Genomic DNA, 71,461 nt, shown 5'->3' with positions numbered 1-71,461 from the left:
AATATCTCATAAGCTCTATTTCTACATTTATATCTCCATGACAGGCCTCCTCCTCAAACCCTTGATTTCAAATACAACAGCCAACTTGACATCTCAAACCTAGCCCGTCCAATACCAAACTTCTGATCAATTGATCTGTGATGTTGCTAGATTCTTTCATTACTTCTAATATTTCTTCTAATGTGTTCTCTAGGAGTTTCTATATATATGAGATCATGTTGTCTGAGAATAAACATACTTCTACTTCATTCTAATCTATATCCCTTTAATTTCTTTTCCTTGCTTTATGTCACTGACTAGAATTTATAATACAGAGTGGAATAGAAGTGGTGGGAATAGATATGCTTGCCTTATTCCTGACCTTGGAGGAAAAGTATTCAATCTTTAATGATTAATTATGAGTTAGCTTTTTGATAAATGTCCTTTATTAAATTGAGAACCCTTCCATTCCTAGTTTTTGGAAAAGTTTGATTGTAGTTAAGTGTTGAATTCTTATCAAATGATTTTCCTGTGTTTTATTGAAATGATCATAGGGTTTTCTTCTCGTTTTTATAAAGGGTTATGATTAAGTTTATATTGACAAACCAAATTTACAATCCTGAGATAAACCTCAATTGATCATAATGTGTAATACTTTTTAATATATTTATGGATTTAATTTCCTTATATTTCATTGAGGATTTTACTTTATGTTCAGAGTGATATTGGTCTTTAGTTTCCTTTTTTTATAATATTTTTGTTGGGTTTTCATTTTATCAGGTTTTTCTTTTTCATTTGTTTTTAACAGCTTGACTATGGTGTACCTTGGCCTGATACTGTTCAAAGAAATCCTTCTTGGGGGTTTGCTGGTCTTCAGGGATCTCAGGTTGATATTTGCCAACAAACTTAAGCACTTTGACACCATCATACCTTAAAGTAGTTGTTTCATTCTTTTTTACCTTTTCTAAGCTCCCTCTATGTTATATTACTTCTATTACCCCGTAGGCAGATGAGCTTCTATTCAATTGTTTAAATCTTCTCTGTGTTCTTCGTCCTAGAACATTTCCACTTATTTCTCTTCCAGTTTGCAGTTTCTTCTAGTCTCCAATCTGCTGCTAATACAACCCAATTTTTTTGTTTAGATGTTTGTGCTTTTCAATTTAAAATTTCCATTTGGTCCGTTTTTATAGTATTCATCTGTTTCCTCTTTGAGTCTATCTTTTCCTTATGTTTTTCAATGTATTTATAGTAGCAGTTTTTAAATCTTTGTCTGCTAATTAAAACACCTGGATCATCTTATGAGCCACATTTTTTCCTAACTAGCTGTCATGTTTTACTGCTTCTTGGTATGTCCAGTAATTTTTATTATATTTCTGACGCTATCACTACCTTATGAGAATCTTAATAACTTTGTCATCCTCTAAAGGACATTGCTCTTTCTAATAGAAGACAGTTAACTGTTGATGGATCCTTTTCATCCTGACTTGAGTTTGGTTTTATTCTTTGTTAGGGATGATCTAATTTTTATTTTGCTTTGTTTTTTTATTAGTCTCAAGATAGCCCTTACTAGGGTGTGATCCTTATTCCTAAGAAAGGATCTTTCCAGAACATTAATTGAGTGTTTGAGCTCTGCCTTTCTTTTATGACTTGACCATCTCACAGCCCTTTGCAACTCAGAGCACAAAGCTTCTTTATCAAGCTTTGCACAGCCCCACCCTGTAAAAAGGACACCATCCCTCTACCTGTTCAAATTTTTGTATAGTTGCCTTCTCTCTCCAATACTATCCCACAGCATCTCCAAACTCTAATTTCTGCCTCATCTTTCAAGTTTTAATTGATTTGTTTGATTGAAAAAAAAAACCAGCTAGTAATGCATGTTCAATTCAAAGCTTCCTAAACAACACATAGACCTGTGAGACCAGAAGTTTTTATTACTGGGTATTGCCTTGGCTCTGCTGTAGCTTGAAGCACAAAAATGAGAGACATGGTTCTAGGTTCAATTTACGGCATGTGGAAACAAAGGCAAGGCAGGGGGCATCACAATGCCTGACTTGAAACTATACTATAAAGTTACTGTGATAAAAAACAGCATGGTACTGGCAAAAAAAACAGACCTGAGGATCAAAGGAACAGACTGGAAGATACAAAAACAACAAAAGACACACTCAAGCTACCTTATCTTTGACAAAAGTGCCAAACTTCTTCATTGGAAGAAAGATAGCTTCTTTAGTAAATGGTATTGGAAAAACTGGCTTTTCACTTTCTGATATCCTCTTTAATCTCCTTCTTCAGAGTACTGTAAGACCAACATCTGTTATTAGAGCTTCTGAAGCCCTGTTACTCATGGTATAGTTGGTAGAGCTGTGACCTTGCCTGAGCGGTTGTCAGTGAAGAGCCTCAGGTTGCCCCTTATCATCACCTCACCCCAACCAATTTTTTTTTTCTTGTCTTGTCTTTTTGAGACAGGATCTTGCTATGCAGTTCAGGCTGGCCTTGAGCTCACTTTGTAGCCCGGGATGGTCTCCAACTTGCAACGGTCCTTCTGCCTCAGCCTCCTGAGTGCTGGGATTACAGACATGCACCATCAAGCCCAGCTTAGCAATTAATTTTAACAGGATTCCTGTATGATTTTATTTGTTTGAACACTGACAGTTGAGAGTATTTTCATTAAGTGCTTGGTTGTTTTTCAAGAAAATATGGGATGTTGGTCATGCATCCAAATGACAATATTTGCTTCCCTAATATCTGTATTTTGCTTTTTGGTTATTGTGTCAATGTCAAGGCTTAGTGTAATCTTTTTAAGACATCATAAATTTCAATTGAAGTTAAGGTGTATAACAGCAAAATGTATAAACTTCATAACTGAAGTGACAATATAAACAGCTAAGAGCAAGTTTTCACACATGTACATGAGGAAAACTCTGTAAGGACTGCTCCATGGCTCACAGTAACTGTGCAACGCCATTAACTTCATGTATGTCAGAATGGAGAAAATATGCATCTTAAAATTGATAAAACAAAGTAAGTGACCTAAAGCTTATTCTAGATTTGAGCACTTGTGGCACTAGGAATCAAGGTGCTTAGTTACAATAATAACAAATGCAATCCAAATATCCAAAGTAGGCTTTGTCTGTGTGACCTGCCTGGTAGAGAGGCTCCAACTCCAATTTTTCCTGAGTGTCTTCAGAGACTGCCTCTCCTTGAAGTCGGTAACATTGCTATTTTCTTTGAGTCTTTGTGTGTTTGGTAAATGCTGGCTGAAGTTCCCTGAGAGGAAGTTGAGGGTTCTGCCTTAACTGGAAACAGAGATTGAGACCTCCAACCACCTATAACTACTCAAATTTTCTGTTGCTTGGGGAAAGTATTTTCTTTGCCCTGTTGCATACCAGAGTTGTCTGCATGCTTATATTTCTCTCCCAATGGAAAAACACATTTGTTAAAAAAGACTTCTACTCAAGTAAATAAAAGTGACACAGTACTCACCTTGATCCTTTGCATGAAAAAGCTTACAAATTAGGAACCACGAACAAATGAACCCTTCAACAATTTTTTCATCCCAGTTTCCCTGAGTGGTTTCAGAGAAAGGAGCTCCCTGAAATTGGTAATACCATGCTTTTCTTTGAGTTTGTGCGCTTCAAAGATTTTGTTGAATGTTCTTTTCAAAGACTTGTAGGTAGGGGTTAATTAATTGATTATTTAATCAGGAGAATCCTGAAGCATCTACCTTATTGCACAGCTTTCCTTCCCTAGTTCAACTCAAACACTAGAATATGGTTTTATTGTGTTGGTGGTTTTGGTTTATTATTTTCAAAACTGGCCCATGGTAGAAAGTTTACTTGTGGGTTATTTGTGTTGACCACACTGATGAGAAATTATAAATTGTGATGGTCACAGATGGAATCTGTTTAACTCACCCAGTATCAACTCCAACCCCAAATGACTATTAAATAAATGCCAGTCAAACAGGAACAGAGATTTTTTAGGAATTTCCATACTGATTTCCACACTGGTTGTACTAGTTTACATTTCCACTAATGATTTAGAAAGGTTCTGCTTACCATGTAGCCTCAATAGTAGTTGTTATTATTTGATTTCTTGATGACGGTCATTCTTTCTGTATAAGATGGAATCTCAGTGTTGTTTTAATTTGCATTGCTCTAATGGCCAACAATGTTGAATATTTCTTCATGTATTGATTGGCTATTTATTCTTCTTCTGTGAAGAGTCCATTCATTTTGATATAGTAGGTAGGGCGTGACAAAGCTGGCTGGAAGAATGGGCAGGACCTGTCAATTGCAAGATCCCAGGGTGGTACAAGATGATTCTCAGGACCCCATAAATACAACTCCCAGAGAGAGACTGGGCCAGGTAAAACCCTCATTTCCTGCTCTGACAACTGAAGAGGCCCAGGGGAACCTGCAATACACCTGTGCACACAACATCATCGTCTCCACAGATGTTGGTCCTAAATGCCACACTTACAGGCTGAATTGAAGCCTATCCTACCCATTCAGAAAAGGCTACTGAGGTACTCAGGGCATTTCTTTAAAAAAAAATCATCCCCAGATTTGGATTACCCCACTCTCTCCAGAGTGACAGTGGACCTTCTTTTACCTCCTAAATAGCTCAGGGAGTACCAAAGGCTTTAAGAGTAAAGTACCACCTTCATTCCACTTGGTGACCTCAATCTTCTGGAAAGGAAGAGAGAGCCAAACAGACCCTAAAGCAAGCTCTGGAAAAACTTTTCCAAGAGATAGCTGAGTCCTGTCTCTGATGAGTAACAGTGGCAGTACCCATGCCCAAACTGGGCCAAGTTTGAGTTCATTTGAGATGTTATATGGAAGGTCATTTCTATCCTCTGATATAATAGTAGACCTGGAGACTATGAGACCCTTACAGTATCTCACCAATCTGGGCCAAGTACAACAAGCTATCCAGATGTATGGAAACAGAGTCCTGCCAGCTCCTGGCCCAGGGGCCCACCTAGTGTCCTCCCTGGAGACCGAGTGCTTGTAAAACCTTAGACAGAGGGGACACCAGCAGACCATTTAAAGCCAAAATGGAAAGAACCCTTTTCAGTGATCCTTGCAACACCCACTGTAGTGAAAGTGGCAGAGATAGATAATTGGATTTAGCTTTCTAAATTAAAGCTGATCCCATCTCAACTGTCTAAAGAACAAGATCACCCAAAAGGAAAAAGCCACTCCTGTGAGACCCTGGAAGACTTGAGATTTCTCTTAAGAAAGCAAGGCTCCAGTGCTCCTACAGATAAGCAGACAGGATTCTGCTAAGGCCATGGGTCTCAGACTCTTGATAATTGATCTCACTTACCTCTCTACCATGCATTCTTCTCTACAAGTGTGGGACTCTGACCTGCTCCTCACATTTGGGCTAATAGTGAAGTTTCTTTCTCCCATCAAACAGGCAGTTTGAGGGTCATTAATTCTTTTCCCATTATTTTCTGACAGGTTTTTCTTTCCTCAACCCAAACCACAGCCACAACATCCCAAGGTAGTTAGAGAGTACACAGTCCCCAGTAGGTAGGGTCTGCAGCCTCTTCCAGTTTAAAGAAGCCTTAGAAGACAGAGACCTTCACTCCTTCAGTACCCCATAAATATTTATGAGATTTATAAAGTTCTTTCAGGGGGGAATGATACAGGAGGTAGGGCATGGCAAAGCTAGCTGGAGAAATAGGCAGGACCTGTCCATTCCAAGATGCTAGGGTGGCACCAGGTGATTTTCAGGACCCTGTATGTAGGTAGACATTCTTGCAGACTCCCATGAGATGTGCATAGCATAAAAGACCAAACGCCATGAGAAGCCTGCTATCATGACTCTTCAAAGGAGGCCACTCTACACCTAGATGCAGAGTGCACTTTTATTTTTGTGTTTACTCTTTCTTTTGTTTAGGCCAAGTTCACTCTAAAGAGCTAGGTCTTCCCATACCCCTTCACCCCTCATTTTTCAAATAAACTTTTGGCACGTCTTATCCAATATCCATTTTTGGCTTGTCTTATCCAATTCTGTTTGAGGCACGAAGGACCTGGAATACTTTTAACTGGGGAGCCATTTTTAAAGAAACTATCTGACAACAGTTTCACTTACCCATTTTTTGATTGGGTCTTTTATTTTGGGGGGGTCTACTTTTTTGAGTTGTTGAGTAACTATGTTTGTTAATAGAAACTTGCTTTTTAAGTTCATTATCTACACTATTCTCCCTACTGCCAACAGATGCTCATTCTGCCTCTACCCGTCTGTCCTGAGGCAATGCAAAATTTGGAACATCCTTCTGGACTCACAAGGAAAGCAGACCACACTTCAGACAGCTGTGCAACACGGCCTGACTTGGTTGGAAATAGCCCCCCTGTTTCTTGATGTGTGGATATGGTATTGCTCAACTGCAGGGGTAATGGACATTGAAAATTGGTACCAGAGTCCACATCTGAAACTTTGGCTACTGTGCGTGCAGTTGCTACAGAAGATATTTCTAGTGCAAGAACTACGGGCTTGTTTTATTCCATATGCTGAGCTATTTATCAGATAAACAAGGGCGGTGTTAAATCTCCAGCCTGCCAGCCTGCCCCTGAAACATGAGCAGATTCTCAGAACCCCATATATAGAATTTCTGCAGAGGGGAGTAATGGAAGCTGGCCAGAGCTTCATGGAGAACGTGCTCTCTGCTCTAAGATGTCAGCCATATGAGCTAGTCCCTCTCCCTAGCACAGACACCAGGGACAGCAAATCACAAGCACTGCAGCAATGTAGGGATGCCTGCCACTGTGGCTTAGTTTCTTGTTGTTTTTGACCACCTGGTCAGAAGAGACCACAATGTGCATCCCTGGAGCAAATTCTCTGCCTCCCACCCCCAGAACAAAGCACTTGCAAGCACTGGCTGAGTTGTCCTTCTCCCTCACTACATGGTAAGCCCCTTGAGAACTGCAACGAGGACTCATTCATCATTTCCTCCCCAGATCCAACATAGAACCTGCATAGAGTAGATGCTTCCTTGTGTTTTTTGAAGATAATGAGAAGCAAAATGTGCTGATTTATCATGACCTAAAAGTGGACAATCTGGAGGTCAGTAGAAGATCACTCCAGACCAGTCAATAGTAATTACTCTATTTTACTAAAATCATTTGCCTCTAATCCTAAAGTTCCCCTTGTTCCTTAAATACCTATGGAAAAACGAGCTAGAAATGGGAATCAAGGGCATCAGTTGGCAAGATAACCCTTCCGTTCCCTCCAGCACCACGGTTTTAAAACTTCTCTTGTCACTTAAAGAGAGAGCCCCCCAAGGCAGAGATTCTTGTTGCTCTTGCTGGCATCACCACCACGTTCCCAGGACTGGCCACCTCACCTGCTGAAACTTGTTTATGGACTTTGTTAGAGATCTGAGTCCCCAACACTAGCACTGTCATTGCCACCAGACCCCCAGCTCAGTAAATATAGCTCTGGCATCCAGCAGGCCATCCCACTCAGAGCCTCGAGTTGGCAGGCTTCTTGGGATCATTTCCTGACCCATAGCATGAGGACTTCCTGCAAGTTCCCCTACAGATGTGTAACAGCCCTGCGTTCCTCATGCTTGTGCCCCAGCAGAAGCTGAGGGCAGGGTCACAGTCATCCAAGTTTTCCAGCAGGCAAAGGTGCCTTCTTACACCAGCCCCAGGGATCCTGATCCCATGTGGAGGGAAACACACGGGGCCCCTGGGAGGGAAGAAAGTGTAGGTGGAGTCAGAGAAGATACAGATGGAGGCAATTACCAGTTGCCACAAGACAAAGCTGCAACAATAGCAGCACTCACTGCCTGGGGGCCACTTGGCTTCCTCCCCTGCACTGGGAACTCATCTGCTTTGGTTTTCCTGCTCTGCAGAACTCCAACAGGCCTGGAGGAATGACTCTTCCCTCGTGCAGTTCTGGCTACTTGTTTCCTCTTTTCTGCAGCACATAGCCCAGGATTGGCATGCAGAAGACACTCAAGAAACATTTGCTGAATGAGCAAACAAATGAAACAATATTGGAGCTCTGCCTTGAGTCTCTCAGACTTCAGCTCTCTGTGAGGACCCAGACAAGCCCATCTCCTCCAGGAATCCTATCTAAACCCAAGTAACCAATGTATCACCAACCCATAGTACTGACCCACCAACTGACTCGCAAGCCCTACTAACCTTTGTCAAAAGTCTCTTATAGAGACTTTGATAGAGTATCAGTCCAAGCTGATACTCTATTGGGCTTATTTTGTTTCTTTAGAGAGATCACGAGTTCTCTGAGAGCAGAGCCAACATTTTCTCTCTCTAGTATCTTCCCATGGTGTCTAGCTCATTACTCTGTGATGACTGGTCACTGGCCAGGACCTGTATTCACTGAGTCAGTTCCAGAAGAGATTTTGCCCCTGCCTCCTGAATTGCATCTTCTGGATGATTTTGGAAGAGGTACCTGTTCTTTGCCTTTGGCAAGGTGCACCAGGTTGCAGTGGAGACCCTATGCCAGCATCGTCTCCCCAGAGGTTAGCAGAAGTGCCAGGCACATCTCTAATAAGGAAGCAGTCTTGCCCATAGGCCAAGCACAAACTCCGTACCCATCAGCCAGAAGCCCCCCACTTCTTCACTTGTTCTTGGAGAGCACACTGGATGGGAAAAGACAGAGCCATAGGCACGGTACCCCAGAGGTCAGCAATGGAAGGAGCAGAAATAAAGCACTTGGCCTTCCCCTGATCTAGCTTGGTCTCAGAAAATAGTTAAACTCTGAGAGTAAATATGTGCTTTCTCTTTGTTTAGGAGAGAATTCAAGAGTCACATGGGGAATATGCCAGACATATACTAATTTAGGACTTAAACTACCATTTTAAATTCCTGTTAAGGTTCATAGGGCTTATGCAGATTCTAAAACTGAGCAAACAAAATTTTTGCCACTTCACTGTAGCAAGAAGAGGATAAGATTTCTCTTCACTTTCACTGAAAGTCTAAATCTTCAGCCAAGCATAGTGGTGCATGCCTGTAATCCCAATACTCTGGGAGGCTGAGCCAGGAGGATTGCAAGTTCAAGCCCAGTTTGAGAGCCTGTCTCAAGACAAAAATAATAAAAATGGCTAGGGATATAGCTCAGTGTGAAGGCTCTGGGTTCAACTAGAAAAAAATCTAAATCCAGAATTCCTATTCATTGTGGATTCCAAACTTGGCACCATGATTGCTATTTGTTCAAATGAAGTACTGTTATTAGATCATCCTCTCATCTACATGACTACCTTAGTCAGCCCTGGATGCCATAACAGAACACCACAGACAGATCACAAAATAACTGACATTCACTTTTTCATAGTTATGGAGGCAGAAGTTCAAGCTCAGAAGCCAGCACAGCCTGGAGAGGGCTCTTCCTGCCTTGCAGATGGCTGCCTGCTCACCGTGTACACATGGAGGAAGAGAGGGAGAGGAGAGATAGAGAGGAAAAGAGAGAGAAATCTTTCTCTCTTTTTATAAGGCCAGCAAACCTAGTGAATACAGATCTACCCATATGACCTCCATTATGCTTAATAACTGTCCAGAAGCCCCATCTCCCAATATATTCATATAGAGGGTTAGGGCCTCAACATATGCATTTGGGTTGCGGGTGAGACACACAATTCATTCCATGGCAATATCTCTGATGAGTTTCGCTATGCCTCAAATTCAAAGTTCTTCCAGTCTGGACGTCTTTCTGTGCAATCTGGGAGGATGTCTGTGATTAGTCTACGCAACCCACTTTCTCACAAGAAACCTGTAAAAATACTCTCCATCTACAGCCTGACTTCTTCCTGTTGTTCAGATCAGTGCCCCCCATAACCAGCAGTCACCATTAAACCACAGCGATAATTACCCATCTGAGGCCTGCAGTCTTCCCACATAACCTGAAGCCATTGCATTTGTCACAACAGATCATTTCTTGAACTCTGACAGCCAGCCCTGGGAGCAGAAAGAATGCTCATTTTCCTCACCCTGCTAGAGCTTCAGAAAGAACTCAGCTCAAAATAGATACTATTGAAGCAGGAGACATTCAAATGCCAAACGGACAGGAACTGTGAAAGATGCAAAAGCACAAGCCATGGCTGCACTTCTCTATGAGGAGGTACAGAGTCTATCAGTACCTCTACACTGGCCTCGCCTCACCCTCCAATCCTTTTGACTGTGTGAGAGCCATGCTGGAAGCTTTGTAATCTGAAACCATTAAGTATTCATGGGGCTGGCAACCACAAATAGAAAATAATTGGATTTCTCTCTTTCACGTTAGGATAACGACATTATCTGGGATATGATGATAAACAGAGTTCAAAACATTGGTTTGAATTTTCTTCCCACTGTTCTTCCAAGGCTCCTCTGTCTTTCACAATCTTCCTGTCCTGGTGGTTTGGAGACCCCTGTGTTCAGTGGCATGTACCCAACACTCTTGACAGGACAGGCCAAAGTCAACTTTGGTTTTGTGCATCTATTGTTTTCAAGCCAGAAACTCGACTATTTCCTCTTCTGTGCTTCATCATCAGTCCCCAAGCTCTCTGAAGTTTGCCTCCTTGATATTTCTTGAATGTACCTCTCTTCTACATTCCCTGTACCACTTCTCCAGTGCAGACTACTACTTCTCCTCTCACCTAGGGAAACACTTGCCTCCTCATAGGCCTCTGTGTGGGCAGGTTCTCTGCTGTAATCTAACTTACCACAGAAGCCAGAGTCATCCTCCTAAAACACCGAGCTTCCAGCCACTTTACCAAATGAAACTTTATAGTGGTTTCTCCAGCATCCTACCCATCGCAGCACCAGAGACAAGGCCTTGTATAGCCTGGCCACCCTGCTAACTAATGATGTCACCATGGACCAGGCCTCCAAAGGATACTCACAAAAGATAATAAAGACCCATGACATGTCACACAAAGGGTCTTACATACCTATTTAATCCCACTCCTCAAGAGGCCAGGACTTACACAGGTAAATCTGAAAAGACACAATACACAGTCCCCTCTCTTTAGTCAGGAGGTACCTAAAGCATAGCGGAGACACTGCTGGTATGTCTCAAAGACCTCCCACCCCGGGGTTTGATTTCAAAGAAGTTCCTTTTCCACACAGTGTCTTAGATAAAGAGCAAAACTATTCCACGGTAGCTGCATCTATTTGAATTCACATTAATGATTTGATTGAGAAATTTCTTAAGTCACGTGGCTGCCCTTCATACAGGGATAAGCTGAAAGCAACCTTACAGAACGACATTTTAAGTGAGTCACCCTCAAAAGAGTCTTCTCTCCAGAGTAGCCCCATCCCATTCATCTATAATTGTAGTTGTCATTTTGTGTACCAGGAGAGTGACTGAGACAGTTATGCTGATCCAGGGAGAGGAAAGGGGACAAGTGAAGCAGGGCAGATTAGTTCTGGAAAATTAGGCATTTGCTGTGTCACCCTGGAGTCTTCAGCTTTGAATTTGGCCTCCAGGAGCATTAAGTAAGTCTGAAATCTTTCTAAAATGAGAGCCACTATACTACAAGTTGCACAGAGCAATTCGTGAACTGCCAAATGGACAGGAACTGTGAAAGATGCAAAAGCTCAAGCCATGGCTGCACTTCTCTATCTTGGGCATGAAAGTCAGAGCGTACCTGGGCACTTCGAGCTCCTTCCCAGAAAACTCATCCTTCCATTCAGAGAGCCCCACCATGAGGAGCGCAGCATCAGCCAGTGCTTTAACTGACACTCCATTTCCCTTCTCATTCTCCTGCCCTTCTAAACCAGCTGTCCACTATCACCCACCAGCTACCTGGAGAAACCTACACTTAGCACAGCAGGTCTGTGATCATTACAAGCCAGCCACAAAACTGCCCATTATTCCAAAAGAAAATCACACATGCCTCTGAATGGAGGCTTCATGCTGGAAATTCAGTAAATACCGGAAGAGAAGGACACACAGCCCTCATACATTCTGTGTCTCCTAGCCTGGCCTGTCCTCTGTGGACAGACCATGGAACAGGGAAGAGGTGGTGCTGCCACCTTCAGGTCGGCCCCAGCTGGGAGCGTTGTTGTCAAGGACAGTGTCTGGGATGTAGGATTTGAATGGTATTCAGCCTCAGTCCTCCCCTCTTCATCTCTTATCCTTGTCCTCTCAGCCCCAGGAGTGAGAGAGAGATTTAACTCCCAACATCCCATCAGCTTGCTCCATCCTGAGAGCCTTGGCTTTGCAGGCTTAATTCACGTCTCTGCCCAGTACTCCCCAGAGTGTTGGCTTTATCCTCCCCACGGGAATGAACATAGCTGTGATTTTCTCCAAGGTTTCCTCATGGTGCTGCGTACTCAGTTCTCAAAGCTGAGAAAGTTTTTTTTACTTAGAAAGGGTAGCTGAAGAAGCCCTTCAAGGAGCCTGAAGAGACTACAGCAGAGTCAGCCAATCAATCCTGCATGACTGAGGGAACTGGCTGGGCACAAGAACACCCTCTGATCTAGGCAGACTTCAGACAAGCTGAAAGATCACTCTACAGAAAAGTGACTATGGGGCTGGGGATTTAGCTCAGCGGCAAAGCGCCTGCCTGGCAAGCGCAAGGTCGTGAGTTCGGTTCCTGGTACCGGAGAAAAAAAAAAAAACCAGAAAGGTGACTGTGGCCTGCCTCCCCAAACTCTTGGCAACCTGCACATTTTACCTGAGTCATTCATTCCTTGGAGCAACCATGATCTTCTCCCAAGTCCAGGATGAGAGCTAATCCCTCTAGTGGAGGTGGAGTGGAGCATCCCCTGAGTTTCCAGCAGGTTTATGTGGGGGAATTTTGATCAGATCAATTTTGGGGGGCTTAGTACCTACAGCAGTCACGGTTTGTGCCTTGCCCATTTCTCCATCCCCTCTGACCCGCCGTTCTCATGTCAGCCCTACGACTTCCAGCTGCAATTTCCTGAAAGCCTTTGCTCTGGGAATTTCCCTGCCCACTCAGGCCTGCTCAGTCCATGCACAGAGCAGGCCACAGACCTAGGCAGTTTCTAGGCAGTTAGAACTTCCACTCCTGGGAAAGCCCTCAACCTGTGATGATTGAGGAGTTGCGGGGTCAATACCCCAGCTCCCTCGCTCTTGGTTACAATAACTGATCACATTCTACCCTGTCTCCCAGAGTTCTCAAGCCTGATCTATCCTCAGTTGCCCATAGAGTTAGCCTGCTGGATATAATAACTTTTATTGGTTTCCTTTCCTCTCCTACTATCTCTCTCTCCCGCCCCTTCCCCTGTATCTCTTGGGATTAAAAGTCAGGTCTAAATGACTTTGTTATTACTTGTATCTAGATATCTCCCGAAGCCTCATGCAGTCATACGTGGGATTTTTCAGAGGTGGCTGGATCTAGATTGTGTGATACTGGGATTGTGTGATGCTGGGGTTAAGGGTGTGTGATTATTAAATTAGTCCAGTGCTTGGTTTGACCTCACCCTAGGTATGAGCATTACCTCCTAAGAGCAGGTAGCCTAGATAAAACGTAAGGGACAGAAAGAAGACTAGGCTTGTGGCTTGTCACTGCTTGCTGCTTCCTACTTCAATGCTTTGCTACCTTCTGCCTGCCATGAACTGTTTCTCCTCAGTAATGTTCCTGTACCATGCCGCCCTACCTTGGAGCCAGCCAACTATGAACTGAAACCTCTACAGATTGTGAGACAATTAAACCTTTCTTCTTTTAATTTTGGGTGTTGGGTATTTTGTCTCAGCAATGACAAAAGTAGCTAAGACAGATATCAAATCCCAAATCTTCCCACAACATGAGGCTGACAATGATCCTGGTTCCTGGGAACCCAACCACCATTCCTCAATGTAGCAGGGCACTACTGAATCCTGTCTTTGGGGCCCAAATTGGCCTCGGAGGTAATAGCTCACGCACAGGTGCTGAATTCTTGGCATTCCATGCCTATTTTCTTCATTCAGATTCCAACCCAGGTGTTTGGCTGTGTATCGAAATCCAGGAGGTTTCTGTTTCTTTCTTTAAGCTGGACTGCATTATAAAGGCCATAATGGTAGGGATTCTGACCCTGGATGCCCATTTAGGTCCATTTCAGCCTTGGTTTTCTGTGAAATGACCCACACAGCTCAAAGCAGAACAGGAAATTTAATGAATCCCCCCTTACCCCGCAAAAGTCCTAGTTTAATGTCTAATGGTTGAGGACTTTATGAAAAGAGACCACAGTCTAATTTTGGGAATTAACCTAGCACCAGCTGCAGCTTCCTGGCCCCAGTGTTGTGGACATATATTCTTGTCTTCACACATACGCTCATCTGGACATGGGGTGGCCTCAGGGGGCTAAAGCATACAAGATGAAATCCCACAAATCTCTATTATTAAATCCATGAGATATTTCAAATCCAGCCCTCCACCTTGGTAATGACACCTTTGACATCATTCTAAATAGGAGAGAGAGACACAGAGAGAGGATGGTTAGAACAAAAGCGGGAAAGAGGTTCCCCAGGTGTCTGCCCCATGCCCACCAGCCTGCTTTCTTCCATATTCCTGGAACAGTGAAGAGTTTTATTCCTGGGAGATGAATCTCCTCCTGCAACCCTCCCTGCCCCAAGAAGGATGATGAAAGGGGCGGTTGCCCACTGACAGATGTAAGTCTGCACAACTCCACCTTTCTTGGTCCCAGGTCCTCAGGCTGCTTTGAGCTAGTCCAGGTCTGCTGGCCAGGGATCTACATCAGTTTGACTTCTCTTCCTTTCTCCTCTCCTCTACCAAATTACCTTTGTCCTTCTCCCCACACAGAGGTCAGGGAAGCAGCCTAAATTCCAAGTGGGATTCGATAGTGGACAACCCAGACCCTAACAGGGACTTTTAAAATGTTCTGCACTTACTTAAGACTCCTTAGGGATGATTCCCAGACTGCTAGGAGTATGAACTTCAGAAATCATGGTACTTGCATGGAAAGGCTTTGCTTAGGCACAAGTCAGCAATTGGAAGATTGATGGTTAATTCTAAGAGACTGGAAGCCTCAAATTCTGCCAGTAATTTTTAAATATCTTTCATGAATATCATCCCCCCTTATTCTACCCATTCTTCAAAAGTCAGCCAAATGCTCTCCTCTCTAGAAAGCCCTTCCTGATTTCCCACACCCAGGAGGCTTCTCATGCTCCACACACTCCCTCCCCAATGTGCATGCTCCAGTCTTCTCTAAGTACAGCGGGTTCACAACAGACCGGGCCTGTCGCCATCATCTCAGGCCTAAGTCCCCACCCCTCACTCCCCACATCCAATATCAGCATGGAGTCTGCATGAGAAGAAATGCTCAAGGAATGTTAAAGAAGAGAAATAGGTAAAGGAATAACCTTTCAGGTCCCATCATGACAGAAGTAACCCTAGGAGAATATCTCCTGATTCCCTCTCTCCCTAACACGCGCACCAGAACTTACTATCTGCACACAATGTGATGCTGATACAACTGGGTGAGCTGTCGTGCCCTGCCCATACCACAGCCGGCTCACTGCTACACAGAGCGACTCTACAGCAAAATGGGAATTGGAAAACAAAGGAAGAGTAATGAGGAGGAGGAGGGAATCAGGCATGCTCCAACCCCCCCAAAAAGTAAAGAATGTTAATAGAAAGGTTTAACAGAAAGGATAAGTTACTGGGGTCATGGAAGAGCAGAAAGGTCACACAGGGAAAGATGGAGCAACCTAGAGCTCTGCACTGGCAGGAATCTGCTACCGGCCCCAGACTAAAGGATGAAAGGGGAGAGTTGGCATCCCAGGAGCCAGCAGCCAGCAGCCAGGCCCACAGAGAGAGACTATCAGTGGAAGCTGGGATCGCAGTGGAGATGCCCCAGATACTGCCCTGAACAGAGGAAGAACTCCATGCCATCTTGCTTCCTGCTACCCTCTAGGCTCCTGCCAGGCCCTCTCACTGGCCAAACAGCCAGAAGAAAGGGGGACCTGAGAAGTGCCGTATGAGCAACAAGCCACCCTACGAGGCTGAAGGAGGAGGAGAGGGCAAAGAGCAGCTGTCCATGGACCAAGACTCTCCTTCATTTCTCTCACAAATGTATCTCTGCTCTCTGCCATGTCCTGGGGTGTCCTTGATTCCCAGGCAGCTTCCTTTCTCCCTGTGTGTCCCACACCCTTTGCCAAGACAGGCCATAAGTGGGGGTTGTGAGCCTGTTCCAAGAACAAGAAGCCAGGCCAGGCAAGGTAGTTTGACCTGGGATGATCAGAACTCTGGCAGGGCAGGTCTGGTATGGATTGCAGGCAGTGCAGCAAAAGGCATTCTCTCAAGCTTAGCAGCTGGCCCAGGAGATCTCAGAAGAGCCATCAGCTACTCTAGCCCTCCACATACACATATTCCAAGAGACCATAGAGTCAACTCCCAGGGTCATGGGGTTGACCTGGTCACTCAGGGCTTGTTAGCATGCTTAGACTTAATGCACAGATGTTCCACTACCCTCTCATTCATTCCGATGAAGGTGGTGGAATGGCCTGTTCCACAAAAGGGTAGAATCAGGAAGCCTTCTCTGCAGAAACACAAGCACATATACATATACCTGCATACACATGTACTAGAACTCTCTGGACATTTTCCCAAAGTTCTCCTTAAACTGATCCTTTCTTTCCCTTTAATAAGCCAGAGCTTCAGCTTTAGGGCCCAGTGTTCTAGCATTAAAAAGCCACTGTTCACCAGAAAGACACATCAAAATCTGGAAGCCAGTGACCAGCAAGGCTGGGAACAACTAACTCTGACATTTAAGCAGAGTTCACATGCTGTGAATGTTTATAGGATGCTATGGAAGAAATCCCACTCCACAGAGAAACAGCTGGGTGTTTAAAAGCTTTGTTTATACTTGAGCATTTGCCTCAGGAATTTTTCATGTTAAATAAATTCATTGCCACCCACCTGGCCCAGACTTTCATCAAAGAAATGAAGAGGGATGGATGAGTGGCTCAGCCCCTGACCCTTAGAATATTCACCCTGCTACGCTGAGCTGGCCTGGCCTGTACCTCCTCCTCACTGTTTGAAGGTTTTCTGCATCAAAGCTCAGCCTTGGCTTTATGGTCTCACTGGTCATGGACAGGCTAAGTGATCCCCAAACTCACAGGAGATGGGGCAGTCAGGAACTCAAGGCCAGCAGTTGTGGCTCACCAGGAGGTGACCCCATGTGAATTCAGGGGTCCTCTTTCTAGTAGTTGTCACAGCCAGCACTAGCAAGAGGAAGAGTCTGGGGAGGTTTTTCTTCCACATTCCTGTCTCCCCTCAGTAACTTTCTTCCCCTTGTTCTACATAGGGGCACAGAAAAGAGTCTTTTAAATAACCTGAGCCACCACACCCCATCAAGCCAGGCTAGGGCATCCTGGGATTGGGTGACATCAACTGAGCCATAAGCTCTAGAGCAAACTTCCCAGTTGAGATTGCAGGGCCATGGTAGAGCTCTGTCACTCCATGCCCTACCCTCAGAGAATGTCCTATTCTGCCTCCAGGGTCCCAAGAAGCCACGGGAGAGCAGCGATAGTGCACGAGAAGGATGTGGACCAGTCAGAGCCCTAGTCAGTGGGGAACTGTGGTCCAGTCCCAGTAGTCGCACCAGGCTTATTTTCTGCTATCCCCACCACACACCTCATCTGGCTCTCAAGGTCCCTCAGTTTTAGGACACACCTTGGGCTCCCATGCTGTAAATCTCAATGCCCCTGTCCATGTCTTCTGTCCTTCTGTAAGGCTCTTCTCAACCTGGAAAACCCTTGCCTTCAAGGACCAGATCAACCACCACTCTGTGAGGCCTTTGCTGCTCTCATCCCTACTTATAGGTCCCCTGCCCTGGCCCACATTGGGGCAATCTCTCATCCCTGTGACTATCACAGCTGCCACAGCCCTTGATTTGAATAAAAGACAGTAGGGACTTTTGAGCACATGGCTCATCTTCCCCAGTGGAGGGAAAGCCTCACAGAATCAGGGATCAGGATGTGTCACCAAGCCAGCGCCAGGCACACTTACCTTCTACAACCCCTTTACATAGAGGAAGCGTCATAAGTCCACATCATCGTATTAGCAGCCTTTCATCACCTGATTCGAATGAGTAGTTCTGTTCCCACATCTGACCTGCTGGCCAAAGGTGTAGAAGCACAGAAATCCTCTCTCTCATCTGACACAAGAGGGAGGAGCCACGCCAGCTGCACCAGCCAAAAATATATACTGTAGTTTCCATATATTTGCACACTCAAACAAGCACCAAGTTGGAAAAAATTTAAGAAAGCCTCTTCTAGGTTTGCATCAGTTTAAACGATCCCCTACTACTCATTTAAGAAACCCCACAAAATTGGGCAAATCAGAAAGGTGTGCTTACCTTACAAGAGCCTGACATAGAATTCCACCTCCACTGGAGCAGTGTTTCCCAAATAGTCATCCCCATACATTATCACAATAGCAGAATCGTCTATGCACCACCTGTGCTATGACTCATTTTATATTTTTTCAAATTAACATTAGTATAACTCTTCTATTTAAACTTAGCTTTAGTCATTCAATGCATTTTGTTTCAAAATAGCCACTTAACCAAAAAGAACTATGAACATTTCAAAAAGTTTATTTAATTTGAAATCTTCTTGCCTCCACTCAGGTCATGCTTATCCCACTTGGGGATGTCCTTGGTTTGTTCTGCCGGCTTCTTGACATTGGGAAATAAAATGTCAACACTCTGCTCTCTTCAATCAGGGATCAGGCAGTGGTCACAGAGCCTGGCTCCTTGGCTCTTGGGATGACTCATGGACTGGGTAGCTCCCCAGGGCCCAGCCAAGGAAGTGACTGTGAGCAGAATTTGCAAATACTGGCAGGCCAAGGGCAGAAAGGGCAGAAAGTCAAAGCCAGGCTTTGTGCTCATTTCAGGGAATAGCCACACCCATCCCAGGCTCCCACCCACTCACTCCCCATTCCCAGGGCGCTGCTACAGATCCAAGAATCAGCACAGGGAGCCCTTTCACACACACACACACACACACACACACACACACACACACACACACATTTCCTGGAGCTGAAGGCCCTAAGGAAGGTGGGCTGGAAAGCCCTGCCACACACCCCGGCAACAACACAGCAGCAGCCACTGTCCTAACAACCTGTGTTCCCAGAAGACTTTGCATTGGGCCCTCTGCTGAGTGACAGCTGACCTTCTGTGAGGCTGGGGAGAGCAGGAGGCCCATGACGACTGTAACTACAATCTTCAGGTGCCTCCTCTGTGTCCAACTGGGATAAACACTTGCCATCCATTCACTTAAACCTCACATGGCCCTTCCAGGTGTTCATTACCCAGGGAAACTTGTTTATAGAAAGAGGACCTGGGGTGAGACTCAGGATGCTGAAGGGAAGGGACAAGTCAAAGGTCACAAGGCTCCTTCATGGTAAAACAGCAGGAGAAAGAGTCCACATCCAGTCTATATGGTTCCAAGGACTTTGAGCCTTCTGCTGCTTTTTCAAACCTAAGACCAACTATTTTAGTTATTTTCCCTCGTGGCTTAGGCAAAATACCTAATGCCCAAAGTTAAAGGTGGAAAGGATTGTTTAGCTCACAGTTTGTAGAGGTTTAGTCCATAATCCACTGGCTCCAAGGCAAGGTGACACATGGCACGGGGGCAAGAGTTCATGGCAGCAAAAGACAGCAAAAGCAACAAGAGCAAAAAGGGAGACAAGCCTCTTTCTGTCCCTTTTGTCTTATCCAGACTGCTGGGATTACAGCAGTGCTAATCCAATCTGTGGACTGATCTAGCAATTACCCACCCTTAATCCCAGCATCCTTAATCCCAGCATTATACACTCCACACTTACCCACTTCTGAAAAATTCTTATGACTGCATGAGGGTCTAGAGGGACACTGAGACACAAACCATAACACCAATCTTCCCCAACTGAGCCTGTGTCCTCCAGGAGACATTGTTTTCTGGGGGTGACCAAGAAAGGTGGCATATCTGCCAGGCCTTAAGAACCACGTCATTGGAGAAGCATTCTGGCTTCAGAATTCCCCACCAGCGAGTCAGCTGGGTTGCCAAGCACCTTGGCACAAGGCTGAGGACTAGATGGGACTAAGAAAAGAATGCTCAGCTGGGGAATTATATCAGCAACCTCAGAGCTTCCCAAGAGCAAACTTGATACTAAAGATTTTTTTCTTTCAAAGCAACAGAACCAAGAAGGGTTGCTCATGCACCATGTACCCTGGCTGGGCAGCATGTTGATAGTTAAATGGTACAGCAGATGCCTTGTGATGCAGCTCTCCTTTGTGCTGGGTCTAGGGAGTCCACAGTGATGGACTCAGAAAAGGTTCTGGCCCCTCTGAGAAGCTCTCTGCCCTGCGAAGCCCCATGTACATGGTCCGCAGCCTGTGCATCCACCCTAACACCCCCTGCCTCTCTATTCTGATTCTGATGTATCTACTTTTGTTTCATTGATCTTATTAAATCCAGGACTACAGTCTTTTTCATTATTACCATTTGTTAGTGAAAGTTATGTCAAAATCTCTTTCCCAATCTCATCCTTTTTATTATCTTTTCGCTAACCTTTTTCTCTTTACAACTATAATAATACCTGTACATTGCATAAAATTGGAAAACCTAAAAAGAATAAAGAAAAACATGAAAATTGCTGAAATCTAACCACCCAGAATAAAGCTCTATCCGCATGTCGGTATATTTTCCTCCCTTCTTGCAATTTTTTTTCTATGTTTTTGATTATTTTTAATAAAAAGAAGTCATGCTACATATAGCTTATATTCTGCTGTTTCCACTTAGTACATGGTGAGCATTTTCTCATGTCACTTAATGACAAGATTCTTTAAAAAAAAAACATGATTTCTAATGACCACAGAGTATTCATCATATGAATGAGCCATGATTTAGTTAACTGTTACCATATTGTTGGACATTTCAGCTGTTTCCAATTGTTTCTATTAAAACAATGCTACAAGAAATTCCTGCATACATAAGTCTACATGTGAATCTCTGACTCTTCCTCAAGATAAATTCCTAGAATTTCAATGGCTTGGCCCCTCACTATGGATATTTTTTGGCTCTTGAGAGAAAATAGAGCACTTCAGCAAACTGGCTCACTGTGCCCACTCATCACCTGAATATCAAAGTGGCCGTTCATTGTACCCTCACATTGCTGGATCCTGTAATATTTCACGTACTTTCCCTTATGAAATATGAAAAAGGTATATTTCTTTAATGTGCATTTCTGAATGTTAGTGAAATTTGGCATTTTCCTATATGTTTATTGGCTTTAAGTTACTTCTTTTATGATTTGGTTATTAACATTCTTTGACCTTTTTTATTGTACATTCAAATTTTTCTTTTTGAACTTTAAGAAATATGGAAGAGAATGTAAATATTGTCCTCTAGCTTGAAGATAGTAATCTTGACATTTATCCCCTTTCCCCTTCTGATCATCTGGAAAGTATTTGAATATATGGTAGAGGGTTGCAGTTCCCACAGTATAGTGGGAATTAGATTCACTACACCCCTCCTTACACACAATCTCTGAAGTAGAGCTTGAGAATCCACAATTTAAGAACCACCCCCAAAGAATTCTGATCCCTGTGAACATGGTTCTAATAAGCACTGATATAAAATGAGAATTTAATTTTTTGGTAATTGATAAATTGCCCCAGTATATATATTGAATAACTCTGTCAATTACTGTAAAATGCTGAATAATAAGACACATTCTACTATCCATTTGGACCTGTTCTTAAGCTTTTTTATCTTGTGTTGATTTCTTTCAGTTTTTATGTAAAAACTATAAATTTTATTAGAAAAGCCTTAATAAATACATAAATATTTTTACATCAAAATTCCCCTGAAACTCATGTTTTTCAAACTTTTCTTGACTATTCTTGCCAACTTGTTAGTAATCAGACAATGTTTGTAAAATATCTCCTTGGTATTTCCAGAAATTGAAACCTCAATTTAGATAAATTATATTAAAATGACAATAGTGCCTATTTAGCCATTTCTATGTGGCAAGTACTGCTCTAAGCAATATTTATACATATTAAATAATAATAAGTGTGTGAGGTAGATGTTATTATTATTGTCTCCATTTTATAGATGGGAAAATTGAGCCCCAGAGTTATTAAGTAATTCTACCAAGATTATTGTCTTAGTTACTTTCTTGTTGTGGAGACAAAATACCCAACACCAACAAGTTAAAGGAGGAAAGTTTATTTTAGTTTACAGTTTGTAGAGGTTTCAGTCCATACTCAGCTGGCTCTAAGGCAGGGAAGCATGGCAGAGGGGCTTGGTAGAGGAGAAACAGTCCGTGGCAGGGCAGGCAGAAAACAAGAAGCCTTTCTGCTTTCTTTCCCTTTTTATTCCATTCAGGCTACAAGCCTATTGGTTGGTGCCACTTACACACAGGATGGGTTTTTCATCTTCAGTAAATTCGTTCCATCACATCCAGAACTATACTAAACCAGTCAGTGGAGTAATTGAGTATCACAGCCATGATCTAGTCACTCCCAAAAGCCCCACCTATGAGTGCATGAGGCTTTAGGGGACATCTAGATATAAGACATAACAATTACATACCCAGTAAGTAGCAAAACTGGCCCTTGAATACAATTAACTTAATTACAGTGCTCTTCCTTTAGACCTACATATAGCACTATATCACATTCTTCACAACAGACCTCTGATTCATGAACATGGTATGCTTTTCCATTGATTCAAATCACCTTCAATGACTTTTGGAAATGTTTTATAATTTTATGAGTATTCATTCTATTTCTTATTCAGTTTACATGTAGGTATTTTATGTTAGACAATTAAGAAGAGATCTTTTGTATTAAACTCTTCCACATAGCTATTGCTGAAACTCATGAAAACTATAGCATATAAAGCATTTATGTTGCCTGGCCTCCTTACTGGACTCTCTTATTAATGCTAATATTATTTCCTTTTTATTTTTATTAGTACACATGTACAGTACATAATGATTACATTCCTTGTGGAGAGTTAATACATGTATATAACACATCTTAGTTCTTTTTTATCCATTTCTCTTTCCCCTCCTTCCCAATCCTTCCATCTCTTGATCTCCTTCCCATTTGAGAAAGATCTATCTCCATCCTTCTTAGCATGTAACCCTTATTTTGTTCTTTATTTATATTTTGGGCTTCTCATATAAGAGAAACCATGCAATACTTAAGCTCATGTATCTAATTTATTTCACTTAACAGTATGGCTTCAAGGTGCATTCATTTTCCTACAAATGATTCAAATTTAACTTTCTTTATGGCAGAGTATTACTTCATTGTATGTAAATACCATATTTCCTTTATCCATTCATCTGTAGATGGACACATAGGCTGCTTCCAAGATTTAGCTACTATGAATTGTGGTGCTATAAATATGAGTACTTCTACTGATGTTTTTAAGTGTTCTTGAAATGGTGATATGTTTTTTGTTTTTTGTTTTTTTTTTTTTGGTTTTTCTCCGGTACCAGGAACCAAACTCTCGACCTTGCGCTTGCCAGGCAGGCGCTTTTGCCGCTGAGCTAAATCCCCAGCCCCTGAAATGGTGATATGATTGTTTCTTCTTTTCAGCAGCTATGACTTTTGTTTTGGGTTCCATTCAAAAAGGAGTAATGTTAAATAGTAGAGATGGGGAGAGACATTCCCATAATATTGTGAGGGTTTTTTTATTAATATTATGAGTTTTGGGGCTGGGGATTTAGTTCAGCGGCACAGCGCCTGCCTGGCAAGCTCAAGGTCATGAGTTTGATTCCTGGTACCAGAAAAAAAAAAACAAAAAAAAAATATTGTGAGTTTCAATGAGAATGTCTCTGTTTTTTTTCCTATTTTCTACAATGTTGGCTGTTTAGACAAATAATCATAATTCACGGGGCTGGGGATTTAACTCAGCGGCAAAAGCGCCTGCTTGGCAAGCGCAAGGTCGTGAGTTCGGTTCCCGGTACCGGAGAAAAACCAAAAAAAAAAAAATCATAATTCACATTGAATATGCAGAACCATTGACTGTACATCCATTACTATAATATTTAAAAACATCTGCCCTTATATTAACTCTTTCTCCAATACTATGATTTTGAAATCAGGCCTCTACCTTTTATATTTCTTTCCTGTGTTATTAGGCTGTCTTTTGTTGATGTCAAGGTACCAGTTTTTACCACTGTCTCTTTACTCTTCTAATGTTCTGTGGACACGTGAATTGAAAACCCTACAAAAATTGTGCATAGAGTGAGAATAAGCTCTCTGAATATAATTTTATGTGGGTAAAAGTGAAAGTGCTATTATACAATGTACCTTGGACCATTTGGACTGTTCAATAAACTCTATTCAGTAGTTATTAGCTCTGATCTGGAGAGCAGAGGATTCAAAGTAGCTGAAGTACTGGGCAAAAAAATAAACATAAGCATGCTTTAGGAGCTTGAATAATAACAAAGGAGCAAACCACACATTAAAATAGAAAATTAAGCTAATTTCAATGCATTCTTTAATCATTCAGTTGGCTTTCTTTAAGCTTATTAGAAGTTTTCATCCTAATATTGTATATGATGAAAGAAATTGTTGCCACTGGCCTCACTACCCTGGAAAAAGTACAGAAGGGGGAATGATAAATAGTCCAACAGAATAAATGAACCTGAATATATACATTCCATACTTAATGAAGTATGAGGAACTTTAGGGGAACATGCACACAAATAATTAAGTTAAAAATCAGCACACATTTGAGGGTTGGGGCTGTGATTTTCAGACCCAAAGCAATATAGTCAGTCAGGTATAAATGTCAGAAAGGGGAAATGGGCATCATGCTGTGTGCCGTGAGAAGGCCACAGAAATATATAGATGGTTCCCCTGGGTCACTGCACTGCTCCTGGGCTCGCCATGTCAGAGCTGGCCCCAGGCCAGCCTTGGCTCCAGACCAGGCTTGTTTTCTGGGCAAATGGAAGCGGCCATATACTCCTGCCTCAACTTTTGTTACCAAATGGCTAACAGACATTTACTTTAAATAAGCATACATTTATAGCTGACTCTTAAAATGGAGTTTTCATTATAATTTATGCACATGATAAAAAAAGCAGTAAAAATGGGCACATAGTTAAAAGTGAATCTCTCTTTTACCCTGGTCCCTGAGACAATCTTCTTTGTACAACCATCAATTTTTGGTGTACCCTTTTAGAGGTATCTGTATATATAAATATACGCAAATCTCCTTTTTTATACTGATAAGTAGTTACACACTCTTCTGCACCTTCTGTTTTCCACTTTATTATCTATCCTGGAAGAAGTAATCCTTAACCAAATGGGGTCAGTCTGCTTCCATGATCTCTGTAAGGAAGATCCATAGTTCACATGCCAGTGATGGTAACAGGACTCAGAATGTGTCCCTCTGCCTGAGACATGGCTCTGTAGCTCTGCACCACTGTCTCTTCTTGTTCACAACTTAGATGAGCCTTCCTGATCACACTGTTTACAAAGTACCCTCTTCCCTTGCCCAGGTGCCTTCTGCTCTATCTCAGAATTTTGTATGTTTTCTTCATACCATGTGAGGTAGTCAGGCTTTGCAGGGGAAAAGATATAATACAAGACATATACTTTATAGGATTATTTTATAATAGTCACCCAAAGAGTGGTATACATAATAGTGCAGGAAATCTGTCCACATATGAGAGACCCAGAGAATCCAGCTGAGGACCTGGATCCCATGGCAATGTCCTGAATGAGTCCAGCTGAAGACCTAGACCCCGTGACAATGCCTCATGCAAGTCTGTTTCATGGATCTGCACTAGGAAGGCCCAAAGGTCAGTGGTGGAAGCTAGAAAGTCTGTGCCAGCGGGATGAAGGATCTGTGCCAGCAGGCTGAGGGATCTACACTGGAGCCAGGAAGCAACACTCAAAGTGAAGACCAGAATTCCCCTGAAAAGTACCACAGCCATCCTCAGCAATGAGGTCCCACTCTCCCTCTGACAATGAAAACAGTCAAGTTCGTATCAGGAAAGCCAGCATGACAATCTTCTCCAGGATATTCCACAGAGCACCATCTTCTCTTCTATAGCAAGAAAATGATGCTCAAAGTAAAGACCAAAGTAAAGACCAGAGCTCCCCCAAAAAGAACCACAGCCATTCTCAGCAACAGCAAGGCCCCAAGCTGATGATAACAGCAGAGTTTATATCAGGAAAGCCAGCATGACAAGCTCCTCCAGGAGAACCAACAGCACCCTCTCTCCCTCTACATTTCTCCTTTTTATTTTGTTGGTAGCAATCCTCAGGTGGGCCTCCCATACCCAGCACCACACTGATACAGTTCAGGTGGGTATTACAAGTTGACCACCAGTTGCCAATCCACCACATCATGTAATATGGTAATCAACCATTTCATCTGTCCATTTGTTTACTTGTTCACATAAGTCTCTTCTCATGAAACAGTAGCTCTAGAGGGCCATCTCAGTTACTGTTGTATTTCTGGCACACACCTGATGATGTTTGTTATATGACAAGTGCTGAGTGTATTCTTGGTGAGTGTATAAAGTAATGTTATGACTTTACGAAGCTCCCTAACTTCCTAAGTGAGAGATAGGTAAGGTGGTATGAGATCATTGGGGTAAGGACCCCAATTTGCAATAAAAAAAAAAAAAAACAGGTTTGGGAGGAACCACAACTGCCCAAAGCCATATAAGGGATCAATAGTTAGATCAATAGTTAGGGCCAAAGTTAGAGCTCAGATGGTATGATTCTAAGCCCACGCCCCTTCCACCCCCAGGAGACACCAGCTTGTGTCCACTGAATCTCAGCTTCCAAAGTGTCAGCCCTTGCTTTTAAATAAAATCTTCTACTGACAAAAACACCCTGTTAAAGGGACATGACCCCTTCACATTCCTTTCTCCAATTAAGAGCTGAGCATGTGCCCCAGGCCACTCCAGGAAGCAGCATATCTCTCAAAAGACACAAATCATCCTCTTTCTAACAGAAGTCAGGAGTCTTGGACACCAAGAAGAATTCAGTCTTCTTGCTCCATCTTGGTCAGTCTGAGGAGACTCGGGTAGAGGTGGAAGAAGGCACCTCCCATGTCCCACCCACCCACCCACTCACACCATTTAGAGCCAGCTGCAATGAAACAATCCCAGCCTGTAATAGCACTTCCAGGCGTCACCATCATGCATGCCCCGGCACATGCCCTGGAGGTTCACAGCCATGCCGGAAGGGCAGGAGGAGACAGCCCATGTGGAATCCTGCCCCTCCTCAAATACAGCCTTCTTCCTGGGAATCCTCTCATTAGCTGGCCCACTTGGAGACATTCCAGGCCAACAGCAGAGTCCTCCTGTGAGACAGCAGTTGCTCACCTGTGACTTGAGCTATGTAGACTCATGCACTAATCTTCATGACTGAGTCCAGCCCTGCTCCAACTCCCACTGTCCAAGTGAACCTACAACACAATGGCTGTGTAATTTATCTTCCAAACGAAGAGAGTTTTGAGAAAAAAGAGAATAATCTTAATACATACACCAGGACTTCAGCCATGAATCAGGACTGTCACAGACAAACCAAGGATGTGTCACCGTAACTATGGCACCCTAAGTCCTGAACATGTCTCCAAGCTTGGACTGTTTGCCCTAAGACTCATTCAACTGCGCATCTTTTACTGCCTTTTATTTATTTTTTTAAAAAATCCCAAGCACATTCACATCTGCATAATATTCTTGTGAACTATGAAAACAAATAGAATCTCCACATTAAAAATGACATTTACAGGGCTGGGGATTTAGCTCAGTGGCACTGCGCCTGCTTGGCAAGCGCAAGATCATGAGTTCGATTCCTGGTACCGGAAAAAAAAACAAAAATCAAAAAAGTGACATTTACCCAAGATTTCACAGAAATTAACAGTAGAGCTGAAATCAAAATTCAAATATGACTTCAGTTCAGTAAATAAACCAATTCTGCCTCTTTCCTCCACTATCCTCTACTTATCATGGTTTACATAACTATTCAAAGTAGAAATAACCCCTTTATGAAATCTCCAAATAAATTCCCTAGGCAATAATCAATCACTATTCAGTAAGAAATCCTCAGCTACAGAAATTGTTCTCTTTACCTATGCAATTTCCACTGTTATTTCATGTAGAAGCAACAATATATATATATATATATATATATATATATTTTCTGAGATGTATGCACACTCCTCATCCAAAGGCAATTACCAGTAGAACATGTATCTTGTATTTCTCTGATCATAGCATGGCTTACTCTGGAGTGTGATTTGGGGGTCTCTCCTAGAGTAAACTTCATAGTCCTTCCTCATCACTCTACATACCACCTGTTAACACAGTACCTAGCACAAGCAGGTGCTCCAATTCCATAGTAACAATTATGGGTGAATAAGTCTATACACAAGTAACTGTATGGATGGACACAGGGAGGCATGCATGGAAATGAGTTGGTCTCCTTTGACTGCTGTGTTAGTCAGCTTTCCATCACTGTAACAAAATACTCGACAAAATGAACACAGTGAAAGAATGATTTATTTCAGCTTATGGTTTCAGAGGTTTCAGTCCATGGTCACTTGACCCTGTCTCTTTGGGCCTATGGGAAGACAGAACATCATGGCGGTAAGCACGTGGTATAACAAAATTGCTCACTTCATAGTGACCAGGAAGAAAAGAGAAAGGAATGGACAGTGGTTTAATGTCCTCTTCAAGGACAAGTCCCCACTGGCTTAACTTTCTTTCAGTAGGCCTCATCTCCTGAAGGTCCCATCAATTCCCAGTAGCACCACACATCAGTAACCGGGCCTTTGGCATATGGAACTTTGGGAGCCATTTAGGATCCAAACCATAACGAATGTGGAGCAGCTATATTCATAGATCTAGGTAGAACTTGATAAGTAAGTCATCATTAAATTTGACCTTTGATGCTGTTTTCCCCATCAATAATTCAAGGGCAACAGTGCAAGATACAGGGGAAGAAAAGTGGTTGGAGAAGATTCTTCTTCAAACCAGTGACTATGATGAATACAGGTACCCAAGTGTCTTGAGAAGCAGTGCCTTTGTAAGGCAGTAGGAGGGGGAAGCAAGCTAATTCCAGGGGCAATTTGAGGTCCTAGGACCTAGGATACGTCCCCTGGACAAGGTTTCTGAGGGCAAGACTAGCCCAGGAGTGGTCACAGCACATGGTGAACAAGGAGAGAAGAGGGAAACAGGAGAAAATTACAGGCTTCACCAAGGAATTCTAACTTACTCTCACAAGCCATGCTGGTAATTTTATCCACTGTATTGTTCCTCTGAACTGTAAAAGCAAACCAAATGCACATTCAAAGCAGCTTCTCTGGGCCTGGAAAACCTCTCCTTTATGGTTGGGAGGTTTGCTCAGAGGCCACAAAAACAAAAGCACCTGAGGTTGTGATGCTATTTTCCAAGTAACTCCCTTGTTGGTCTTTTGTCAAGCACATGCCCCAGTCAATTTCTCTGGCCCTGGCAAGGAACACGCTCTGTGCATCAGGGAAGACAGTGGATTTTTGGATATTTGGGAGGCAAAAAAGCTGCGTTTTAATTCAAGGTCTGCCGTTCATTAGATAGAGACCCTCAGGCAAGCCTGTTAACTTGCCTGAGCCTGAGCTTCTCACAGGCTAAACAAACTCGACAATATGCTGGCTCTTGGGGCCTTGATGAGGATGAAAAGAGCCTGCTCCAAAGCATGGACGGCCACGCTGTGAACCTGAAGTCCTCTGCAGACACAGTGTCCTCTACCTAGAGGGTTACATATCTGATGTAGTTGATCTGCAAATAAATGTTTCTCAGATATTTAAAATAAAAAGTTGAGAAGTTGAGTCAAGTCTTGGCCAAAAATTATCATTTCTGGAATCTCAAATTAACTTTGAGATGAACCCAAACTAACACATTCCTTTGCCTTATCAAGATAGATCTATAGAGCTCGGATCATTTCTCTGAAAATGAGGGCATTTTATATGAAAGAAAACATAAGACTTGTACAGTATGAGCCAGTACAACTGGTCTTTGTCCCGAGGCAGGTTCAGTCCTGACGTGGAGCGCATGTTAGTACAAATTCAGTGTGAGAATTTTTGAGCCAGTCCATCCTTGCTAAAAGCTGGATTTTTTTCTTTCCTCTTGGGCTGTGAGTGTCCTCACAGTCCTTTCAAATGGCATTGTTTAGGACAGCACATTTAGATACACAATACATAAATTGAACCTTAAATCTGAAAATAATATAGTGATCTGTGAAACGTTGGCTTCAGTCAACAAACTTCTCTTTGAAAATACTCTCCAAAGCCAGGAGATCACCTCCTCAAATCTGCATTTTCTGTGATAAAATCAGCGTTTTCCCAGGGAGCCAAGACAGGGCAGAAGTGTTTCACCCAGCCAGAGACTTCGTATTGGCTCTGAACTCAGGACAAGTTTCAAGTTCACTGGCATCTTCAGAGACATGTATTTTAGAATGACCAGCTCCCAGCAAGAAAGACAGGCAGCATCCGTGAAGATGTTAAATGTGCCTATTTCTGGGAAGAAAGTACTCAAGGTCAGCTCAGTCAAGAGTATCCACTCTTTACAGGAGCACCCGCAACACTTGTGCAGGGAGTAGGGGCCTTCAGGAGAATTGAGACCCTGAAAGGCACAGGCCATGCCCAGCCTCTCACTCTAGGCATGCTGGCCACAGAAGAAGCAGTCAAACAGGCACGACCCAAGCTTTCCCCACCAGATCCTCCCATGCAGGTATACGGTACCTTTCAGTGTCTCCAACAAGAGCACGCAACCTCGCAGAGGGGCACAACACTCGGTGTTTGGAACTGATCTTGTACCATAATGGGTTTGGAGCCTGGCCTGAAGTAACAGTCTGTTTTATATTTTTAAATATGATTTTTTTAATCATAAAGTAATTAATGCTCACTATAGAAACAGAAAATATAGAATATTTGAAAGAGAAAAAAATCCAAATTTTTATAACATAGACACAGTCATTATTCACACTTATACAACTGTATATATACAAATAAAATTAGAAGCATAATGGACATAATTTTGCATCCTACAGTTCTCACCTAAAATTACTTAAAAGCATTTTTCAATGACGCTCAAGGTTTATATTTCATGAACACCCACGCAGCACTTAGTCTGTACCAGACACTTCTCCAAGTGCCCCACAAGCATGCATTCCTCATGGCAGGCCCGTGAGGTGAGTGTGATTGTCCCATCTGCAGCTGGGGACACTGAGGGGTCACAGAGCAGGTGGTGGGGAGCTGAAGTTCTCACTGGGCTGTCTAACTCCAAAGGCAGGTTCTTGACTTCATGCTGGGTGCCGCCGTGGGCAGGGGAAACTTGACTTTTTCTCATGCCACAATCCTCCAGTTTGGTCTCCTGTGATTTGGGCAATGCCACGTTAAAGACCTCAAGGTCCCTTTCAGCCCAAGTCCCCCAGCTCTTTGAGTTACTCTTTGATCACTTGTAGGAAAAATCTCCTTCCCAAGCATTAGTCACCTAAACTCTTGGCTACCAGGTGGGAGTGGGACCCCTGAGACAGGCTATTCATAATGAACTAGGGAAAATACTGCCCAGGAAATGTCCACGGTAAGAGCCAGGCACTGTCAGATGCAGGTTCTTGTGACCCTGGTCTCTCTGCGCCTTATGTCTGGGACTGGCTGACTCCATTACTCACACGGAAAAGGTTGTTATTGAGTTTCCTTTCCTGTGCCAACATGGGCACCGATACCTGCTGCCGGGTTGCCTGGCAGCCAAGATAGATGCACATCAGGCACCTGGCCCAAGCCGGTCCAGGGCTGGGAAAAGCACAAGCTTCCTTTTTGTTTGTTTGTATTTGTTTCTGCTTAAAGTTTGCTCATTCATTCCATTGAGCATCCACGTGTGCCTCATCCATGCGATGGAAACGTCAGATTCTGGAATCAGACAGGCTGGGATTTACTCCCAAGCTTTTAGAAATTTGGGCAAATTTCCTAAGCCCTCCGGACCTCCACTTCTGTATCAGGACATAAAAGCTGAACCCACCATATAGAGTTTCTGTAAGGATTAAATGAGATAGTTCAAGTCCAAGAACGGAGCATCTCACACAAGTTCAGTAAGTTGTGGCTGTTTGCCTCATTTCTCCGGCCCTTGCCCATCTTCTCTGCCTTCCCCGAGGCTGTGTATTTGCCTCTCCATGAGAGTGGACATGGGCAGGGGGCAGGGACACCAACCTGGCCTGAGCTAATGACAGGAGATTTCTCTCCTGCGCCCTCCTGCTTTACAGCTGAGGTGACAGAGTGGGGCAGGCCATGGCCACAGCCACAGAACAATGGCAGGACTCCTAGAATCATTAGCATCTCATTTCTATGGGAACTGGGGAGCTGTGTCCTGCCAGTGGGTCTGAAATATCCCACTTCTGACACTACTTCTTGGGTCCAAAGTGAGGCCCATAGGAAGCTGGCTGTCACTGCCCCTGCCTGCCCGCTTCAGGAAATGGGCTCCCCAGAGACCCAGGGAGGGGCCATCCCAGCGATGCGACCAGAGGCAGGGCCAGGCCTGCTGGAAGGCTGTCCTGCCTCGTCAGGATTTCCATTCTGCCCCGGAGCTGAAAGAGAGGAATGGGACTCTCCTCCAAGCCTGCATGGGTAATTGCAGGAGGCATTAAGCTTAATTAGGCTCATCATCTTTCACCTTCCACCTTTTAAAAGCACCTTCTGAAAACAACCCCGGAGCAGCTGGGGAGCAGGAAGGTACAGGTGGAGGCTCCTGAGCTGGTGTCTGGAATTCCTAAATTCCTCAGAGGACTTCAGCACAGCCACGGAAGCCTTGTGAGCAGAAAAAGCCCATTAAGTCCCAGGTGGAGACCAGCAAAAGGGAGCTTTTCCACAATCAGTCCCAAGCTGGGATGTGAGGCTGGGCATGGGCACTGGGGATGCCTTTTTTCTTTTTCTCCCGAGCCTGTTTAATGTGGTCAGTGGAGACCTAACCAAGAGAAATGACAATGAGCAGGTCCCACAGGTTCCTACAGGTTCACATCACTTGGCTCTTTCTCTCTGGTTAGCAAGGCCTCTAGCTACCGGGGCTGGACTGACAGTGGTGTTCAGACAGACAGACAGACAGATAGATAGACAGACAGACAGACAGCTATATATCCACCTGAGTGGACTGGCTCCTCACTTAGAAAACTGCATGGAAGGGTTTGATGTCTACAAAGCCCAGCTGGGAATGAATAATTCTTTGCAATAAGAAATAAATATGTATTCTATTTAATAAGTAAACGTCACAACTCAAAAGCTCCAGGGGTATAGATGATCAAATCGCTGTGCACAAACCCTTTTATGGTGACTCGGGGTGAGGGAGACCTTGAGGGCTGATTCCATCCCCAGGCCTGTGCAAGTTCACTGCCCTGGGTAAAATCATAAAACCCCACTGGCTTGAAATGGAATGTCTGTATCTTTCCTTTGTAATGGCTTAGGGAAGTTGTGCCATTAACACAAAAGTGGGGAAATGTTCAGCCTCAGTGAATCTTCCCAAACCTCTTAGCAGCACATATTAGCACATAAGGGTGGAAACATAAGTCATTCTATTGTGTCCACCAGAGCTGACTCTCCCAGGGTGGAGGCTCACTGTATTGCCTGTGGGTCCCAGCTCCATATACATTGTTCACGGTTAAGAGACAGGAAGTTGGGGACCAACGCCTGCCCTCTGCTGGGAAGAGCACTGGTGCCTACAGTGTGCTCCTCTCTGAGGCCCACCAAGTATCTGACACTGTGCAAGCGAATGGTACTGAAGTCACTCCTCACAGTAAACCTGGGGGTAGGCACTGTTGACCACGCTTCGTTAAAGGCAGAAACTAAAGCCCAGAAACATTAAGTGAACACCCAGGATCACTGAGTAGGGAACATTGCCAGATTTGAATCAGGTCTTTCAGGGTGTCTCCAAGAATCTGAGAATGCAGCTCCCTTTGGCCTGGTGAGGCTTTCACTCAACTGCTGTGCGGGATGAGGAGCTGGAGAGGCGGTGGCGAGGGGGAAGGCAGTACAGCTGGGCAGCTCCCTGAGCTGCAGCCCAGCAGGACATGGCCAGGGCAGCATGGGTGGCACCTTCTGGAGAGACCTGTGAGGATGCCAAAGGCTTGGGGAGGGGGAACATGTTTCTTGGAATGAGACATAAGCCCTGGGTTCCCAGCAAGCTACCAAGAGGCAAGAGAGGTGTTGCCTCCTACAATGGTAGACGATGCAAAGACACAGTCTTTAGCATGCAGGACTAGCTCAAAGACAGGGAGAAGTCCCTGGCAGTTCCAGGAAGGGGGTGAACTGAGGACAACCCAGGTTCCTCTGCAGCAGCAAGAGATACCTCTGGCAAGGGCCAGCCCTTGAGGGCGACAACCTCTCACCTATGCGTGAGACCCTGCGCAGAGTTCTCACACAACCCTCCCGGAGCCTGCACAGCCAGGCAGGCACAGGATATTGTCCCAAATGAACGTGTTGGTGTACAGAGCCCTCAGATGACTTACTGATCCCAGGTGACACCAGCTGTCAGAACTTCCCCAGGTCACTCGTTGCCCCAGTGATCAGTCCTGTGCTTTCCAGTGTCTTCTGTTGTTGATGGGTTTTTCTCGCTACCCACCTATGTAACCAACTCTGCAAAGCCAAAGAATATGCTAATGGGTTTATTCAACCATTCAATCAGTCAGTCAGTCAATAAACACTTGGGTGCTTTCCATGTGCCAAGCATTGTACACGGTGCTAGGGACCTATTAGTGGAAAAAATAGATGCAGTCCCTGCAGGAAAAGGCAGTTTAGGCAGGAGAAATGAGGAGTAGAGAATGAGGATTACAAAAGTGGAAGGACAGGAGATAGCACAGGGGCTCAGCTGTGCAGGTACCAGGCTATGAGGGAAAAGAGGCATTACCTACCCACCCAGCCCTTCCAGTGTGACCCCTCTGGGTCTCCTGCAGACCCAGTCCACAGAGGACTCCATTTCCACTGCTCCTGACCTATGGACCCTCATATCCACAGACCGCAGCCTTGGGCTGAGCATGAGCTGCAGAGATTGTGGGTGTGGGCCCTGCCGGGCCATGGCAGGACCACGTGCGCCATCTAGGCCCTCAGCTGTCCTCTCTAGAACATCCCAGCTACCACCAACGCAGCACCTGGAAGTACCTCCTTCACCTTATTACTTTAACCTACTTCCAATCCATCAAAAACCACACCCAAAGGCATGGTTCCCAGCATCAGAAGCTGCAATGAGGCCAGCAGAGGTTTCCGTGACAACTCAAACACAGCACAGTGCTGAGTGATATATTGCACCCCAGGGGACTTGGCCAAGGGAGAGAGGAGTGTGTAGAAATATAAGTGGATTTTTCCCCCTCAGGTATGTCATGGCAGAGACAGACAGGAATAGACTTCTCTTCCCAAGGTCACTGCCGTGTGCTTCAGAGACTTTCTGTTTCTGAACTTCTACAAAGTTCCTGGGGGTTGCTCCACCCCAAGCCTGTGGGTTCTGGAACCTGAGGCTGCTCCCCTGAATTCTGGTTCCTTGCACAGAGTCAGGCCAAAGGGGACACCCAGGAACATCTGCTGGATGGAATGAACAAGGGAAGCGAGGGAGAGAGAGGGAAGGGGAGAAGGGAGGAAGGGAGGAAGGGAGGAAGGAATGGAGGGAAGAAAGGAAGGAAGGAAGGAAGGAGGGAGGGAAGGAAAAAAGGAAGGAAGGAGGGAGGGAAGAGAAGGAAGGAAGAAAAGAAGGAAGGAAGCTGCAACTCTTCCGACTCTCCAACCCTCCTCTGCCTCCTTCCCTTAAACACATCCAGGTCTTGCTCACTTTTCAAAAAACAAAGCCCACACCGCCCTATCTACTTCCGTACCCACACACCTCCCAGCCACCCAGTGCCTTCTCTTCTCCTGTCAAAGCCAGTCACTTAAGGCACTAACTCCTGTAATCCTCAGAACAGCCCTCACAAGGTTAAGCATGACCTTGGGCAAGTCACTTACCCTCTGTGTGCTCCAGCTTCCCCATCTGCAAACTGGGGCTAAGAGTAGTCCTGTCCCAGCGGGCCAGGCACACTGTCTGGGGCTTCTACGTGCATTATCCCCTCACACCCGATCTGCTATCAGCTCTTTTTTACAAATATGGACTGAGTCATAGAAATACTAAGCAACTCACCCAAGGTCACACAGCTAGTCAGTGGCAGAGCTGGACTTCAGCCCACTGCCAAGTGCACCCCGAGCACTGTACCACATTGCACTACATCAAAAGGGAACAGGCTCCCAAGGCTGTCACATGGGCTGAAATCTCTCAGCGTATCCAGAGGCAGAGGGAGCCACTGGACAGAGAAGAGGGAGGGAAGGCGTCCCTGCTGGGAGTATCACTCTGCCAAAATAGATATGGGGGAACACTCAGGAGGGGCCAGTGTGGTTGAAAGTGGGGCACAAAGCTCTGCATGCTTAGCGGTTCACCCCAATAAGAAAACTGCCCTTGTCCATATTAAAGAGTGGTGGAGGGAGGTGGTGAATGGAGATCACAGGTAAGGAAGGGCTGGCCGCCGGTCCATCCACGTTGGCTTCATGGAGAGCTGGCCATGTCTGCTCATTTCAGCACCCATGTCCATAAGCTCTGACCCAATGGGTCGGGAAAGAAAATATTGAAACAGTGGAAGTAATGACAAGAGAGTCAATGCACTTGAGTTTGAGGGCTCCAAAGGCCAAGCCCTTAGACCAAGTCAAGGCCCCTCTGAACCTTGCCTTCTAGGTAGGGACGGGGCCATGGTTTTGCTGTTAAGTCCTCGCTAATCCTTTTACTTCCCCTGGAGATTTTTCCTTGGCTGCTTAGCCATGAGTGAAGTCATGTGTCTTTGTGCATAAGCTCAACAACTGTAATTTGCAGGGAGTTAATTACCTTCATACTTTGATCTGGTGGAATTTCATCTCTATGGTTACCAGTCAAGTATAAACAGTTCTTCCTTGCCTCTTTTTCATAAAATATTTTGAAAACTATCTCAAGAGTTCTAATCATGGAAATCAACTATACAGAATGTTCAAAGAATCTTTTAAAAATTTTATATGGAAGGACTCTACACACAAAAATAGATGAAATCAGGTAACTATTGGCTCTCACTAATAATTCCAGGATTGTTCTGGCTTGCTTTTCAGCCCCAGCTCCAGTGGGTCTCCTGAACGAGGCAGGTCTGGATGGGGTAAGTGCTTGGCTGGGTGATGGGTCTGGCCACCCAGAAAGCCATCAGCACCTGGAAAGGTTCCCTCTGGGGAGATTTGAGTGGAAGGAACAGCACTCAAGTCAGCGATCATTCAGTGGTTGTGGAGTGGACAGTGGCTGTGGAGTGGACAGTGCCCTGTGGAGATACCTGTGTAAACAGACAACTCAGTCCGATGGATAATAAGGAAAGGTAACACTATGCAGTGTGGTGACCAGCCAGTCTTTGGGTCAGCATTTCTTATGGAATCCTCACTGACGAAGTAGATATATCGAGCACCCATTACAAATGAGAAAGCAGAAATCCAGGAAGATCATACGCCTATGGAAAGACAGAGCCGGGATTTATACCCCAACCCATCTTGGTTCAAAGCACCTGTGCCGTCCATCCTTCTTCTGGTGCCACCGCTCAACCGCCTCACGACAGTGAATGCCAGTCTGCCCAGCAAAGCTGTGCAGTTTTCAAGGTGAGGGCCTTCCCTTCCTTTCCAGCCTAGCAAGAGGGAGCTCCCTGGATGGGTAACCCAGGGTCCCTAGCCAGTGGTGTCCATCTACTGGTAGCTCTGCTTGCCTGGGGAGTGACGCCTTTCACTGGTAGCTCTGCATCCCAAGGCAGCAGTCTGTCCACTGACCGATTTCCCACTGCATGAAGACCTGCAGCAGCTCTGATCTGCAAGACCTGTGAGGCTGTGTGGAGCCACCAGGCACACAGGTCTGGAGCTCTGTGATGAGGATGACAATGTGCAGGAGGCTTATACAGCACCACAGCCCTCCTATAAAATCATTCTCCAGCTAGAGCACATCGCAGGAGCCACCTGGGGATAGAGCTAAGAGAGGGGGCAAGGAGAATGGTACAGCCTACAGTGAAGGGCTCCCCCTGCTTCCACAGGGGCTGCACAGAAGTAGGACCTGCGCGTGGGTGTGGTGGTACACGCCTGTAATCCCAGCACTTGGGAGGCCGAGGAGAAGGATTGCCATGAGTTCAAAGCCAGCCTGGGCTACAGAGTAAGTTCAACCCCAGCCTGAACCACATAGCAAGACCCTGTCTCAAACAAGCAAACAAACAAAAAAGTGGGACCTAAAGGTCTGCAGACCCACAAGGTTCAGGCCTAGGGCTCTGGACTGTAAGTTGAGTCCAAGATTCTGGTCCCAATACCGCTCCCCTCTCTGCACTTAGGTTTCCTTGTCTGTAAACTGGGTGTACCAGTCTTTGGGCCTCCTGCCTAACGGATGAACAAAGGCTCACGTGAGACCAAGTGTGAATGTCCTGCTAAGGGCTGTATACATGAGGCATCTGGGGCCTCTTTAAGCAGCGGTCCATGGAGAAATGAACTGAGGCTCAGCCAGGCTTTGAGTCCCCTCGCTCTCTTTCACTAATCCCTGTGGCAATGATTCCATCCTTGAGGCCTGCTGCAGGGTGTAGAGCAATTGGGTGTAGTTCAACCATGACCCCCTCCCACACACACAGCCGAGACATCTCCCGTATGTCAGGCATTCAGTTAGAGCTCTCAATATATCTCCTGCAATTTTCAGTCATCCCATGAGGAAACTGAATTGTCCCCATTTTACAGATCAGGAAACTGAGGTTAAAGATATTAGATGAGCTGGCCAATGTCACACAGCTAGACAATGAGACAGTAGGATTTGAATCCAGATTTTCTACCACATCTCACCATCTCTCACTGCACTCTACGTCGTAGAGGGACTTGGGGCCTGGGTGTGTTATTTCACCAACTTTTGATCTAAGTATCCTCAACAGAAGCTGCTTTGTCCTAAGCAAAATTTAAATAGAAAGTAACTCTGTAACTAAATAGAAGTCTATCCTGGTAGGTACCAGCACTTCAAAAGAGCTGTTTTTTAAGCTTCAGTCCTCAGACACCAGAGGTAAAGTCACTGTCAGCCCCTCTGAGCCCTGACCACTGAAGTCACACTGTCTGAGCACATCTCATCTGCTTTGACAGAGCCGTGCCCTCCTCACCCAGAGTGACCGCTCCAGGGAAGTGTCCCTCATGCTCTGCTTATCAAGGGAGTCCCTACAGGGTAATGGATAGTGTGCCAGGTCAATGAGATCATTCCGTCTATGTGGGCAGAAAGCACACAGTTGAGCCAGCCTGTTGCCAGAGGGGCTGGTGCTAGACTGACTGACTGACTTTCTTTCTTTCTTTTGTTTTTCTTTTGTCTTTTTGAGACAGTTCAGGCTGGCCTTCAACTCACTATGTAGCCCAGGCCTGCCTTAAACTCGCAGCAATCCTCCTGCCTCAGCCTCCCGCGGGCTGGGATTACAGGTGTGTGCCACCACAACTGGCTGGTACCAGACTTTATAAAGTCTTGACTCCAACATTTCTTCCAGCCCTGATTCCAAACAGAACACCAATGCACCTGTGAACTATTCCTCCCATTTGAAGAACATTTGTTCATTGTTTAATTTGTGCATTATAATGACGCTATGATCAGACCCCAAAGGTATATTGACCCCATCTCTAAGATCCAAAATCCAGGCCCAGATCTAATGAAAGGATCAAATATCTGAGTAGGGACATCTCCAAGGCCTGGATGTCAGGTTCCTGCAGAAACGGGTCACTGCTTATCAGCCCCACAAACTCAGTCCTCCACACACCCCTTGGGGAAGTCCTGGGAACTCTGTCTCTGCTGCTGGGAACTCCAGGTGCTGCTTCATCAACTGTAAATGCTGCTTCACTCAATAGAGCTCCTGCCCCAGACCCACCAAAGACCCTTTCATTCCCAGATTAAAGCTGCCAGAGGTTTGCAATACTAAATGCCCAAAGGGTGGGGACCCTGGGTGGGACACCTAGGTTGTGACTAAGGGCTAGAGAGATTGACTGCATCACAGCATAGAAACCCAGCAGTGGAAGATCCTCTCTGGAACAAAGCAAGCAGGTTCTCATGGTCAACCAGTGTTCCCCAGAAAGCCTGCTATGCTTAATCCTGCAGCCCTCGAAGAACCCTGCCCTGCCCCCAGGAATGATGATGCAAGAAGTCCTGATGGAGTCAGGAGTGAGGGAGCGGGGAGAGATTAGAAGGAAAAACAACCACTGAAAAGTAGCTGTCAAGATCACAGGTGTAGGAAATGCGGCCCCATTTTGCTGGGGTCTTCCAGAATTGCCCCTGAAAGGCTGGGCCAGAGTATTTATCCTCCAGCTCCCATGCCCGGGGCCTGCCCTACAGGCACATCCTGGCCCTCCTGCCCTTCCGCATCTCTAAGCAATGGCAACCGGAGCCCCCCGTGGTGGATTGACAACTGGTGGCCAACTTGTAACAACACCCAGCTGAAGTAAACTGGCCTGGTGCTGGGTGTGGGAGGCCACCTGAGGACTGCTGCGGGCAGCATAAGGGGCAGAACTGGAGAGGAAGAAGGGAGGCTGTTGGGAGCTGTTAGAAGCTGTAGGGTGCTGTTAAAAGGAAAAGCTTTTGGTTTCCCTGGAGGAGCGTGTCATGCTGACTTTCCTGATGAACTTGGCCGTTCTCATTGGAGGAGGCGCTCAGGACCTCATGTGTTGTCACTGAGAATGGATTTGGTTCACTGAGGGGGAGACCTGGTCCTCACTTTGAGCATCATTTCCTGACTCCAGAGTGGAAGATGCACTGCTCAGTCTCCTGGAGAAGCTTGTCGCATTGGCTTTGTTAATGGGAACTCGGCTTTTCTCATTGTCTGAGGAGCTCAGGACCTCACTGTTGCTGAGGATGGCTGTGGTACCTTTTGGGGGAGCTCTGGTTCTTTGAGCACCACTTCCTGGCTCCAGTGCAGATCCCTCAACCTGCTGGCACAGATCCATCATCCCACTGACACAGACTTTTCAGCTTCCACCACTGACCTTTGGGCCTTCCCAGCACAGATCCATGAAAGTGGCCTGCATGAGACATTGTCGTGGGCTCTAGACCTCCAGCTTAACTCATTGGAGGCATTGTGATGAGCTCTAGGTCTTCAGCAGGACTCATGCAGGACACTACCGTGGGATCCAGGCCCTCAGCTGGGTTCTTTGGTCTTCAGTGTGTGGACAGATTTCCTGTACTCTCTTTTGGTATATCATTCTTCGCGTGACTATTATAAATAATCTTATAAAAAAATGTGTCTTGTATTATATTGTTCCTCTTGCAAAACCCCAAACTACAACACGCCCCCCAGGCTGGAAAATGCCCACCGTGGGCTGTCCCACAAGAGGGCCGAGGAGAGTCCCCACTGAGGACCTGCACAGCCAGGTTATTGTCTTTCCTCCAAAGCCGCCCATCCTGCACAGGGAGCAGTACAGCCCCTGGCCCAGGTGCTGGGGAGAGGGTGAGCCAGCAGCAGCCCTGGAAACACTCAAGCTTTACAGTCCCCAGCACGTCTCTGTTCTCTTCCACTAGCTCAGCCCTCGGCCTTCGGAGAGCCCTGAGCTTCAGGGAACCAGCTGCCTTCCTTAAAAGAAAAAAAATCAACAAATAAAGGGCAATTTTGCAAGAGGAGTGCGGCGTGTTCCTGGGGGCTCCAGGCAGTTTTACAGGCCCAGAAACAGAGCACAGGCACCGGGGGCCCACGCGGCACTTCCCAGCCCCCACAGGCTGCCAGACAGCCCGGGGCCCATGGGCAGGATGGGGCGGGAAAGGCCCCCCTCAGGCCTCACCCTCTCCACCTGCGGCCCTGCAGCCTCCCTGCAGAAGGTGATACTCTGCTTGGTGACATGGTGACAGGGACGGGGGGAATGCAGAGCACCGGGAGCCTCCTGATGGAGACCAGCCTTTCCCCTAAAAGCACTTCACCCTGTGCAGGACACAGGCTGGGAACGTGGGAGCCCAAGCCCCTGCTCCCCAGGCACCCCTCCGAAAGGCAGCCCCTTTCTTTGTCTCTTACAAGACAAATCTGGGAACTTACGGCATCAGAGAAGACAGCAGACTGGCTTGAAAATGTATCCATAAGATCTTCCATGTTGAAACACACACACAGAATTCAAAGGACCCAAGAACATGCCAACCACAACATACACTGAAAATGGGCACCCAGGCAAGACCCAGAGGCCCATCATCCCCGGTAGTTTCAGAAAAACACATTTCGATAAGCCAATTATTGAGCGTGCTGGCCTTTGGCATGCTGACACTTCGCGGACTCGCATGGAGCCCGACAGGACTGAGCCCAGTGCCTGCTGTCAACCCGGCCACCTCCAGGGCCTGGGCAGACTGTGAGGAGCTCACCTGTCCTAGCACTGGGCGGCGGGGGCAGCAGAGCCTTGAAAGCTTCCCAAACTGCCGCAGGTGGGTGCTAGAGAAACTCTTTGCAAATCCCCAACTTAAAACTCCTAACCTGGGACTTACTCACATTTCAGAAGGTCTGTATTTCACCCCTGGGTCCTCTTAAGCCTCCCTGGGTATTTAAATTGGGGATGAAATGGGGGCTGGCGTGTTTATGAAATAACATGTGCCAAAGGCAGATGAGTGTTCAGGTGTGGCCGGACTGTCATCACGTCGAAGCCCCTGTGTGCGGCGTGGCAGGGCTGGAGCCAAAGGACGGAAGCTCCCATGGGCCCTGCCTGCACTAGTGCTGCTGCACCCTTTCCAGAATGGGGAGGTTTGTTTGGTTCTTTGCTTATTTTGGCTCATTTGTTTCTTTGTTTGGGAAGTAGGAGTCAAAATGGCCTTAAGCAGACCTAGGCACTAAATTCAATTTTCCAGTACAATTAATTACAAGCTCCTGGCACCAGGCTCTCCAGGCTCTCACCAAGAGCTCTTTGTTGCCCCCACCCTTAGCATACCCTGCCTTCCCACTACCCCCAAGTTTCAGCTCTGCCATTCTGTCCCCAGGGCTTCCCTCACTTCCGCTCCTCTACCTGTGGAAATAATCACTTCTCCTTCAAGGTCTGTCTCAATACCTGCTTCAAAAAAGCAACTGCCCCACAGCGACCCTTTGATCCATGCTTCCTGCCGGTCTTGGGTTTCTCTGCTGGGGCCCCAGGAGAGCTGCAGGCCCTGGGTGAGGTGAGGCACCAAGGCAGAGTTCATCAAGGCCTCAGCATCTGTGCATGTTTCCCGTGGCAGGCCAAGGAGAGCGATGAGGGCTGGCATACTTTTTTACCCTTCCAAATGGATTTCCACGTGCGTCTCTTACATTCTTCCTGCTCCAGGATAAACACAGTGAGTGTTTTTGTGATAGCTCCGATACATTTTTGAAGAACTGCCCACATATTGAGTCTCTGAGAACAAAAATGCAGGAAAACCTTGTGAAATGAGTTAGTGTAGTTGAAGAAGCAGTAGCCAGCACATGCCACACCTTAGCCTCTGCCTCTCCCCTTTGACACTGGAGCTCCCAGCCACGCACTTGGCAGACAGCCTGCTCACATTTCCACAGCCTGAGCCCAGGGTCCTGGAGCCGGCTCAGCCAGCGCGCAGCAGGAGGCATCTACCTTTGTATGGGGGCCCTTTCTTAGCATCTCTCCCTCCTGCCCTCTCTCTCTCTCTCTAGCATCCACATCTGGTTTCTCTTCAGCATGAGTTTCACAATGGACAGATTTTGCACTTTGAGGATTTATGGTTCCTGCTGCCCCGCCTTGCTTTTGATCATATGCTTAAAATCTGGGCTGCAGTCTTGGCTCCAGAGAGCTGTTTATGACGATTCTTTTATGGTCTTGAGTCGCTCACAGTTAAGAACCTGGTCATGTTCAGAAGCAATGACTAGTTGCTACAACAACAAAAAAATTGCAATGTACATATCTTAGCCAGTTGCTTGAAAAATTTCCTTCATGCATGACTAATCAAGGATAGCATTCACCTGACAGGTAAATCCTCTGCACAGTGGGTACCTGGTCTGCCTGAAACACTGATTTCAAAGAAACTTAGTCACCTCTCCTCACTCCAAAGCCAGTCCTCTCTGGCTTCCTCTCTCCTGCTGTGCTCCTGGCTCTAGCTGCCAGAGACCCCACTGACAGAAAGTTCTGCAAACACCAACATCCCAAGTACCTCCCCCTGAGAAATGAATTTTGCATCTCTGCATTCTTTTTTAGGAGTAGGCAAAGACTCCAGAAATAAGATGACAAAGCATTTATCCTCTGACCTTTGGCAAGAACATCCCTTGACCAAAGTTTCTATTGCACTCCCCACCCCCTCTCTGCCAGCTACCATGATCTTTCTACAAGGTAAAAGCTAATGACAAAACGCTGCTGCCCGAAATTCTCTTATGGATCCTTTAAATTTAGGGGAGACATCTGAGCGCCTTAGCAGCCCATTGTCCATTGGCTCTAGGATACTTGTTCAGCCTCACACCCTATGTCCTTGCTATGATTCCTGCCTGACACTCACAATGCTCAGGTGACATCCCAGAGTACCCTTGACCTTCCCCCTGAGCACATGTTACACTGCTGCCTCCACTCGGAATGACTCCGCCCTGTGCCTCACAGCAGGAATGCCCACAGGCTAACAGTGCACCTACCCTTCCTCTCTCAGCCTGCCCACTTCAAAGCCCTGGGGCCTGCGTATCTGAAATCACTGCAGAAGAGTCCTCAGACCACCCTTGAAGGAACGATGCCCCGAATCACATTGCCACCATCCGGCATTGAAGGTAGAGTTACCAGTTAAATTTGAATTTCAGAAAACAATAGATAATTTGTAACATAAATATGCCCCTCAAATACCACATGGGCATCCTGTATTTCTCTTTGCTAACCCTGGCAGCTCTGGGTGAGAACACTGGGATGCCCTGCAAGGGGAAGAGCTGAGGCACAGGGAGAAAAAAGCAAAGGTAAAGCAGGGCAACAGGAAGAGTCCCCACCCTCCTTCCGGAAGCGGGTATGTGAGCAGCACAGAGCAGGACTCCAGACCCAGACCGCTCAGATTTGAGTCCCCGCCTGACCACTTGGGCCAGGATACTTAACCTTCTCTACCTTCAGTTTCCCCATCTATAAAACAGGGCTAACATACCTCACGTGGTTGTTGGGAGAATGAAGTGCTGTTATTTGTGTAACACTAGAACAGACCTTAACACATAGTAAGTGCTCTCTATGCATTTCATGATATAAAGCAAAAGGAAATACCAAGCAGACAGGGAGAAGTCTAAGAGATTTAAAATTTATAAAATAAAATAAGAATGAACATTTATGGGGCATTTACCACATGGTGCAGCATTGTGCTTCGTGGTTGTCCGGCACTGGCTCATTTAATTCTCATCACAGCCAGCTGCTTTCTTTATTTATTTACTATCCTCTACCCTCTATGTACAGACAAGGAAGCAGAGGCACACAGAAGTGCAAAGTGGTAGAATAGGATTCTCAGCCAGGAAATCTAACTCCATAACTCCCAGATCAGACAATGGTAGAGTAAGATCCACTTTAATTCATCCTCATTCATCCATTCATTCTTTCACTGGGCACCCAGTATGGCAGCCCTGTGTCCATGCTGGAGCACTGGAGTAACCAGGAAAGACACAGAGCAAGCCTGGAGCTCACGGCCCGATGCAGAAGACCCCACCTGAGCATTCGCAAGGTGGAGGAGAGGTACTGAGAGGAAGAGGAGCCAGGATGGCACACAGCAGGGCCTAGGAAGAGATGGGAGGGAAATGCACGTGGTCGGGAAGCTTCCCTGTGAAATGACATCTTTCAGGAAGATAAACAGGAGCAACTAGCTCGGCCAAGAGACAAGGAAGAGCCTCCCCAGCAGCACAGACAGCCAGCGAAAGCCCTGAGTTGGTAAGCAGCTCACAATTTCAAGAAGCTGAAGAACAGAAGGTATGGCTAGGGATAGGAAGAGGAGTGGACTTTGTGCAAATCAACAAGAGGCAGCACCTGGGGGGCCTCATGGTGACCACATAGAGCTGCAGGTAGAGGTAAGAGGCAGAGCAAGGTAGAAAGAGGCACAGTGAGGCAGGGCACAGCCACCAAGGGTAGACTAACCCACTGTATAAAAGGGGATAACTCTCAAGGCAGAGCCTGGGCCCACAGCATGGGGCTCATCGGAACCACCAAGGTGAACAGCTGCCTCTGCAGTGCCAGCTTCAGGGCTGGAGTACCTGTCACCCATCACCAAGTTCTGCTAAATGGAGTTGAAGGCTGCCCAAGGCTTCACTGAATTGAATGCTCCTGAGTTTCTATTATAAGAACATTCTCATAAATGGGAAAGCCAGGAAAGAGCCATTTCAATGATGCCCAGTGTTTCACCACTAGGAAAATGTTTGTATCCCTTCCTTTGCTACCCTTTATACAGAGGCTGCTATTTGACATACTTGTAATCACTGTTCGCATGGTTAGTACTTTGTGAGCACTGAATGCACAGTATTCCACAATCACTGCAATCACAGGCTTCATGCCAACATAATATTTCATTTATTTTTTTTTATTTATTTAAAAGAGCAAAAGAATGACAACATAGCAATAGGGGGATTCACTGAATTACAGACAAAGTGGTAGGACATTATCAATGGTTGTTATTTTACCTATCGGTATCTTCAAGGTAGTTTCTCAGGAAAACAAATAGACAAATAATAGTGAGTTACAGACAAAAATGGTAGGAAATTATCAATGGTTGTTGAACTATACTTTGGTTTCTTCAAAATGGTTTCTAGGTAAAACAAATAGAGCTATACATGAGTGATCAATTAAATAATCATTGACTATTCTCAGTGGTTGTTGAAAACACATAGTAAGAAACATACATCCATTTATGAAATAGCATAGGAACAATAGAAACATTACAGAGTTGTGGACAGATTGATAGGAAATTATCAGTGGCTGCTGCAATACATGTTGGTATCTTCAAAGTGGCTTCTCAGGAAAACAAAGATAAGCAAGAAAGATCTAACAAGTAATTACAGCCCAAGGGTTGTGAAAAATAGCGGATTACCTCCTCCTCAGTACCTCCCCTCACTGAGGTATGACAGCTGGAAGGAAGGCCAGGACTGAAAAGAAGGACAGAGAGACCAGCACCAGTGTCCAGCAATAGGCCGTCTACTTTTTCCTCTATAGTCATGATTATGCGGGGCTCCTCCTTGAAGATAACAGTCTGGCCAGAGGGAGAAGGCAGAGTATGCCCTGGGCCCCTTCATTCCTGTTGGACCTGCTGGTAGGAAGGGTCTGAGCTCTGGGGCCTTCACTTCAGAGGGCAGTCCGACCTCTAGTGATCACCTTTACAGTCAGGGCAGTCCCTCTTGAGGTGGCCTGGCTTTTGACAGCAGTAGAGATCAATGTAGTTGCCGAGTTCTTCTTGGGGCCCCGAGAATCAGACTTAGGGTCTGTTTCTCCTAGTGCTGCAACAAAGGCAGCTGTTTTTTCTCAGTCTCTTTGTTTTCTCTCCTTGGCCTCCTCCTTCATTTATTTTTTAATTCCCTGTGGTTTACATATACATTAATGCTTTGTTTTTAACAAGGAATATCTGCATATTGCATTTCTCTGTTATAGAACTTTAAATAGAGTTTCTGAGGTTAACAAATGGGGTGAAATGGTCTACTTTAGACAAGTTGAATATATACTACAATTTTCCAAAATCTTGTATTGATTGATGGTTCCAACACTGATGTGTAAGTGGCCCTTCCTCCTTTGACCATTATCACTTTGATTATTACTATTTAAATAGCTGCTTATTGAGTTAGGACCAAAACCGAAATACTGCAATGCCACAGTATTAATGTGCTTTTCTTTGATTGCTGATAAAGGTGCACAGTCTTTTTGTGAATTAGCTAATAATGATTTTTCTTCACTTTTCCCCTCAATTGTCCTTTTGGAAAGTGTTTTTGTTTGTGCTCTTCATATAGTAAAGATTCAAAGTGGTATTGTTAAGTGAATAAATGGCAGAACAAATCTTACCTGTTGGTCTCTTTTTGCTGCTAGCATCTTTGCCCACGTTTGGGAAACTCCCACGCACCCTCCTTTACCCATCTGGGTGGAGAGGGCCCTCTGTTATCTTGTGCCTAATCCCTTGCCACCTGGATGCCCCCTATCCCATTGCCTCAGGGTGTCAGGTGCTCAGAGTTCCCAGATATTCCCAGTGTAAAGACCAAAACAGCAGTTGTCCTGGGAACCTTGCCCTTCTTCCCCATCTGCTGCAGAGCAAGGCCCTGGGAAGGGGTCAGTGTGCAGGGCTGTGGTTAGAGGAGAGCCAACAAAGGAAAGCCGGTCAGAGGAGAACCATCGGCTACACAGATGTCCAGGCAGGCAGAGAAGTTGAAGATTAAAGGGTCCCCCAGGCTTGGACTCTGAGCCAGCAGACACACAACCCAGTGAAATTTAGGAGGGTCTACCACAACATGAGTAGTCAGAAAAGTCAGACAATTTCAGACAAGGTGCCAGAGCACAAGAGCTTTCTCTGGCCTAAGCATGCATGGATAGGGCACAGGATAGGAGGCCTGGGTGACTTTGTGTGAAATCCTACCTCATTCCTGGGCCTCGGTTTCCTCATACGTACAGTGAGGGTTAGATGAGGCCTGCACCCCTATCAGTTCTGGACTCTACACTTCCTGCCCCGTCAGGGAAGTAAGAAGGATTCTTTCTGGGAAGAAGGCCAGTAATGTAGAGAACTGGCTGGCAGGGCTGTCTCTGAACTCACAGAGTAGGAAAGCAGCCATGACCAGTCAAGCCCCACCTGCCCAGATTCAGTAGTAAACAGATACGTGTGGGATTTTCTAGAAAGGCACCTTCTGATTCCTCCCCCCAGACACTGTTTTACTAAAGCAAATGCTATGCTGTACAGAAGAACTGCTTTTGTGGGAAGGTGGTCTGCCATAGCCACCCCTTCCCCCAGTCCACACTTGTGCACATAAACACATTCTCACACACCACCTTGCGGTCTGCACAGCCTGGATTTAGCTAGGTTCTTTCACACAACTTGGTTTTTGCCTCAAACATGCCCTGCTTATCCAACAGGAAAACACATGGCTGTAGGCACTGGGGATGAGGACGCAACAGACCAGAAAATACCCCAAAATACACTTCCAAATAAATGTGAAAGCAGCACAATCTGAGGTGGTTGTGTGTGAAATAGATAAAGTGAAATAGATCAAGGCATAGACAGTGAGTGTTGCCAGGCATAGTAGTAGCAAGATCACAAGTTCAAGGCCAGCCTGGGCAACTTGAGCAGACCCAGAGCTGGGGATTTAGCTCAGTGGTGGAGCTCTTGCCTGGCATGCATAAGCTCTAGGGTCAATCCCAGTTTGTGGGGGGTGGTGACTGTTGTTGGGGTGGCTAGAATGCTTGAGTCTGAAAAGTAGATACAGATACTGAGGCTCAGTAAGGAGAGGGCTTCCTGCAGACATGGAGCAGAGCAGTGCTACAGAGGGACTGGGGAGCACAGAGCTCCTGAGATGGGGACAGTTTGCGTGTCTGAGGGATAAGATAAGGCAGTATGACACAGCACAGCCAGTGGGGAAGATGACAGGTACCAGCCAGGGCTAGGCACTGCTGGGGACTTGCTGTGGACTCCGCATGAGATCAGGAGCCCAGGAAGGGCTCCACAGGAGATCATCATGTGAGCAGCAGGGGCTATAAAGAACAGGAGTGGCCTCCCTGCCTTACGATTACCCCAGTTAATTCCTTCTCACCTTTTATAGTCATCCCAGTGGTCACTCCCTCCAGGAAGCTGTCCCCAGTCTGCCTGCCAAATCCTCTGATGAGCCTCAGGGAACCAGCTTCCTCCATCACACTTACCTCTGTGAGATTTCCACAATTATCCCCGCAGTAGTGGGTTGACGCCAATTTCACTACTCTGGAGAACAGGCACACACCTGCCTCTGCTTACCTGAATTTCCCAGCTCCTTGCAAAGCACCTGGCATTCAGCAGGTGCTCACTGAGTATGGGCAGAATAGATAAGCAAGTGCCCAGAGGCCCAGCCCAGTTTCCACTTCCCTGTTGGATGGGTCCTACTTCTACTTCCTCCCTCCCTTGCACCCCCACACCTGTGTCAGGCTGTGGGCACCTGCATGCACACACACAGCAGGCTGCCCTCCATGAGGGGCCATTTGTGTTGTCCTTCACTGTACCCTGGAGACCTCTTTCAAGCAGGCAGTGTTAGTGTGCAGAGAACTGCTTCCCCGTGCCCCTCTAACCCTGCCTTCACATCTACTCAAGCCCCCCAGCTTGGACTCAGTAGAATCTGCACCCTGAAGGCATGACAGGGGTAAGCAGCCTCCCTTACCCAGCTGGGCAGCATCACCTATGGACCTGCTGGCAGCAGGGAACCCTATCTTTTCCTCTACTGCTCTCTTCAGAAGAGCTCATGTGGACAGGGGTACCTGTTTGCCAATATACAACATCTGTGTTTTGTAAAGCAAAGATCAGCACACACAGAGTGAGGATTAAAACTGGCATCTCTAACCTCTGGTCTAGCCCAGGAAACAGCGAACTTTGGTCCCTATTTTGAGGGCCTACTATTTCAAATAAACACTCAGCACCCATGTTCCCTGGTCTTATTGGATCCCCCTTAATGAATCAACATATTATGAAACAAATATGTTAAAAAGAAAATTTCTTTAACGAAAAATAGTTCACATACTTGGGAAAGCTTGGTGGTTAAGAAATTCCTTTTGGAGGACACTTTAGCAATTTGTATTGAACGTCCTAAAACAGGCATACCCAATAGCCTGGGGATTCTAAAACCATATCCAATTTTTAAGAAACTACCCCAAAACTAAGCCACAAGAACATCTGTCCCACAGCACTGTTGAAGATAATCCAAATGTCCAGCAGGGAGTAATCAGTTAAATTAATTATGGTAATCTACACAAGGGGATAGTCTATATCTGAAATCATCGTAACCATAGTCAGCACCGACTGAACACTTACTCTACTCTGCAGCCCACATTAAAAGCTTGACATGTGCCATCTCATTTAATTCCCCCTATGCCTGAGGAACCATTAATCATACCCATCTCACAGATGAAAACATAAAGGCCTAAAAGAACTGTTTGCCCAAAGTCATATCACTAATAGCTAAGATTTACACCTACACAGTCTGAGTCCAGACTCCATCCTCCTGGCCATTATACCATACAGCTTCAAAAGATGCTGTTAAAAGAGAAATGGTAGAAGCAAGCCTGGCCACATGACAGGACACCTGTGGCACACTGGTTGGTATAAGAAGCAGGCTAATAAGCAACACCTGTAGCCAGATCCGATCTGCGCACACAGAGCCAGGAGAGAAGGGTTTGGAGGGCGACCGCGGCTGTCATCTTGGTTTAGACTTCTGAGTGTTTGCACTTTTTATGTTTTTTTTCTGCTTGGTTTTTCTCATATTTATGTAACAAATGTGCTAGTTAATATTAAGGAAAATTAACCTTTAATTTGAAAATTACCGCAAATGCCTAAAACGTTATTCCTTTGCCTTCATCTTCTGCTCAGGGCAAACGTCCAGCTGCCAGCTTGGCTTCAAGAGCAGACATAACCACGGGCGTGGGCTCGGCTTGCTCTTCCGAGGTCAGCTTCCCCTGCATGCAGCAGCAAACATGCTCCTGCTGGGAGGAGGCAGCACAGATATTCGCAGTTGGTACCTTAGCAAACTGCACCCCTTTCTCCCCAGAACACCCCCCTACTTGCACCCCCAGAGCGCTGCCAGGCTGAGCACAGTGCTGGGCAAGCTCCGGCCTGGAAAGGAAACCCAGCCCCCTTCCGCCTGAGCTGCTCTGCCCGCTGTCTCGGGTCTCTTCTCAAGGAAGCTCCAAGGTTCACTCACCGCGAAGTGAAAGCCCAACGGCCATGACAGCCACAGACCGGACCCAGTTCTGGAGCCACAAATCCAGAGGACCCTCTTGGCCCAACCACACCTGCTTCCAGCCTCCATGACCTCGGGCACGAGGCTGCTTCTCCCTAAGCTTGCTTCTGTACCTGTTAAAGAAACTGAAAGTACCAACTTAGAAGTGGCATTCTGATGCTCTTATATATGAAACATATGGACTAGTGACGCCAATAAATAATATTTCCTGGGCACCATGCATCAGGCACCCCGTTAACTACAGTACTTTGTGTGTGTAAGAATACGGACTTCTCACAGCCACCCTATGGAGGGCACTGTGACTACTTAGACTTCGCGGCTAATGCAAGGGAGCCTCTGAGTGATGAAGTCACGTGTGCTGGGAAGTAGTGGGGTGGGCATATCTGTCGAGGCTGGCCTCACACCGCTGTATCTGCAGCCCCACACCATCTCTGGTGCACAGGACGGCTTTATCGAGATGGTTACCATTGTCATGCTGCCTAATGGGCTCTGCTTGGCATCGGAGAATAGCATGAAAGTGAGGAGCACCCAGGTTCTCTCAACCCCCAGAGGGCCACACAGTCACCAGGCCACAGCCCCATATTAGGGAGCCCTCTCTAGGAGTGCCCCCGCCCCACTCTGCGTCAGTTCAGTGACTGCAGGCGGCGGCTTTGCTGCGTACACCCTATGGCAAGCGCCTACCCAGACCTGGCCTGTGCCCTGGCCACCCGGGCTGCTTCCTATCAGGCAGGCAGAGGGGTCAGGTCTGCTGGCAGTCACACTTGGCACTTGCTTCAAAATTCCTTCAGGTCCTCTCCCAAGGATCTGGGCCCCTGCCTGGGTCTCAGAGGCCGGGAGGGTGGGCAATGCTCAGAACAATAAACCTGTCTGGCCAGGGTGGGATCCACCAGAATCAGAACAGCAACCCTCTTCAGCAGCTTCTCGGCCGTCCCGCCTCTCCAAGGCAGAGCAGCTGTCCCGGAAGAGTGCGCGGGCCGTGGGCTGGGGGTGCAAGTGTACGCAACAGAGCGAGTTATGCGCGTGCGAGGGGAGCAGATGTGAGTGTGTGAGTGTGTGGGTGCACGCGTGGCTCCAAATGTGAGGCGCTGCGATCGCGATCCAGTCCCAAGGCCGGCGGCAGGCGGGCTGGGAAGGTCTCCTCCCCCCACCACATTGAGAAATCTCAGTGAGTCACCGAGTGGTTCTGCATATTAATGAGCTCGCTGCTGCGAGGGCAGGAGCGGATTTAAAAGAGGCCAGGGCTGGCGGAGCAGACTTGTGGAGTGATCGCAGAGAGGAGCGCAAAGCACAGCGCGCAGCGACAGACAGCACCCACCACCGACGGTGCTGCTGCGGCGAGCTGAGGCAGAAGGCGTGCTCTGAGCTGACAGATCCGACCCGGCAGCGTCTGGGGCGCCACACGGACCGTCGGCGGCGCAGTCCCCGTGTCCCTGTTCGTGCGCTGCACCCCTCTGACCAGCATGAGGCTCCTGGCGGCCGCGCTGCTTCTACTGCTCCTGGCGCTGTGCGCCTCGCGCACGGAGGGTGAGTGCTGGGAAGCCCCTTTGTCGCCGTCTTATCCCATCCCTGGGATGGGATCCCAAACACCAGCTATTAGCCATCGGGGTTCCAGGGGGGTCTGGGTGGGCTCCGAAGGCGGAAGGGGAGCAAGAGACCACCGGCCCAACTGAGCAGCCCTCGCGTCCTCTCCCACAGGGTCCAAATGCAAGTGCTCCCGGAAGGGCCCTAAGATACGCTACAGTGACGTGAAGAAGCTGGAAATGAAGCCAAAGTACCCGCACTGCGAGGAAAAGATGGTTATGTGAGTTCTGCTCCTCCCCACCAGGATGTCCCATGCGGAGGCACAGCCCGGGGTTGGGTCAGGCTAACATTTCTCTCCACCTTTACCAAGTCCTTGGCAAAGCGTTGTGACTGCCCAGTGAGTCCTTAGGACGCTGGCGCAACAGGCGTAAAAGGGGTCACTGTCCTGGGCTCCAGGAGCAGCATCTCCGAGTCCACTCTGGCTAGGACTGTAATAGGCAGCCTCAGAATTTGTACCTTGGGCTGCCCAGGGTGCTAGGGCAATGGAGGATCAATGGCTAGAACACCAAGATTGGGATCATCAAAAACACACTCACCTCCAGACCGTGGGGCATGCTGCCTTCTTCATGCGCCAAAGGGATTAGCAGTGCAAACTTTGAATCCCAACTTTCCTTTCAGAGCCTTTGTTTAATCAGGGGCTGTTCACCCAGATGGCCAGTTTTTGGCTTTTCAGGACTTCACTATGAGAACTCCCGGCTCTTCTCTCAGCAGCTGGATTCCTTGTGGGCCCCTGAGTCCCTGCAGTCCTGCAGAAAGCACTCTACTGGGTTAACAAGCCCTGCGACCTTAGCCCTGCTGGTGGGGATGCGGGCAATGTTTTAAAAAGTGGGGCAGAGCGAGAGAACAGTGAGTTTCCTCGCTCCTCTGCCTTCCCAATTAACCACTTGAGGCCAGCGCCACTGTTTGCCCATCAATACGCTCTTGGCTAGGGTGCAAGCCCTTGGCAAAGCAGCTCCCAAATATTTGCCATGGACCATTGGCCCTCTTCCCCTCCCCCTGAAACAGGACACACTCTATTCTCAGTCTGGGCAAGCGCCTTCCGCCGGCTGGCCCTGTTGCCTGAAGGCCTCCACGCAGTGTCTGCAAAGGCAGGGCGTATGCGTACCCTGCTCCCCACACCCCTCTACCACTGGGGCTGCAGGCTGAAGTGGGTGATATCTGAAAAGCCTCCAGACCGGAGCTGAACCCAACACTCATCCTTCAGAGGCATCTTAATTAACCCTCTCGTCTTTGGCCCTTACTGTGCAGACCAAATGCATAAAAACTGCCCCCAAATCCTTTTAGGCGGGGGCTGGGAGTCAAAAGATCTAGAGGAGGAGCTATAAGCTCTCAGCACTTCCAGCTTGGGGATTTAAAATGGCAAGGAACATCAAAAGTTGTTTCTGAGACCATGCAGAGGACAAAAGCAGGGTATGGGGTGCGGCGGCCTCTTAAAAGGACAGAATCCCTCAGCAGAGACTTTTCCTGGCCAAGTATCTCCAGTTATAGAGGGAAACAATAGCTAAGCGCATGAGAAGGCTGCAAGCAGCCTTGTGAAAACGTGCAGCAGCCTCGTGAGCTCAGCACCCGTCACCCTCTCCTCCCCCTCCCCACTCTCAGAGCACCCCCACCCCCTAAAGCTGGAGGCTCCTCTCCCTTCCTGTGTTCCTAGGACTTTCTAGATCAGACAAGGGGCCAGCACTTTTTGCCAAAGCAGGTTTTCAGCCACAAAAGCTGAACAAAAGCAAGTTTTCCAGCTCACCCCGAGTCACCCTGCCATCTCTTCTTCGGCTAGGGGTGGGGATTGGGGGCAGCGGAGTATCTTTGCAAGGAGGAGTCCTTGCGGCCAGAAGGGTCCGGAAGAGTCCCAATTCTACAAAGGGCAATCTGTGCCATATGTCCCTGAGCTGTCCCCCAAACCCTCAATGCCCAGAACTGAGGAGAGGGACGCTGGGCCCAGAATTTCTCGTAGTTGCTGACGTGGTAAATCTTCCTGTCTGCCTTCCACGGCTGATTTCCCTGGTCTCAGTTTGTGATGCAGAACTTGAGCACCGTGGTTGGAGGGTTGCGCTTGCCTTCCTGCCCTCCCCGACCTTCAGGATTTGGGATGTTCAGCTGCGCGCTGACCTGACTGAGAAGGGGATTTTTTTCTAAGCTTTGCCCTGTCCTTTCACTCAGAGTGCTAGAGCAGCAGTGCGGTACGCAGAAAAGTCCCTGTGCTAAATCCCTGGGGGTAGCCAGGTTCCTCCGGGAGGGGAAGAGCTAGATTTCACCCCAAAGCTGGCTGCACACTCATGCTCCAGAGAGAGCCACGTGTCTCTGGGAGGGCTCCAGAGCAGGCTGTGAAGACCCATCCCTTTCCCAGTTTGCTTTGGCTCCCCTGGGGACCTCAGAAGCTCACAGCACAATGAAAAGAAAAGAGCAGGTCACCCAGAAACATTCTACCCCATTCTGGTGGTGAGATCCCATTTTCGATCCCCATAGATGGGGAGACTGTGTTCATGGCAACCCTACCCCTCTAGAACTGGACCTTTGAACCCTGACTCCCCCTTTGGCAGCCTGTGGGGGATGAGCTGACCTTTGCCTCACTCCCACTCCTTCCCTTCTCACCTCCACCTGCTCTTCTATGCACCTCAGAGATGGCATCTTCACCCCTAATTTGGCACTTCCCATTGTGCTAGGCGGCCCCTTTATCTTGAATACCATCCTTCCCCCTAGCTCCTCCATCCTCCTGGCCAGCATTAGCGGGGAGGGTGGAAGTAGCGCTGGGCTTCAGTTCACCTTCCCTCTGGGCTGGAACTCACACTGAGGTTTATCTTTCTCCTGTCTCATCTCCCATGATCAGTTACTAATGACAGTAACCATTCACTGGGCCTCTGCCAGGTCCTGTGTACTGTGCATGGATTATATCCTTTCATCATCCCAATAACCCTAGGAGGTAGTTCTTATCATTATACCCATTTTACAGATAGGCAAGCAGATTCAGAGAGGTTATCCAAGGTCCCAGCCAAACATGGGGTTCAAACCCAGGCCCCTCCACTCTGCACAAGGTCATCATGTTTACCTACCAAACAGCTAGAAATCCACCCAGTATTAGAACAGGCTGATAGGTGCCTGAGATCTTTCAGCCACAAAGAAGGGAGGTCTTATTTCTCTGCCCAAAAGTGAGATAACTTGGACTTCACACTGGAGCAGCAAAACAGGCTTCAAGGCGAAGATTTTGCTTTGGGATCAGCAGATGCCCAGCCCTGGGACAATCTGTGGCAGGCGGGGGAACTCAGGTTGAGGGTTCAGTGTGTGCAGGGAGCGCATCTTACCCCATGGTGGAGCTTCTGAAATACAAGGGCAGAGCCTTGGCACACACATCTCTGGATCCCTGGAAGAGTCCCCTAAGAGCCCTAAATCCCAGAAACAACAGTGCTGGGGGTGCAGTAGGCCTGGGGGACATTGTCCCTGATACTGCTGGCTCTAAGGGGCAAAGGGAGGCCGCTCACTTTATAGAAGGGGACAGCAGACCCTTCCACAGAGCTAGCCAGGGGGGGAGTCCTTGGAGGGGCTGCCCTGAGGGAGGGAGGCGGCCACGTGAGGGACTGTTACTCCACACCTCAACCCTCAGCCCACCCACTGCATTTCAGCATCACCACCAAGAGCATGTCCAGGTACCGTGGCCAGGAGCACTGCCTGCACCCCAAGCTGCAGAGCACCAAGCGCTTCATCAAGTGGTACAACGCCTGGAACGAGAAGCGCAGGTACGCCCACTCCTCTCACCCTCCCACACCCCTTCCCACCTCCTCCAGGGCAGGCTGCAGCTCTCGGGATGGGGTGGGTCCCCCACATCAGGTCGCCTGTTGCGTATGTGTGTGCCCACCACAATAGCCGCAGGTAGCAGACAACCAGACACTGCCTGCATACTCCCAGGAATGCGACGTCACCACTTAACAAAGCAGGCTGCTGCTCTCTCAGACAGCTCTACATATTAAAGATTTCTCTCTTTGTGACCCAAAGTCTGTTTTGTTGTAACTTTCATGTTATAGTCTTAATTGCCGTTTTGAAAAGGCACATAAGCTGTAAAATGGCTGGGTGAGCCTCTGGCCTGGCTATCCCATGTGGATCTTGCGGGGTGAAATGTGACCACTTAATTGACTATGTTAACCATAAAATTGTGGGTTCATCCACAAGATGATGAGGGTAACCTGTCTGCCAACATATTCTCTCTGGAGTGCCCCATGGTGCTCAGACGGCAGATAAATTCCTTCCCATAGAGGTGCTAGAAGGGGCTTTGGATTTGACCCTTTAAACCAGCACCACTCTTACTCAATGGGGAAAGCGGGGCTGAGACTACCAGTGCCTTGGACCAAACCCCAGTGTTCCTTGAGCCCTGTTTCCCCATAGTCAGGAAGTTCTAGCTCTGATCCCTGGGGTCTTGCTCTGGACGTGGAAGAGGTGCCACTCTCTGGTTTCCTGTACCATGTAAAGGTGAGCTGTCCTAGAAGTGGCCCTTCCTGCAGTATGCAGGGCCTGCTGTCTCCTTTCCCTGCACAGCACGGCTGGGGAAGCATGCACACTCAGGGGACTTCCCAGGGGCCAGTGCCAGCACACATCCTACACAAGGGGGAAACCAAGGCAGACTGGGAGGACAGTAATTCCCTGGGAGCACAAAGCCAGAGCAGACAAAGCCAGGGCAGGAAGCCAGGTCCCCAGGAGAGAGGATCAGCCACAGTAGGGAACTGGGCTGCCCTTCCCACCACCTGGCCGGGCACCACCCCCTCAGGCTCGGCCTTGTGACCAGATTTCCCACAGCTCCTGCACCTGAGCCTGCTTTTGCTGCCTCCAAAACTGCCTTGTTTGCAGTTGCCTGAAATAGAAAGTGATGAGGGTGAGAGACTATTTTCCATATATCTGATGGGAGTGGCGCCCTCTTTCTGGTCAAGAGAGTGAGCGCACTTGACAAAAGCAGGACCTGCCCCTGCCGCTCCCCGCCACCCTCTAAGCCCTGCGTCATCAAAAATGCAGTGAACTAACCCAGGGCGGGGGAATGGAGGGGTTGAGAACATCCTGCTTCGGCTCCTGGGAGACGCTCAAACCTTGTGCCCACCTTGCTCCTCACTCACCCCGCACCCGCAGTGTGGCTCAGAACGCAAGGGGGCGCCGGGGAGTCTAAATGCAGCCCGGCTTCTCTACTGCCGCGGTCACCAGACCGGCCCTCACCGCATCATACTGGGGGTTCACCCTTCCTTTTTGGGTGCTGAGACATGCTGAAAGGAAGAGCGTGTCCTTACTCTCCCTATCTCTCCCCTGGAAAGATAGAAAAACGTCTCTGGATGTGGAGCGGAGATAAAGGCACTGTTAGAAGTCCGCTTGGGGGGGGGGGCGGGGGCAGGGGCAGTCCTGTGGGGCCGGGCGGGGGAGTTCACAGCGTCTCAGACACCAGGGCTTCTGGCTGCCACAGGAAGCAACCACAACTTTCCACTTGGACGTATAATCTGGTGGTCTTAGAAATCCAGCGCAAGGCAGGGAGTGTTGGGCTATCAGAGTGTCAATTAGGGGCTTGGGGCAGCCGTGGGACAGAACTTGAAAAAAGTACAAAACCTAAACGGAGCCAGCTTGAGAGGTGAGGGAAAAGGTGACTTTCGTTGCCTGATAATCAGCAGGGGTGAGCAGCACCGCGGAGGAGTGCTCGGGGACACAGATCCCCCGTCAGAGCCTCCTCAGTCCTCAGGCTTCTAGAACTGGCATTCTTCAGGAGGACAAGCCCAAGCCTAGAGAGAGCATACCCGCCCCTGGGCTGTCTTCTCTAAGAGGAGGGGCTCTCTGCAGACGAATGGGAGGAGCAGGTGATACCATGCCGGCCATCCGTGGTCACTGGGAACATCTGAGGTGTCTTAGGCCTCAGTTTCCCCACACACAAGAGGGTTTGCTTCACAGGGCCTTGAGGAAAAGATGGGAGTATAGAGGCGGAAGCTGATTAGAAAGGGCAAAGCCAAGCCGGGCGTGGTGGCACAAGCCTGTAATCCCAGCACTTGGGAGGCTGAGGCAGGGGGATCGTTGCGAGTTCGAGACCAGCCTGGGCTACATAGTGAGCTTAAGCCCAGCCTGAACTGCATAGTGAGACCTTGTCTCAAAAAGACAAAAAAAAAGAAAGGGCAAAGCCAGATGTATGAGCGTTTGTGGCCCCTGTGTCCCTAGAGATGTCTCTCCTGCCCCCGCAGCTGAAGTCTGTACTGTGAAGACTGAAGGAAGCCACTCCGCCAGCAGCCATGAGCAGCCTGCATCAGTCCTGAGCCACTAACACCTGTGCTTTCTCTTCCCAGGGTCTACGAAGAATAGGGGAAAGATCTCTGATAGAAAACTCCAGACCAGTTGCGAGACTTGAGCAAAGGACTTTGCTGGTTAAATAAAAAAAACCTTTCTTTCTCACAGGCATCAGACACAAACTATATATTGTTACGAAGCACTTTTTACCCAGGGTCAGTTTTTACATTTTATAGCTGTGCGCGAAAGGCTTCCAGATGTGAGACCCAGCTCTCCTGCGCTCCAGACACCAACACAGGCGGCCCTTTGCTGAAACGGGGGGAAACTCATGCCTTTCCTTTTTAAAAAAAATGCTTTTTTGTATTTGTCCGTACATCGATACACATCTGAGCTTTATAAGCGCCCGGGAGGAACAGTGAGCTTGGCTGAGACATTTCATTGCAGAACCTAGCTCGGGAAGCTTCCGCCCAGAGGGCCTGGCGCCTTCTGCACAGCTGCCAGGCCCTCCTGGGCTTACGGTGGATCCCAGCCTCGGTGTGACTCCGCAGTGGCCCCTCTTGCCGGGTAGGCAGGAGCAGGTCTCTCTGCATCTGCGCTTGGAAGAACTCAGTTTAGTTGCCAGACAAATGTGCTTCATTCCTCCGATTCATTTTTTCAGTCTAGGAAACATTTCCAAGATCCTGTGGGGGTGAGGCAAGTGACCTGTAAAGAACGTATGGGGTCTTTTTTCCAACCTGAGGAATTCTGAAAGGTTTGCTGCTTCACTTTGTGATGCTTCAGAAGCACGTGAGGTTCCTACCACTGTTAGTGAAAACCGTAGAATTTTACAACACATACACAACCCGCAACTGGAGACACACAATCTGTTGAGAACAGGAAATCTTCGAAGTGTGTTTCTCTCCCTACACACGGTGGAACGTGCAGTACTAAAGCAGCGGTACACTTGTGACTCCCCGTGCAGCTCACCGGGAGCAGAGTGTCCGGGTTTGGAAGCTGGGATGAGCGGAGCACCCTTTTCTTTGTACATACCTTCCGCAGAGCGCCCCCCACAGGCTGCCCTTGGGTAGAGGCTGCACTATCCTGCTGTGTTATATGCTATGTGAATGTCAGAGATCATTAGCATTGCATGCAGATTTCATATTCTTTCTAAGACAAAAAGAAAAGTAATAAAATATATTTGAAATGTACCAACATCCTAGACTCCTGACTGTTTTCTTTTCAGTTAAACTTGGGTGTCAATAAAATGTTTACTGTGTCCTGAATGACCAGAGACAAATGTATTAGGGCCAAAGGGGGTGTTTCCCAAACACCTGTAGACACTCACCTCCATGGACTATGTGGGGCTGTTGGCCCATCCCAAGGACAGGAAGGCAGGCCTGGAGGTTAGCACTTCCCACATGTGTGGTGGTTGGTCAGAGCAGGCAGGTGGAAGCATGCAGGATTGGGAGTCACACTGAAAGTCTCAGTCAGTATGCCCTGGGGTTCCGGGGAGCTCAAGAAGAGGCAGGAAGTGCCCAGTGAGAGGCTGGGGGACTCCCGAGCCAGGCCGTCTGGGAGCTCATAAAGTATCAAGGATACCGGGCCATGGCAAGAACCTGGTAAATGAGAGCTATTTTAATAGTTACCAGACTAGGCCACTTTGTATTTTTGCACAAACTACCCACTGCCTGTGTCCCACCTGTATCCTAAGTCAGCCAGGCCCTGAGACAGTCCACTAGGCTAGAGACTGTGACTTTTCCCTTCATTACAGAGAAAGAAGAGGGACTGAACAGCAAGGCCCGAGACCAACAGGCAGAACAGAACAGGAAAGTCCTGGGCAGCAGACGGCTGATGCCGGGCCCTGCTCCCGGAAGCCCTAAACCCTGCTTGGCTCTAGAGCCCCAGCAGGGCCTTCGGGATAGGGGCAAGTGACAAGCAATCTGCATAAAATCTCTGCCACCTCCAATGCAAAGGCCCCTTCTTCCTCCAGCCTTTCACTTTCTCTTTTCTGTGGCACTAAGAATTGAACTGAGGGGATGCTGAGCTATATCCGCAGCCCTTTTAAAATTTTATTTACGGCTAGGGTCTCATTGAGTTGCCCAGGCTGGCCTTGAATTTGTGATCTTCCTGTCTCAGCCTCCTGGGTAACTGGAATTACAGCCTGTGCAGCTCAAAAGCCCTTTCTTTTGCTGGCAAGAGTGTGCACATAGGACATGCATGCTCTTTGGGGTGGCCAGCCTCACCTCCGTTCTGCTCACTCTAAACACGCCACCCTCTTGGCCCTCTCCACCCTTGCTGGGTGCTCCCTGGCTACCTATCTAATGCTGGCACTCTGGCCTAGTCCTGCTAGCCCGGATGCTGCCCCTCTTCTCTGACCTCTCAAGTCCCCCTCTGCATCATTGATTAGAGCAGCAGCACCCCTGATGGGGCCAGCCACCACTCAATGGCGCCGCGTGGCAGGGACCCACACAAGTGAAGCTCCTGGTGTAGGTGAAGTAGAGGAAGCCCAGACTCCAAGCCCAGTCTGTCCATGAGCAGGGGGAGTAGAGATTTGCCAAGTGCACTGCCTCCCGGGAGGGCTTAGACCCTTTCCTCCAACAGACAGCTACTGCTCAGACCACTGAGGACGGGCTCTGAGTTCCAGTTCACCAAACTCCAAATGAGGACCACCTGATGCCAGGTGTGCTAGGCACGTAAGGAAGCCCTTTTCTGCGGTTACAGAGCCACTTCCTGGGCTTCTCCTCTGGGCTTCCCAGCAGGCCCATGAAGCGTCCAGCCAGCACATTCCAGAAAGGAGTGTAATTCCAGTGCCCCGAGTGAGGCCCCGCGGTCATGGCTCTCACAGGCTCCTCTGCCCGTGGAGCAGCCCGGCCCACAGCCTCTTCATCTGGAGGCCCCACTTCTTTATAAGAGGGCTCGGGGGAGGATTCAGAAGTCCAGTCCCTGACGTCCCAAACACATCCTGAGGGACGTAGTGCTGCACCACACTTGATACTAGGATGGCCACGTCCTCAAGCTGCAGCCCAGCTCTGCAGCTCATCTTTTCCACCTCATCCAGCCAGTCCCAGAGCCCCCAAAGCCACCACAGAGCTTCTCCTGGCCACACAGAACGCAGGTCAGGATTGGCTATATAAGTTGCAAGGATTGGTGCAAAAGAAAAGATGCATGGAGTCAGGCATAGTGGCACATAGCTCTAATCCCAGCACTCAGGAGACTGAGGCAGGAGGAGTTCTGTGAGTTGGAGGCCAACCTGGGCTACATAGCAAAACCTTGTCTCAAAAAAAAAAGAGAAAAGAAGAAAAGATGCAGGGTCCTTGTTCAAACACTGTAAAGCCATAGCTAATAATAATTTGTTATATATCTCAAATAGCTAAAAGAAAGGATTTTGCACATTTCCAACACAAAGAAATTATAAATGTTTGAGGTAATGGATATGCTAATTGCCCTAATTTGATGACTGCACATTATATACATATATTGAAATACTGCGTTGTCCCACATAAATATGTTACAATTATGGGTCAATTTTCAAACTTCTTTTAAACCAGAAAGAAAGAAAAATGAAGAATTTCAAGATGGCAGTAGCGAGGCATTAAGCAAGCAGGAGGCCTTGTCCAGACGAGCCCTGTGCCACTCACCTGACCCCGCCCCAGGATGGCGGCCTGTTTCCGGTATCAGCGCTAATACCCACGCGGATGGTTCATTTGGCCCTGAGTAATTACATGACTTGCACCACAATCTAACAAATTTATTTTAACTTGGACACCTAACAAGATGTGTCCTTAGAGGCTGTGGTCTCTGTCTTGTCTGTCTTTGTAAACACCTCCCAGAACCTGTGGCATTACATCTCAGGTGCAGTGGTTCCCCTTGTCTGAAGCCACGGATAGTGCTAACTCCTATATATAATATGATTTTCCTCTATATGCATACCTGTGATGAAGTTTAATTTATAAGCTAGGCACAGTAACAGACCAACCACAATGTACTGTAGAGCTTAGCAATCTCAACATACCATTTTTCCTTACCCTGTTACATCTACATCATCTTCTCACTTAAAAGAAGCACTTCACGCCTCCCCTGCATATACTAATTACCAACCTCATTAATCTCATGTTTTGGGGCCACTATTCAGTAAAATAAGGGCCACACAAGCACAAGCACCATGATCATGACAGTCAGCATGATAACTGCGCTGGCTACAGACTACAGTTGGGTAGCAGATACAGCGTGGACTCACTGGACCAAGGGATGGTGAGTGTCCTGGATGGACTGAGGGAGGCTGTGAGATTTCATCATGCTATTGAAATAGCCTACCACCTAAAACTCACCCATTGCTTATTTTTGGAACTTTCCACTTCATATTTATGGATTGAGACTCGCCACAGCACCTGAAACTATAGGAAGCAAATACAGATAAAGGACAAACACTGTACTCAGATACAACTGACTAGTTTGTTAATATCAAGGTCTTAAGGTGCACCCTGAGAACACAGTTTCTTTATATTCGCTGAGCTACTGCTAAGTGCACAGCTCTTTGCTGAGCACCATGGGGAACAGAGGTTTGGCCTGGTCCCTTATCCTCAGGGGCAGAAATCACAGCATACAGGGAGGCAAAGCCATTACGTGAAATTACCTATTGTCCTAAGCACCGAGCTAGAACACAGCAGGCTGTCTCTCCCAGGCTCAGAGGCAGAGGCCCTGACAAGACTTCTGTGAGTCCCAAGAGGCCTCAGAGCAAATCCAGGTTAAATCAAGTGACAGAAACTTGCTCGTCCCATCCTTGCTTCACCTGGTCCATCCATGAGGTGCTGATGAGACAGGCCAGCAAAGGCAGAGACTGCTGTGACCAGAAAAATTGAGAATACTGGGGAGATTAAGAGAAAGCACAGAAACACCAGCCATGACCAACGTGGACATCCAGGGCAGCAGCCCCAGCCCCACGCCCGTCTCACCCAGCTGCTTCCATCTCCCTGACCACCGTCCACGCACAGCCAAGGAAGCCCACCAGAGCCTCTCCTGCTCACCCTTTCTACAAGGAAGACATCCTGTTGCTTTTAGAGCCGCTAGGGTTTTTCCCTCTCCTCCTGCTTTAAGTTGAACAGGAAAGCAACAAAACCCAAAAGCAATTTTCTTGCTTTTCAAAGAAACATCTCCCATCTTCCACCAGGCTGCCACTCTATATCTCACCACCAGAGAGCAGCAAAGAGCCTTACTCCTCCGCCAATAGCTCGCTAAGCGATAACAGAGTGGTGTCACTATTGCTTGTGAGCCTCACCTTTTGCTGAGGGCCTTACAGGCCTTATCTCTAGTAATAAGCACACCAGAGTTCTATTATAACTCTCTTTCACAGGTGAGGAAACTGAGGTTTCTAGTAGGTGGAAGACAGGATTGCAAGGCACCTGTTTCTGGCTCCATGCAGGGAAATGGTGTGGCGCTGTCTTACAGTTCCGCTCCAGGACATTGTGATCCCAATCTCCAGCTAACAGAGCCTAGCCCCGGCATCCTCACCCCCTGTTCACAAAATGCAGATCTGCAGATTAGTCACCCGCTCAATAAAACCACACACACAAGCAGCGCCGTCAGGTTTGTTTTCCCACTGCCTCGTTTCAGCTTGGAAAAGCTGCAGCAGGCAGGGTTTTCCCCACTGCTCAGAGGAGTGAGCCTAGAGCTCTGGCGCTCCTTGGTTTGGCCCACGACGCTTGGCAGACAGAAATTCCACCTAAGAAGAAGCAGCCAGGGGTTTCTCTTCCCACACCAAATAAATTGAATCAGCAAAATAGCCACAATGTCATCAAATTCAACTCAGCATCTCAGAAACAAGTTGAAACCATTGAGATCCTGGTTTCAAGAATTAATTCAAAGCCAGATTTAAAATAACCAGCTCCATTTCACAAAGAGACCAGAGTTGATATTCTGGGATGAGCAGTAGGCGTATCTAATTGCATGCAGATGAAGCTCTCATCTAATATTCAGAGTTATTCCCAGAGCTAATGGGAAGGTGAAGTCACATGCTTTCTTTTAACTATTGTTTTCTCACACAAGAATAATTTTTCCCCTGAACTAATGACCTACAAAAACAGACCGGAGTAAAGTATTCACATTGGTTCAGCCGCAAAAATATTATAAACCAAGAAAGTTATGAGAGCAGGCCATTCGTTCTGCAGATTTTGAGAGTCAGCAAAGTTTAATAAAATTAGTGAAAACCACAACTTTCTTACCAAACTCCAGTATTGGTCCTATTTTACAGATGAAGACATTAAGGCCTAGAAAAGCTAATTCACTTGGCTAAGGTCACATATTGGCCACATGTCTTGGGCAATGTTGAGAACTGGCTTTGGGTGCTCCTAGGTAGGCTGTCCATATGTCCTAGTTTGTGTGAATTGTCCCCATGCAATTATGAAGAGTGTTCCCTCCTGTTCTCAGGAGCCTTAGTACGGTTAATGTATAATATGATCGCACTCTTAGGAGCCTGGCAGGAAGGTACATAGGGTGTGAGATTATACAGTCTCTAAGACATGATCAGCTGACTTCTCCCCATAGACAATCTGCCCCCATGTGATTTGGGACCCTCACAAAGGAATGGCCACTCTAGGTCTACAGAGTACCCTACCCTGCTAGGACAATGCTCTGGCTACCTCTGCCTCTCCTGCTAGATAAAAACTGGATCTGATGTGACTATTCCCTGAGAAGCATGTGGCAATCTGGAGCCCCATCTGCTGAGTGAAGGCCCAAATCAAAAATACTGTGCCCCTCTCCATGTGTCTGTCCGCACGTGAGTCCCAAGACAATTAAAGTATCAGGTTCTGGTTTTAGAAGAACAAAAGTCATTCAAGCAGCTGCGCTTCCAAGGGGTGGGAGGGAAACCTCTCTTGTTGATTTGGTGGGTATGAGGTTTAAGTTGGGGATTAGCTCCTGCAGAGCGGTGGTAACAGGATACAGGGCTTTGACACCCTATCACAACTCAGGGAGCCTGGGAGGCAGAAGTTCACCAGGACATGTGAGGATCTTTGGAGACCCAAAGGTGCGCTCCTTGGCCACCTTCTCCCGGGCAATGATGGCTCGGTCACTCTGCAGTGGTGTCCCACAAGGCTGCTGTCCTGTTCCCATCCCTGAGCCTGGAAGGAGCTGAGGTGGGAGAGAGGACAGAAACTCAAGACGCAGGCCATGGGGCCCTTGCTGGTGCCACAGCCTCCAGAGCTTCCAGGAAGCAGAGCAGTTCTGGGGTGGGACAGAGCCCTTCAGGATCACTGGTATTTTTCTCTACTCCAGAGACTCCAGGATATGTCCAGCCCCTGCTGGGTGTCACCTGCTGTCCCTTCCAGCCAGAAGCTAAGGGGTCTTCTGTTCTTCCCCAGAAGTCTGTTCAAGCACTCCCTTGCAGCAAAGATATACACCAGCAGCCAAGACCTCCGGCTCAATGTCCCACCCCAGGTACAAGCAGAGTCACTCTAGGCCCTGTGACCCTAGGCAAGTTACTTAATTTCTCCCCCTCCAGACTTTATAGCTACAGTGAAGGTTCAGTCTCAACACAGAAAGTAGGCAGCCAGTAAATGAGAGTTTGTTACCGTTACTATCTTGCCTCTAAAACTTCGAAAGGAGACTAGAGTTCTGCATTCTATGCTGACCTACCCAGACTAACTTTATGTGTATTGGGCATAAAAAAGAACAACTTGGGACACATATCTACAAAGAGAAGAAGCAGGAACCTTCTGTGACCTCCAGCAAATTTCCCTTCCTTGGTTGCATCACCAGCAAAACAGAGATTATTATAAGGCTTAATCTCAAAGGATATTTTTTTTCTTTTTGAGACAGGGTCTCGCTATGCATTTCAGGCTGGCCTTCAGCTTACTTTGTAGCCTGGGCTGGTCTCGAACTTGCAATGATCCTCCTGCCTCAGCCTCCCAAGTGCTGGGATTACAGGTATGCACCACCACACCTGGCCCTCAAAGGAAATTTTTGAGACACTGAGATAATTCAAGTGGACATAACACACCCACAGTGAATAGTACCAAATTCACTCTACTCACAGGGGCATATTTAACAATCCAAAGAAATTTAAACCTAGGGAGAATACCTTAGCATTGAGTATCACTTTGTATCCAACAGAAAAATGTCTTTGAAGCAGTGAAATTTTAAAATGCTTTTGAACTCTGGCCCCCTCGAAACATATGAGTGCTACAGTCTTCCCTCTATGAAAAAGAAAAAAGCACAATACTTTCAGGAGTCTCACTGACTGCAGAAGAAGGCGTCCTCATGGTGCCTTGGGCCCTGATAGAGTGACATCACCAAGGAGGTGGCCAGAGGCTGCCTGGTACCTCCAGTCTCCGAAGCCACACACCTCTGAAGTGGCTCCCTCCACAAGATCACTCCCAGTGCTGCGCGGTGTTAAGATGCTTTCTTAAGTCAGGACACTCAAAGATGCCTCCTGAGACCCACCATGGAGCACACACGGCAGCACAGTGCCTTCTCCAGGTGTCAGCCCTCGAGGTGCTGGGAAAGCAGGGGCCATGCTGTGACACCCCTGACCCTCTCCAGGCTAACCTTGCCCATCCTCCCCGCCCCTGCAGGAGATGGTTCCCAGGCCCTTTGCCATCCGGCTTCTGCCTAAACCAGCTCTGCTGTGGCTGTGTCTCCTTGCCCGCCTCAGACACAATACCTTTACTAACCCATCTAGGTCTGGGCTAAGGCTCTTAGTCACATGATCGTATCTGTCAAGTGCGCATTTAACAAGGTCTCGTCAAACATGAGGAGCGTGTCACACCGCACACACCCAAGTCCAGTCTTGCATTTGAGCAGCCAGTCCTTTGAAACCAAACCTACCATTTTAGCTTTGCCTGGATTAAATGTAGTCTCACCAGTTTCTTCCCCATCTCTCTAACCTGTGGAGAGTCTGCAATTCACTTTCTATCACCCAGTGTACTAATTCTGCTTCAGAGCTTTGCAAATTTCCCACAGAGGAAAGGAGAATGAGTGAGACTGGTGCATCTCCCTGTGTTAAGCTTAGAGCAAAGTACCACACAGTGTTCTTACTCAGCCTTCACGTCAGGTCTGTGGAACAGGCATTGGCATATTCTACGACTTGGAGGTGGTTGGAGAGTGTCCCCCAAAAGTTCACATGCTGGAAGGTTGGTTTCCACTACGACAGAGCCTCCAAGAGGTAGGGCCTAAGAGAAAGTGGTTAGATTGTGAGAGCACTGCCTTCAGATCATGAGAAGAGGCTGTTACAGTGTTAGTCTGCCTATCTCAGCTCATTCTCTTTTGATCTTGTCTTCCCATGTTTGTTAATTAGCTTGCTGTTGCTATGACAAAATACCTGAGGAAAACAAATTTAAAAAGGTTTATTTTAGCTTATGGTTTCAGAGGATTCAGTCCAAGGTTATTTGGCCTGCTGTGTATGGGACTGTGGCAGCACAGAACCCTGTGGCTGAAAGGGCCTGGCGGAGGAAAGCTGCTTACCTCACGGCAGCCAGAGAATGCTGGAATCAAAGAGAAAGAACCTACAGTGGCAGGATCCCCCCTTCCTCCACTTTTGTTCCTACTGGACCCCAGCACATTGGATGTTGTCACCCACATTCAGGCCAGGTCTCCCCCATCAATTGCTGTCCCACATGCCAATCATCTCCGGAAACCCCCTTGCAGACACACCCAGAAATGTGCTTTACTAATTTCCTGGGTGTTTCTCAGTTCAACCAATTGGTCAACCAAAGTTAACCATCAGACCATGTGATCTCTTCTAGATCTGCTCCCACAATTTAAATACCATCCACTATGATGCATGGTAGAATAGAGCTAAGCAAATGCTGGTACTACGCTCTTGAATCTCCAGACATGTAAGTTATATATTACTCAGCATCATGTTATACCATCAGGATCACAAACGAGACTAATACAACATCTACACTACAATCCCTGTTTTAAAAAAAAAAAACTGAATATAATGGAGATTCTATCACTTGCAAAAGGATCCCCAGGTACCAAACGGCTTGTGTCAAAATCTCTAGTAGGCCTGCCCCGCCTCCACCTTTCACCATAGTGGGGCGCTGCCTCATCAAATGGCATTTTTCTAGATATATCTGTCTCTCCTACTAAGCAATAGTAACTAGGTTGGTCTCAGAATTCCAGCCCCTGGTGAGGTCTGGCACAGAGTTGGTGTTTTATGACTAGTGGAGGAGAAGAAATGAAAGAGGTCACTTTAGGCTGGTGAGTTGAGAGACTGCCCTTTGGACCTGAGCCCTGACATTCAGAGTCTTATTTAGAGTATTTATTCTCACCTCTGGGACTTTAGGATTTACTATCATCCACCCATGACCAGAAGATTCTGTATCCCCAGCCCTTAGGATGTGCCAGCCCTAACTTTGTGGTGTCCATTCAGTAGGGTCAGCTGAGTCCTTACCCTCTTCCTCAGGACAGGAAGGCTGCACCCCTCCCATACCTGGGACCCACTCTGAGCCCAGGGGGTGGACTCCCACCTGCATGTGCCCCTCAGTACTGGGACTGTGTGTGGGTGGGAGGAGAAGGCTCAGGAAGCCTCCAGGCTTGAGACTTCACAAATGTTTTTGAAGGGACACTCAAAATCTTGACTATCTCACTCTTTTTTACAGAATAGATTCTTAAGCCAACTCATAGAACTTTTATTCTGGGGCAATGGGCTAAGGAGAAGAGGTTTAGTATGATATGATCAAACACCACCTGTTGTGGTCAGGGTTTGCAAGGGAAAACATTTAATACAGGACACATAATTTATAGGATTGTTGTGTAATATTCACCAAAAGAGTCAGATGCAAAAGAGTGATGGAGATCTGTCCATCCACTAGAGAGCCAAAGAATCCAGCTGAGGGCCTGGATCCCACAGCAATGTCCTGCAGGAGTCCAGCTGAAGACCTAGAGCCCATGGCAATGTCCTCCACGAGGCCAGCTGGAGGCCTAGAGTCCATGACAATGTCTCATGCAAGTCTGTATCAAGGCTCTGCCCTGGGAAGGCCCAAAGGCCAGTGGTGAAAGTTAGAACTCTGAGCCAGCAGGGTGAAGGATCTGGGCCAACAGGCAGAGGGATCTGCACTGGTGCCAGGAAGTGATGCTCAAGGTAAGGACCAGAGCTTCCCTGAAGAGAACCGCCATCATCCTCAGTGACAACGAGGACCCAAGCTCCTCCGGTGATGAGAATGTATTACGAAAACCAGCTAAACCAGCTTCTCCAGGACAATCAACAGCACACCATCTTCCCCTCCAGTTCTCCTTTTACGCTGTGGGCAACCGTCCTCAGGTGGGCCTTCCACACCCAGCACCACACTGATTCAGTTCACCTGGGTGTTACAAGGTGCCCATTAGTTAATTCACCACACCCCTACTGCTTTAAGCTACAGTCTGGTTGTTGAACCTAATTCCACTCCACACCACCACTTTTTCACGCACACTCCTCTCGCGAGATCCACCTCCCACCCTCCCACTATGGCAGGTTCGGTTTCCTATAACGATGCAAAGGCGGGCTTTCTGAAAACCAACAAACAGCAGCTCCATTAAATATCTTTGTGGGTTAACAGAAAACCTAGAGAAGGGAAAGGAAGGCTGGGCCCTGAGCTTGCGCTAAGGAAAAAGGTCAAACGCGCCACCTTGTGGTTACTTTTTGTAACTTGCATGTTCCTGGACCGCCTGAGGTTGATGCCTCAGGGAGGATAAGGCAACTCGGAGCAAATGGGCTTCACTTTTCTCATCTTGGTTATTGATCAAAAACCCCAAAGAACACTTCCTCACTGCACAAATCTATCCCTGGGAATGAATAAGGGAGCTGTGTAATACAATAGGTAAAAGCACAGTTCTGGAATCAAAGCCACCTGAGTTTGAATCCCCACAAACCAGGTAGCTTTGATCAAATAACAGTCCTAGTTGGAAAC

At 47.3% G+C, this 71,461-nt stretch overlaps 2 protein-coding genes and 1 long non-coding RNA gene across 3 annotated transcripts in view; 1 reads left to right on the top strand and 2 right to left on the bottom strand.

Annotated features, from left to right (window-relative positions):
- Slc25a48 (solute carrier family 25, member 48) overlaps nt 1-18,342 on the bottom strand; it is a 164,815-nt gene extending 146,473 nt beyond the window's left edge. The window contains exon 1 of the mRNA XM_013506729.1: nt 18,267-18,342. The gene's annotated coding sequence lies outside the window, so the exon portion shown is untranslated. The remainder of the gene's footprint in view (nt 1-18,266) is intronic.
- Nucleotides 18,343-51,156: 32,814 nt separating this feature from the next.
- Nucleotides 51,157-56,968, bottom strand: LOC106147048. Its single transcript, XR_001231754.1, has 3 exons — nt 53,897-56,968; nt 51,741-51,904; nt 51,157-51,522 (listed from the first exon to the last, which is right to left on the bottom strand). It is a non-coding gene; the product is annotated as an uncharacterized LOC106147048 (long non-coding RNA).
- On the top strand, nt 53,009-60,784 carry Cxcl14 (chemokine (C-X-C motif) ligand 14). The gene is made up of 4 exons (XM_005376477.2): nt 53,009-53,303; nt 53,475-53,580; nt 56,975-57,088; nt 59,651-60,784. The coding sequence occupies exons 1-4, from the start codon at nt 53,240-53,242 to the stop codon at nt 59,664-59,666; spliced, it is 300 nt and encodes a 99-aa protein (XP_005376534.1). The 5' UTR covers nt 53,009-53,239; the 3' UTR covers nt 59,667-60,784.
- Nucleotides 60,785-71,461: the final 10,677 nt, after the last annotated feature.

This window comes from Chinchilla lanigera, unplaced genomic scaffold (assembly GCF_000276665.1).
Source record: "Chinchilla lanigera isolate Chin_1 unplaced genomic scaffold, ChiLan1.0 scaffold00007, whole genome shotgun sequence".
NCBI classification, from domain to species: domain Eukaryota; kingdom Metazoa; phylum Chordata; class Mammalia; order Rodentia; family Chinchillidae; genus Chinchilla; species Chinchilla lanigera.
Note: the sequence above shows the minus strand (reverse complement) of the source record. Positions and strands in the feature narration are given on the sequence as shown.

Bases quoted from the DNA above. Each gene is read 5' to 3' on its own strand.
- Cxcl14 (XM_005376477.2), top strand. From the start codon at position 53,240: ATGAGGCTCCTGGCGGCCGCGCTGCTTCTACTGCTCCTGGCGCTGTGC. The intron at 53,304-53,474 runs GTGAGTGCTGGG...CCTCTCCCACAG, and splicing joins GTGCGCCTCGCGCACGGAGG to GGTCCAAATGCAAGTGCTCC. The intron at 53,581-56,974 runs GTGAGTTCTGCT...ACTGCATTTCAG, and splicing joins TGCGAGGAAAAGATGGTTAT to CATCACCACCAAGAGCATGT.